Source organism: Molossus molossus, unplaced genomic scaffold (genome assembly GCF_014108415.1).
Source record: "Molossus molossus isolate mMolMol1 unplaced genomic scaffold, mMolMol1.p scaffold_m16_p_19, whole genome shotgun sequence".
In the NCBI taxonomy this organism is placed as follows: Eukaryota; Metazoa; Chordata; class Mammalia; order Chiroptera; family Molossidae; genus Molossus; species Molossus molossus.
Genome location: NW_023425354.1, coordinates 20,615,180 through 20,685,966, shown reverse-complemented (window position 1 = coordinate 20,685,966; position 70,787 = coordinate 20,615,180). Strand labels below are relative to the sequence as shown.

At 49.2% G+C, this 70,787-nt stretch overlaps 1 protein-coding gene across 1 annotated transcript; it reads left to right on the top strand.

Annotated features, from left to right (window-relative positions):
* The first annotated feature begins 22,068 nt into the window (after positions 1–22,068).
* On the top strand, positions 22,069–55,250 carry AKAP1 (A-kinase anchoring protein 1). Its single transcript, XM_036269942.1, has 11 exons — positions 22,069–22,106; positions 40,471–42,097; positions 44,841–44,974; positions 46,826–46,952; positions 47,102–47,229; positions 49,445–49,622; positions 51,272–51,422; positions 52,026–52,093; positions 53,507–53,580; positions 53,775–53,837; positions 54,336–55,250. Exons 2-11 carry the CDS (start codon positions 40,495–40,497, stop codon positions 54,408–54,410), a joined length of 2,601 nt encoding a protein of 866 aa, XP_036125835.1. The 5' UTR covers positions 22,069–22,106; positions 40,471–40,494; the 3' UTR covers positions 54,411–55,250.
* Positions 55,251–70,787: the final 15,537 nt, after the last annotated feature.

The following is a 70,787-nucleotide window of genomic DNA, read 5'->3' as shown; positions in this document are numbered from 1 at the left end:
AACTTGAAAGGCACCAGAGACATACCGTGAAGAACTGAGCTGTTTGGCATTGGGGCGAGAGCTGGAGGGGCAGCTTTCTCCCAGACAGACGTGCTGGTGGAGGCCGTTGTTCCTTTGGTGAGCTCTACCCCGGGGTGGCAGATAGGCACCATATCTGGGACTCCAGCAACGTGGCTCATACTGTTTGCTCCACTCTGATGATTCCCTGAGGCCCTGCCCCACCCAACTTCTGGGCCCACTCAAGCTGTTTCCCAGTGGCTTTACCATACGATTGGCCTGTCTTGGATCCTGCTTCAGATTTTCCTAAAACCTCTCAAACAAGAAGCATGTGGTGGTCTCAGCAAGCCCCATACTTCTCATTAAGTGACCCCAGGCCTGGCACTAGAAGCAGCCAGCCTTGGTTCACAACTTGGCTTTTCCTGGGCACCTCCAAGCCCAGCACAAGAAGCAGCCATCTGCAGATCACTTTGTAGCTTATGCCTGGTGGCCCCAGGTAGAACACAGGCAGTGGCTGACTTGCCCCAGGGCCAGCACACCTTCAGACCACATCGAAGCACCACCACCCAATCACCTCCACAAGCGACACCCTCGAGGAGTGGATTCAATGGGTACCAGAGCCCTGTAGAAATAAGTCTTGCTCTGTGTGGTGGGCCCTGCACAGCTGACCCTCCAAGGCAGTCAGAGGCCAGTGGTCAGTGGGCACAGCCAGTCCTTGCAGCTGATCAGCCTGAGTAAATCCCTCCCATTGACATGCCAACAGCAATCAAGACTCAATTACAATAGAAGGGTGGACAGTCTACATGAGGGGTGCACCTTGAGGGCCCAGCTGACATGACCAGGGAGGCTGTGCCACTGGACCCTACAGGACACCTACTACAATAGCCACCTTAGGAAGCCTAGGAGACATAGCAACTCTACCTAATACATAAGAACAAGTCCAGGAAGCACAGAGAGTCAAGGTGAACCCAAAGAAGTCCACACCAAGACATCATCAAAATGCCAAAGGTTAAAGACAAAGAGAGAATCTTAACAGCAGCAAGAGAAAAGCAACTCATTATCTACAACTGAGCTCCCATAAACTGTCAGCTGATTTCTCAAAAGAAACTTTGCAGGTCAGAAAGGAATGACGAGATATTCAAGGTGATGAAAAACAATGACCTACAACCAAGATTACTCTATCCTGCAAAGTTATCATTTAGAATCAATGGACATATCAAGAGTTTCCCAGTCTTGCTGGTGTGGCTCAGTGGTTGAGCATTGACCCATGCACCAAGAGGTCGCCGCTTTGATTCCTGGTCAGGGCACATGCCCAGGTTGTGGGTCCAATCCCCAGTGGGGGGCATGCAGGAGGCGGCCAATCAATGTTTCTCTCTCACTGATGTTTCTCTCTCCTTCTCACTTTTTCTCTCTCTAAAATCAATAAAGGGAGATAAAAAGAAAAAAAGTTTCCCAGACAAGCTAGTTCATCACCACCAAACCAGTATTATATGAAATATTGAAGGGTCTTCTTGAAGGAGAACAAAAATATGAACAATAAATGGCAATTAATACATATCTATCAACAATTGAATCTACAAACAAAATGAGCAAGCAGAACAGAAACAGACTCATAGATACAGACAACTTTTTGTTGCTTGCCAGATGGGAGGGGGCTGGGAGATGGGTGAGAAAGATGAAGGAATGAAGAAGTACAGATTGGTTGTTAGACTGATGAACCTCAAAGGGAAGGGGGCAGGGAGGGCGGGTTGAGATAAACCAAAGAATTTCTATGCATATATGCATAACCAATAGACACAGACAATAGTGTGGGGAAGGCAGGAGGGGGGTGGGATTGGGGAGGAGGGGGTAAATGGGGAAAAAGGGGGGACATCTGTAATATATTCCACAATAAAGATAAGTTTTTATAAAAGGATAAGAGCCCTGGCCGGTTTGGCTCAGCGGTTAGAGCGTCCGCCTGCGGTCCGGAGAGACCCGGGTTCGGTTCCCGCTAAGGGCATGTACCTCGGTTGCAGTTTGTCCCCGGCCCTGGTTGGTCGTGCGGGTGGCGGCCACTCGATGTGTCCCTTTCACATCGATGTTTCCCTCTCTCTCTCTTCCTCTCTCTACCTCCCACACTGTCTGTACAAAAAATGGAAAAATGTCCTCGGATGAGGATTAAAAAAAATAAATAAATAAATAAAAATAAATGAAAAATAAAAAAGGATAAGAAATATAAGACAATAAGCCCTGGCCAGTTTGGCTCAGCAATTAGAGTGTCGGCCAGCGGACCAGAGAGTCCCAGGTTTAGTTCCCGCTAAGGGCATGTACCTCAGTCACAGTTTGTCCCTGGCCCCAGTTGGGGTCTTGTGGGTGGCAGCCAGTCGATGTATCTCTCACACATTGATGTTTCTCTCTCTCTCTCTCGCCCTCCTGCTCTATCTAAGATAAATGCAAAAATGTCCTTGGGTGAGGATAAAAAGAAAAGAAATATAAGACAATAAGGAAAAAAAGAAGAAGAAAATTCCAAATTAGATGTTTTGGAATTTCTCAATAGAGGACAGTTGCTTAAAAACAAAAACAAAAACAAAAACATTTGAATTAGATTTGCTTGAGATAACTGAATCACTAGAAAAAAAAAATATATATATATATATATATATATATCTGCAAGGATTCTATGTTCAGTTTTCCTCTAAGTGACTTTAAATTCTCATTGCACATTAATGAGAGAAAGAAAGAGAGAGAGAGACTCTAAAAAAGTAGGAATACCAAATGGTACAGCCACTTTGGAAGACAGTTTGGCAGTTTCTTACAAAGTTAAACAGTCTTTTCATACGATCCAGCAATCATACTCCATGGTAATAACCCAAATGAGTTGGGAACTTATGTCTACACATAAGTGTTAATAGCAGTTTTATTCATAATTACCCAAACTTGGAAGCAACCAAGATGTCATTCAATAGGTAAATGGATTAACAAATTGCGGTGCATTCAGATAATGAAATATTATTCAGTAATAAAAATAAATGAGCCATCAAGCCAGGAAAACACATGGAGGAACCTTAAATGCATATTGCTAAGTGAAAGAAGCCAGTTTGAAAAGGCTGCCTACTGCATGATTCTAACAATATGACATTCTGGAAAAGGCAAAAGTATAGAAGGTACAGTAAAAAGATCAGTGGTTGTCAGGGATTTAGGGGGTCAAGAAGGAAAAAAATGAATGAAGTACAGGGGATTTTTAGGGCAGTGAAACCATTCTGATACTGTACATGACATTATACATCCGTCAAAACCCGTACAACTGTGTGACTCAAAGAATGAGGCTTGATATAAACATTGGATCTCAGTTAATAATAATGTATCAATATTGATTCAGTAGCTGTAACAACTCTATTACACTGATACAAGGTATTAATGAGAGGGGAAAGTGTATGTAGGGAGAGGGGGCATATGGGAATTCTCTGTACTCTCTGCTCAATTTTTCTGTAAACCCAACACTCCTTGAAAAAATAATAAAGTCTGCTTAATTTTTAAAATATAAAAGAAAAAGTAAAAGAAGACAAAAGAGAAGAAAAAAAAACCAAATGAGATGTTTGGGAATTTCTCTATAAGGGAGAATTGCTAAAAAAAAAAAAAAAATCCTTGCTGTTAGATTTGGTCGTGATTACTATGAATGACTGGAAGAAATGGTTACGATCTAGACGAATTCTACATTCAGATTTCCTCTCACTCCAAGTTCTCATTGCACATTAACAAGCAAAATACAAGTCCTAAAAGAGTAAAAAAGACTGACAAAAACCCAGGATCATATTTCTCTCTTTGTTTTGTCCAGCCGAATTTTTGCACTTGACCGTCCTGTATTTGCCGCCTATTTTCTGGTTCCAAGGGAGGTTGACTCATAGTCACAAAGGGTGGGGCATGCAAGGAAGCCCCTGGAAATTTGGTAAGGCAGAACTGAAATATTGATCCAGCCACACTTAACCGCTGCTGCTCCGGCTGGGCAGTGCCTCAGTGGAGGTTGGGGTACTCTGCCCCCTCCCCACCCCCCACAGGGGTGGCTTCAGTTTCTATTGCTTCTTAACCGTTGGGAAGCAGCTTTACCCGCCAAGTGTCTGAGAGGACACACCCAGTTCCTGGACTCTGGCTCAATGTGAAAGTGAGAGGTTCAGACTGAGCTCCGCTGGCTGGAAACTGTCAGAACAGGCGGTGCTTAACTCGAGGGTGCTCCCAAGTGGCTGTGGACCAGCAGTGGTCCCCTAAAGAGAGGCAAGATGCATGAGCCAAACTGTAAGTATATAAGTGTCAAGACTGGATATAGAACCCTTGACTGTAACTTCCACTGGTGGGCTGGATATGCCAGCATCACAGGGAAGCCAGGAGCTTAGAACAAAAGCATCATTATGCTTGATCAAAAATTGGACACTAATATGATTTTATAAGAACACCATACATCATATAAGAACACAGTTTGCCTCTGTTGAATACTATTGTTTTGCTATTTATTCCGTGTTTTAAAAATGAATTCTTTGTATGCATATATGCATAACCAATGGGCACAGACAACAATGCAGTGAAGGCATGGGGGGCAGGAGCAGGGAGTGGGGTGTCAGTGGGGGGAAAAAGGAAGGACATCTGTAATGCTTTCAACAATAAAGATAAATTTAAAAAATAAAATAAAAATCACCCTGGCTGGTTTGGCTTAGTGGTAAAGCATCAGCCCAAAGACCAAAGAGTTGCAGGTTTGATTCCAGCCAAGGGCACATACCTCAGATGCGGTTCATCCCCAGGCCTGGTCAGGGTTGTGCAAGTCAAGGTTTTCCTCTCACATCGATATTTCTCTCTCTCTCTCTCTCTCTCTTTCTCTCTCTCTCTCTCTCCCTCCCCCCACCCCTCCCACTCTATCTGAAGATATTTGAGAAAAAATATTCTCTGGTGAGGATTAAAAACAAAACAAAACAAAACAAAATAAAATAAAAATGAATTCTAGTAGTCACATATGCATTTTTTGCATGCAAGCAATGTTTCACTTTAGTTAAGAACCTAAGGGTTTCCAGATAAACACCTTAATTGGCCAAAACTGATCTTGAGGATTGGCTGTAAAATTGTCACAGCGTTAACAAAATATCTGTCTTTGGACTTAGGATATAAAAACATATAAAAGCTATTTCTACAATTTCTTTCTCTATCTAAAATCATTTTGCTGTAAAATCAAATACTTAATTTTCTGCCATGCTCATGCAATGGAAAAATTGTAATCACTAATCTGAATTGGACTGCATTTTCTAGGAACCTATTTACAGATCAGAGGGATGTGACAGCCACTTTTCAGGACCACTATCCAATAAACATAGTGAAGCTTAGAGGTTTTTAGTTTTCACATTCGATTGCAGCTTTTATACATGCAGTTTTCTTCATATGTTAACGGACAGGCCAGAATTGCATTTGGCTTTCTGAGTCACGGCTTCATTATAAATAATTATTTTTTTATAGTCCTCATTGTTTTAATCAATAATTAGGACTCCGTTTCTTAAAGAATATGAAGCGTCAGGGATTTCATCTGTGGTTCTCAAATTGTGGGCTGGAAAATTTTGTTATCATTGGATTAGTAATGAAATCTTCATTAAATAATTTGCAAATTTTATGTGGGTCATGCTTAGCAGAAGCCTGCTCACTTTCATTGTTTCGATTTTTTAAAAATTTAAGCAGACTGCTTTCTATTTTCTGAGCTCCACTTTCGTATTTTTTGTGATGATCTTGACTTGTACTCATTTTCAAAATTATTTAAATAAAGCTGAAATTTATATCTACATTTTTAGAAAACCCACATCTTAATGAATTTTTTATTAAAATCCATAATCCTAGCACTCAGTACACATCTAGGCGCCACTGCATTTGTCCGCCTGGTTGCTAATTCATATCATGTTTCATGATTACTGCATCTAGACCTGCAGATACATACATTTAAGAGCAATATGAATTATTTTATGTCACAAAATATTTTTGGCTGTCACTTGGAACTGTTGCAAATACCAGATCCATGTACTAGAAGCATGTACCACTGGAAAATACCTTGTTATACAGGAGTCTCTTCATGCCATCTGAGAGGAAGGGTTTGACAAGTTAATTGCTTTGTCTTTTATTCTTAAGTGCTTCCATCTCCTCCTACTCTGAAGCAGTGTCTAGCTCTATGTTAGCAGCAGCACATCCTGCAAACCTTCACGGCATTTGGTCTCAGTCCCTTTCTGTTTCAAGGACATGGGGCTGGAAATGTACTGAAGCAAGCTCTTGGGACCTGAACAGTGTCAGTCATGAGAAAAACGCATAGGGTTTAAAACTATGCAGTACCAGCACCGAGTGCCAAAACCCATCTGAAGGTACCCTTACATTCCTTAATACACCCTCTGTTGGGTTCATGATATGAGGGGTCCTCCAACGCTCAAGGCCTAGGCCCCTTCTACCTGGGTAAGGGCAGTGGTGACCACTGTGAGTGTTGTCTTAGGAATAGGGACAGAGCTGTGGAGAGGGGGGTCCTGGCACACTGAAGACTTGGAGGAAGGAGCCACCCCAGGCCAGGTTTGGGAGAGAGGGCAGAGGCAGATCTCCCGCTGAGCTCATGAAGCTCAGCTTCCAGGTCCCTCATATGCAGAAACTGCTCCAGGACCTATGCCTAATTTTGTGTTCTTTTTCTAAAGATGGCTTCCAGCCCACAAAACGTAAGTTTGAAAAGCTTAAGGTGCGACACGAGGGCCCTGTTCCAGCAGCGCCCTGGAGTACCCACAGCAGGCAGGGGCCATGAGCTGGAAACGAAGGCCTGGGCCACCCCGAAGGCCTGGGCCACCCCGGACGGATCTCGCAGTAACGTCAGAAACCAGAGCGGATCCATCCAATCTCTAGAGCGGCGCTGCTCAACAGAAATACAGCGCAAGTCACACGTGTAATTGAAAATCTTATAGTGGCTACATTTGAACACATAAAACTAAACAGGTAAAAGTAATTACAATGTTTATTTGTTTTTTAACCCAGCGTATCCAAACTATTACGGAAGGCCCTACAATCTGGTGTGCATTTTACACTGCGGCACATCTCAATCCAGACTAGCCTCGTTCCCGTTGCTCCATAGCCACGTGGCTGGCAGCTGCCATACTGGGCAGCACAGCCCTAGACACCCCTCTGTCTGTCTCCCAGTCAGTGCCTGCTTGAGCACTGTGTTCGTTTCCTGTTGCTGCTGCAACAAGCCACCCAAAATTTGACAGCATAAGACAACCCAGTTCTGGAGGCGTGAAGTCTAGAATGGGTCTTATTAGGCTAAGATGTTGGTCAGGCTGCCTTCGTTCTGGAGACATGGGGACCTTGCCTTTTCCAGCTCCTAGAGGCTGTCCGCATGCCTTGGCTCACGCTCCCAGATCAGTCCAACCTCTGGTTGCACAGTCACAGCTCCTTCTTTGACTGTCACCCTGCTGCGTCCCTCTCGCGAGGACCCTTCTGATTATGTTGGGCCCACACAGATAATCCAGGATCTCATTAATCTCTCCATCTCAAGATCCTTCACTTAATGACATCTGCCAAGTCCCCTTTACCTAGTAACTATCATATTCACAAGTTCTGAGAAGTAAGATGCGGACATTTTGGGGGGCATTATTTGATCTACCGTAGGTGCTTAGAAGAGCTCGTGGCTTCCAGGGAAGGCTGGTAGGGCCTCTAGTCAAAGCAGGGTCAGGAAAAGAAGCAATGGCCTCATTTTTTCCAGAGTAAGAGCAAGAAAGAGCTGATGAAGTATTGGGGGGAGCACTTTGTAAAGTATGTGACTGTCTAACCTCTATGCTGTACACCTGAAACTAATACAGAACAACATCCAATGTAAACTGTAAATGAAAAAAACAAACAAAAAAAAGACTGAGCTGAAATTCCATAGGAGGAAAACTGGGGGAAGCCAAAGGTGTTGAGTCTTTGGGGGAAAACCTGGCTCAAGGTCATCCCAAGCAGCAGGATCCCCGCCCCTCTTTTTTGCCATTTAGGAAACTTGTCACAGGTGTAAGTCCTAGAACTGACCTTCTCTTCCAAGGATTATATCTGCTCCACATCCCCCTCCCTATCTGCAACACACACACACACACACACACACACACACACACACAGTGCACAAATCAGAGGCAGAACTCTTACAATGGGCTCAGTGGTGGAGTAGATCATTGAAAAAATTAAAATATTTATTGAATGAAAAATATGTATTTCATTTTCTCAGAGAAACACTATAAAAATGGGACACTGGGATCCCAACCAAGGTCTCAGCATACAATAAGTTAGAGATATAGTTAAAAGACATCCTAAGAGAAAAGATGATAAAATCCGTAATCACTTAGAACAATATAAGTGTGCAGCTCCACTTCTATGAAACAGACTTAAATGTACTCCGCACAGTGATTACACAAGGGGTCCAATGAGTTGTAGCATGCACAGAAGGGCCATTGAATCAAACATTTGGACCACAGCCTAATTTGATGGCTATAATGTGGTTAATGATAATCTTGCTCAACTTGTTAGAGTTTAGAAATGGCTCATATGAGATGATTTAATAACCCAAGATATCTCTCAGATGCCTTTATTTTCTCCTGGTATATTTCCCTGGAGCAAGCAGAGGTATTTAAAACTACTTCTGTGAGTCAGTACATCCAGTGCTCAGTGCATTATTGGTACTGGCAGTCTTCCTAGCTCACCTGGTCACTGAAGACACAAGGTGCACTGGAAGGGGTGGAGACCTGGAACTTGACACACCCACCCAGAGTATGCCCTGGAAAGGCAGCCCACCGGTGTGGGTGCTGGGAGGCTGTCCAGTTTGGCAGGCAGCACATGGAACCTGCGGAGCAAGGCAAAGATGATAAGCATTGTTTAGTAAAATAGGAGGCAGGAGGGTCATCTGATGTGTCAAAAGGTGGCTAGAGGGTAGCAACAGAGCAGGAAGTAAATGATCGCCCGTGGCATTGTTAGTGCCATGATCACCACTTAAAATACTTCTGAGTGACCCCAAAGATCCATGACATGCAGTCAGTCACTTGTCATTTTGCCAGGACAAACATCTTAAACCCCTGGGAGTGTGGGAACTCGCTGAGTGAATGGCCGGTATTCTGTCTCACCGTGACTGTGGTTCTTTGCTCATAGGTGGGCATGGAAACCTTTTTTTAGGTGATTACAAAATAACAATAATCAGTGTGGTTTTTTTGTTTGTTTTTTTGTTTCTGTTTTTGTTTTTTTCCTTTGTAAAAGAAAGTCGGCTGCTGATGCAGGTCTTAAGCAGAAGAGAAATTCACTCAGAAAAGTAATTATCATCGAATGTCGAGCTCAGCTGTGCTGGGATCTGACAAAAAGAGAACTGTAAGCAGCTGCATATGACACAAACACTGGCCATCAAGGGAGAGCTCGATTTCAGTGAAATCGGAAAAGGAGGTGAATATGTGATGTGCCCCTTGGTTCTGGAGAACAGTCACCTGGACAAACAATGTAAAGGTTCAAAACGGCTTGGAAGAGGATTGCTCAAGCCTGTCGTGGGTTTGCTGCAATTGGAAATCAAACTTGTAGGAGCTGATGTTGGCGATGCCTGTTTGCAGGTAGCAGCTGTTACTCCCAGCTGTAGTTCAGCAGCAGGACTTGGGTGGGACGTGCGGAAGGCCAAAGCCAGGCAGGGACTCAGTCCCAGGAGGCCTGGATGAAATGCTCAGCAGATAATCAAAAGGGCATTTTTGGCTCCAGGAACAAGGCAGAGGTCAGCCAACAGAAGCTAGAACAGGGGCAAGAAGTCAAAGCTGATTTCCGAGCAAACTTAACTGTGCTGTGCCTCAGAGCAGCAGACTAAACATCCCTAATCTTCCTTTTCTAAAGTTTGAATTGGTCCTAAAAATTGTTTCAGGGCAGAGCCTACAGATGTGGGAGGAGGAGCAAGGGCTCTCAGGTATAGAGATGAGGGCTGCAGAGCTAGGTACCTGGGTTGTGAGAAAAATTGTCCAATATGAAGAGTGGCTGGAGGCTCAGGGTCGGATTGTTGCAGAACCCCTGGTTAAGTCATGTGCTATAGCATCCGATTCCCCTTCTTTATTGGAGAACGTCTATGTGAAGTTCTCAATGTGTGAAGTTCTCAAAGGTTGGGGCAATTTGTACTGCATCAATTTCAATAAGGTGGGATCTACATTTCCCAGAATCCCCTTCTCTGTATGGCTCCAGTTAGGAGCTGGTGGAAGGAGGAATTTGCATGAGGTTTCTCAGGTGGATATGCATTACCTTCTGTCAGTTGTAGTGGTCAGAAGCCACTACAGATAGATGGAGAGGTGCCCACGGGTTCCAGCTTGTCCACCTTCTTCTCTGCTCCTGATCCATCCCTTCTTATCAACTGCTGACCCTGTTGACTGACAATGGTCCCCCCGACGCACTGCCAAATGCTTGACAGTAATTAATCCCCAAAGGCAGCAGCTACCTAGAGGCACAGCTTCCCACTGACCTCCCATGAGCCTTGCCTTTGCCATCCCATTTCAGCACTGGATGTGCCTAGCTTCTCAGAATGACCAAACGGTGACCTCTTCTCTGATCCCCAGCTTTCCTCCTGGTCCTTCCTTCCCCAGCTCCTCCCACCACTGTGTCCGTTCCCCTGCCTAGAATAAATTCCTTGTCCCATAGTGTGTAGTATTTCTGATTCCCTGGATTACTAATAGCCTGTGTAGACACTTGGGGAATTGAAGATGGAAGCTTCCACCTGCTTACTTATTGTGAAGTTTCTTTGGGTGCAAGAGACAGAAAGCCATACTGAGCTAAATTAAGCAAAACATGGGACCTTTATTGGCTCATCTCTTCAACCCATGGAAGTGCAAGGGTGACTGGAGCCAGGGGTTCAAAAACTATCAGCCTCTTATCTCTTCTGTTCTTTTCCTGTTAGCTTTATTCTTTCCTCCATGAGGAAAGATTAATCAGCCCAGCCTGGGGCATGTGTCTACCACCTGGTCCAATTATAGGCCAGAGGAATGAGGCATTACAAGTGACCCATCCTGGATGACTTGCCCACCTCTGTGACTTGGGGTTGAGTCTATTATCACAGGAGATGTAGCACCAATGTGGCCACCGGGAGTATTGTTGTGAGCCAGGAAGCTACCTTCGTTTACATCTATTGCTCCCCATTTAATCAATTAAATTGGGCAATCTGAGCACAAGAAAAGCCCCTTCTAGTTAAGGCATCCAAGATATAGCTAGTGTTGGAAGACAGAAATAAATTACATAGGCAGCGCACAGAAGCTGATATTATACTAATGTGCTTTAAGACCCTTCTGCTCTATACTGGAAACCTTACAAACAACCACCAAGATATGGGGCATCTTTAGATGGAGCCCTAAAACATGTCTCTAGAGCAGTGGTCCTCAACCTTCCTGACGCCGCGACCCTTTAATACAGCTCCTTGTGTTGTGGTGACCCCCAACCATAAAATTATTTTCGCTGCTACTTCATAACTGTGATTTTGCTACTGCTATGAATTGCCATCAGAAATATGTGTTTTCCCATGGTCTTAGGCGACCCCTGTGAAAAGGTCGTTCGACCCCCAAAGGGGTTGCGACCCACAGGTTGGGAACTGCTCTAAAGGCTTGATAACACAGCAGGAGATATTCTGATAATGAAAGAGCTAATACCTTACAAGACAGTACAAGAAACATTACAAGAAACAAGAATGAAAAGGTAAGAAGAGAAACGCAAGTCTTTAATTAGGAAGCAGAGGAAGATGGAGACTATTACAACTTTTTAAAAATTTATTTTTTTTTCTTTATTGATTTTAGAGAGAGAGGAAGGGAGATAGAAACATCGATGAGAGAGAACATCGACTGCTGCCTCCTGCATGTCCCCTGACTGGGGATCTGGCCCACAACCTGGGCATATGCCCGGATGGGGAATTGAACCTGTGACCTCTTGGTGTGCAGGTTGATGCTCAACCACTGAGCCACACCGGCCGAGCAAGACTATTACATCTTTACCACACTGAGTCTCCCCAGCTACAAACACGGTATATACTCTCTCCATTTGTTTAGGAACTCTTTTATGTATCTCAATAAAATCTTTAGGTTTTCTCCATAGAAGTATTAATCATATTTTATTAGCCTTATTTCTAGGTAGAGTGAAGATTTTGGTTCTAAGTGGTATTTTGTAGTTGTTTGTTAGTGGTATGTAGAAAAGCGATTTTTTTCAAAAATCTTATGTTCAGAAACTTCAGTGAACATGCTCATTAGTTCTAAGGGTTTGTTTGGAGAGGTGCTTTAATTCTCTATACATTACCTGCTAATTTTCACACAAAAATTAATTGTCCTTAGGTGAAAAATCCAAATTAAGTAATGGACCATAATACCCTGCATTAATGTTATCTATTTTAACAATTAACATTTATTTAGCTCTTACTAGAAATAATATGGTGTATGGAAGTGTTTTGTGACGTGTGTTCTATTGAGCAAGAGAAGGTAGGTTTTCATATTTCATACTATATTCTTTTCTTAGAGATTCACAAAGGCTCTGAGAAGTCTTGCAAAGAAACCTCTCTAACTTGGTTAAATCCTGCATTCCAAACTTATCTCATCATGGAACCCTTTTTTAAACAGTTTATTTACTTTTATTTAAGTTTAGTTGGTATACAATAGTACATTAATTATATTACTTTCAGGTGTACAATATAGTGATTTGACATCATGGAACCTTTTTTCAAGCAATACTTTCCAGCCTCCTGAGGAACTACTTTTTACAAAGAGCACACTTTGGGACATGACGGTCTCAGGAAACATACTCATTGTGAAAACTGGTCAACTCTAGGATTTTCCCAAAGAATCTGCTGTCTCTTTTACTATATTCTGTGGAAGCTAAGCTGGGCAAAACAAGGCTCTATTTGACTTTTCTGTTTCTAGTCTTCAGCCTTTAATGTTAACTTTCTACAATTAATGTCAGCATTATAAAAGAAAGAAAAATATGCATATTAAATCTCATGAGACTACCCACTACTTCTATCCTCAGGAAAGGGCCACAGCTGGTCACAGTGGGAGATCGTCCTTGAAATCCTGTCAATATCTTTTGACTGATATGGAGATGAGATTTTTGTTCTGCTTCTATTATTCTTCCCATTAAACCCCAGCCCATCAGCTCTCATGCCATGTTTTTTTCCTTACACTGCCCAGAACCACACATTTATTGAAAGCCGTCCGTTCCGTGTTCTGGATTATGTACACTGGCTACAAATTTCCCAGAGTACAACTGAATACATGGCAATGGAAGAGGCCTACCAGTAGGAACATATTTTACTGGGGGGTGGGAAACATTCTGATTATGTAAGTTTTCCTTGTATTGCTATTTCTGATCTGGTGGAGTATTTATTGGATCATTTGAAAGGATAATGAGTGTCTGTCTCAGTGGGCCTCACCCTGGTGTACATTAAAATCCTTTGTGGAGCTCTGAAAAAGTAGGAATAACTGAGCCCTATCTGGGACCCGCGGAATGAGAATCTCCAGGGAGAAGCTTAAGCGCTTGCATTCGGAAAAGCTCTGCAACTTATTCTCTGGCACGTATTACGTGGCTTTTCTTTTTTCTTTTTCTGTTTAAACTGAGTTTATTGGGGTGCCATTGGTTAATAAAATTATATAGGTTGCAGGGGTTTGTGGCCTTTTGTTTTTTTTGTTTTTTAATCCTCACCCGAGGACATTTTTTCGATATTTTGTTCAGATAGAGTGGGAGGGAGAGAGAGAAACATCGACGTGAAAGGGACACATCGAGTGGTTGCCACCCACACGACCCAACCAGGGTCGGGGACAAACTGCAACCAAGGTACGTGCCCTTAGCGGGAACCGAACCCGGGTCTCTCTGGACCACAGGCTGACACTCTAACTGCTGAGCCAAATCGGCCAGGGTTGGTCTTTTGTTTTTAATAAAGCAATTTTTCCCCATATGGCCTTGTCTAAATATTTCTCCTGATTCTGATTTAAAATAAGAGAGAATATTTTTGCCCTGGTTAGTGTGGTTCAGTGGTTAGAGCGCCAGCCTGCACACCAAAGGGTCGCAGGTTCAATTCCTGGTCAAGGGAGTGTGCCTGAGTTGCAGGTTCGATCTGATGTGTCTGCATAATACTCCAGCAAGTATTTATTTGTATCATAATTTATCTAACCATTTCCATACAACTGGACATTTAAGCTGTTTTGCTATTTTTAGTTGTTCTAGAGAAAATGGCAATGAAGAATCTGATGTGCATGGATGGATTTTACTTTTCTTTTGAATCCATTCCATTGGGATAATTTTCTGAAAACCTGGTTTTTATTTCTGGAAATCTGGGTCAAAGGATATGAACGGTTTTTTTTTTTATGACTCTCGTTAATAATTACTAAATTGTTTTCCAAAAGCTTGAACAAATTCGCCAAGCCATGCCCCAACTCCATGCTATAACTGCTGAGGCTTTCGGGGAGGGGCAGGCAGTACTAGAGGCCTTTTGGGTGCTCCCATGACAGGTGGGAGAAATTCACCCAGTCTTTTTTTTTTTTTTTTTTTTTTGGTACGTGCCCCTAGCGGGAACTGAACCCGGGACGCCCTGGTCCGCAGGCTGACGCTCCAACACTGAGCCAAACAGGCCAGGGCAAAGTTCACCCAGTCTTAAGAAGAAAGGCGAGAAACCCGATATCAATAACAGTGTTATGGCACTGCTCAACTATTTCACCCACCATGAGCCAGCACGGTCCTTGCTTTCTCTCTAATTCTCAAAATAACCCTGGCAAGTTAGCTCTTACTGCCCTTCATTATATAGATGAGGAACGCGTGGGGAGAGAGGTTGAATAACTGGCCTGAGGGTCACCCAGCAAGTCAGTACCGAAATGAGGGTGTGAGCACTGTGTTTGATCACTGCCACCCGACATTGCGTTGCACACCATTGATTTCTGACAGCCACAGAATCTCACCAATTAGATACCTTCTAAGTCATAAATTGGCTGTAAAATGGAATATGATATAAAGATGGGGTAGGTTAAACATGTGTACAACCCTCTGCCTCTACTCCCCTCTAGAAGTGGAGCCTGCTTCCTTTGACTCTGGGCTGACCTGGTGACTTCTCTGACCAATAGAATGCAGCCTGAGTTATGCAGCCTCCATCTGGGCCTATGTAGAGAGGTTCAGCTTCCTTGCTGGAGAGGTCACAAGGAGAAATAAATGCCTGGCCAGCCCAACTGTTCCCACAATTGAAGCTGAGGCACTAGACATGTGAGTGACATCATCTTGGATCCTCCAACCTTGGTCAAATTGCCCAGACAACAATATATGGAGCTGGAACCAAACATCCTGACAAGCTAATAAACAGTGATTGCTTTAAGCCATTTTCAGGGTGCAGTGTTTTCTTATGCAACAATATATCACTGAAGCAATACATTTTATTTTGGTGAATGTCAAATGCAGAGAGAGTATTGGTGTTACACTCAAGCTTCCCTAACCCTAACACAAGCAGAATGAAACTCACTGACATTTACCACTTCTCATCCCATCTCTGTACTCACCTCTGTCACAGTGCTGACCCCACTGCCCATGGCCTTTACCTATGTTCATGTCTGCCCTCCCTACAAGATTGGGGGTATTCGCCTTGGTAACCACAGCCCCTTAAACAAGGCCTGGCACAAAATAGTTGCTAATACATATTTGTTGAATGAATCTTGACTTGCTCTCGATTAATTGATAAAAGCACCTGAAATAGTTTTTATTTCTTAAGCTCAGCACGGTGCAAAGTTATTGTATATGGATTATCTCATTTAATCTTCACAACCCCATGAATAGGTCCCATTACTATCTTCATTTTACAGACTGGGAAACTGCGAGCCTAGGTAAAGTTACTTGAGGTTCCAAGTGTTTTTTAAGTACCTGTGCTGAGCAAGGCAATACTTTAGGCTTTGGCAGCAATTAAATGAATGAGGCCAATGCAGCATGGTGCACAGAACCCCCAGAGGTCTGGTTAGCTGACTGTGTTATGATAGGACCAGCCCTGTTAGGACAAACTCCCAAATGCAGGAATGTCATGGAGGGTTGTGCAGGTCATGTCCTCTTCAAGGGCATCCAGCCCAAGGCCAAGTAGGGACTGAAATCCAGACTGTGCTATTGCACTCTGCTCACCACGAGGCCTGGCACAGAGCTCCGTCTGTCTGTGAGAAGGGACACCTGTTGCCTAATTTGCACAATGCCACTGTGTGGGCTGGTGGCAGTCCTGGATGGAACAATGGTAGTCTATGGAAAACTTAAGTGCCTCATCATACAGATGAAAGAGATTACTAGAAAGTTGCCATGTTTTAGAATAGATAGAGCAAGAAGACGGTTCCAGAGAGATGGCAGGGTGTGTGTGGAAGTTGGGGAAAACGGAAAATGTGGGTGCAGTGACTGGGCCCCTATATTGCTATGTGATCTGCTCCATCACTCCTAGAGATGGATCACTTTGCTAAATGTCTCACCCCCAGGGACGTTCCTGTCTCCCTGCAGTTATCTGAGACTTCTGAATCTTGCTGTTTCAGACCATCCCACCTGCAATGGTGCACAGAAAGGTATGCAAACTAACAAAATAAACACTGCACAACCAATTATAAACCCTGCCAGAGAGGGCTCACTGCAGTCTTCTTACCGAGTCCAAGCAATTCAAACATCCATAGACAGGCTCCCAGCATGGTCAAGTGGCCTCCTGGGAAGATCCCAACAGTTGGGCCAGGAGATACCTCCCACGGGATAAAATGAGGCAGGTAACAATCTCTGATTATTTAATTGTTTCTCTACATCCATGAGCTTGGCTATAGTTGGAAGATCTAAATCGGTTTTGGATAGAACTTCACTCACTCTGCCTGAAGTATTTTGCAGAGTTTCTTAGGTTCAACTTTCAAACTGAACTGCCGTTGGAAGAGGCTGGGAAGCGTGGAGGGGGCTCTGGGAAATGGCCAGCCAGACCCCTACCAGCACACACTGAGCAGAACCAGAAGTAAGATCTTAAGTACAGTATATAGCTGGGCAATTCCCAAGAAGTATGTGGTGGTGTGCAGTGGTGATGGTGCCAGCCTGGGTAGTGCCTATTTGAGGCCCTTCATCCTAGCCACTTGGATGGGGCCTCTGCCTGGTGAAGCCATGACATCTTGGGTCCAGAGTGGGGGTAGGGGACAGCCCCCTTTGATCACCTGCTGAATGACTTTACATTTCCTTTTACCATCTGGCATCTATAGGTTCAAGAGAGAAGGGCACTGTATCCGTTTCTTAGGGTTGCTGTAACAAATTAACACAAACTGGGTGGCTCAAATGACAGAAATTTATTGTCTCACATTTATGGAGGGAAGAAGTCCAAAATCAAGGTGTCAGGAGGCCATGCTCCCTCTGAGATCTTAGGGGAATTCTTCCTTGCCTCTGGTGGTTTGCTGGCAATCTTTGGTGTTCCTTGGCTTATAGATGTATAAAGCCATCCTTGGTCATCCCGGGGTGTTCTCCGCGTGTCCCTGTATTCACATGGCCATCTTCTTATGAGAACACCAGTCATATTGCATTAGGGGGCCAATCTTCTCGAGCGTGACTTCAGCTTCCCTAATTACAGTTGCAACAACCCTGTGTTTAAATAAGGTCACATTCTCAGGTACTGGGGGTTAGGACTTCAACACATCCTTTTCGGGGGAGACATAATTCAATCTATAGCACACATTTCCTATATAAAATTGCTTCCTGGATATCTAGGTCTGCCACCAGCAGCAGTACGGCGAGTTGATTAATACATGGGCTCCACATCAGATTTCTCAGGTTAAAACCTTGCCTCTACTGCTGTGTGACTAAGCGCTATAAAACGGGAATACAGTGGTTTTTGAGGTTGATGAAGAATTAGAATAAAGTACTTTGCACAGTGCGAGGCATGTATTAGCTGACAGTGTTGTTATTCCCTAACTCTTTCCATTGACTTCTCTAGGAGCAGATCATTTACTCTTCCCTCAGACATGCATGGTCCTGGGGCATAACCAAATGCTCTTCAGTTGAAGGGATCACGGAGTGGGGGGGAGAGAGACAGGTTTAGTTTCACTTGTTTATTCAGTTAAGCAGAAGGAGTAAAGACAGTTTATATTTGTTAGCACTAAAAAAAAAGTTCTTCTGTAGAAGGTTCCAATGGGAAAGGGAGGATGTTTCTCAAGTACGTGCCCCTGAAGTTGAAGGGGCTGCCAAGAGAAGATAACTGGCTGACTTTTAAAAGGAGCTTCCTATAATGATGTTTTTTTAATTGATTTTTGGAGACAGAGAGAGAAGCATCAACATCGACTGGCTGCCTCCTGCACACCCCCTACTGGGGATGAAGGCTGCAACCCAGGCACGTGCCCTGACTGGGAATCAAACCAGCCACCTCTTGGTGCACAGATTGATGCTAAACCACTGAGCAACACTGGCTGGGCCCAAGGTGATGTTTTAATGAAATTTCCCCATGGTCCTGTAGCAAGCCCTCCCTCAGTTTCATGACAAGTTCAGATATTTCATCACGTTCGAGTCCCAGAACTGAAAGCTCACTCAAACCAAAAACATTCACAAGATGTTCAAGCTTCAGAAAACAGGAGGGCCACTTACATAATTTACAATGATAAATATCCACCTGTCAGGTGGACCGGTGCCTTCCACAGGTTCAATCACAGCTTCTTTCCTTGGAGAGAATTATCAGAAAGTTGCTTGGTGGGTAAAGAGTCAGAATGAGGGGCTTGTGTTACAGGATTTAAAGGAATAATACTGTCGGGGTTCTGATCTATTTCCACTCGTCAGAGAGGACAGCTTCTTGATTAGATAGAATTGGGTACTTTCCCTCTTACATGAGCACTGCCTACTTCTCTTTTGTGTGCTTTATTTTCACCTCCTCCTTCTGACTGACAGATTCCTTCTTTAGATACAGTGTTACAGCTTGTGTTGCTCCACTTACCAGGTTTTTATTCTTTTTTTTTCCCAGGTCCCAGGCCCCCACCACCTTCAAGCCAGCAAAGGTGGGCTGAGCTCTTTTCATGCTCCGACTGTCTCTGACCTCTTCTTCTGTCACATTTCTCTGATCTCTCTTCCTTTTTTTAAAGTCACAGTTGGAGAATCACATAGAAGCTCTCCGTAACCATTTCCACAGAAAAGCGCCATACTTATAAAACCATACGAGGAATTTGGGGGGACTCATGGATGTCCTTGAAGCTGTTTTATAGCATCCTAGGTCAAAATCCCTGCCTTAAGAAGACCTCTACCCATTTTTAGCTGATGTTAAAGTGAAAGTCTAATGATGTAATCTTATTTTCTTCAAAGCTAAGCTCTTAGGATTATCTTCCACCCTCACCTCCCTTCTTATTCCTCCACCTTCTAATCTTATACTAGGGCCACCCTGTGACCTCCGAACTGCCCTGACCTTGTGGCCACCTCCTCAGCTACAGCTGCTGGGTTGATCCCTTGCTGTGAATACAGTTAACTCTATGTTCTCACCTTTTCCCCTTTGATTTGTGTCTTGTACTTTCCCCAGTACTCCAGTTATTCCACACCTCCGCCCCCAGTCCTTTTATCCTGGTAGGCTTTGCCCATGTCCCCACTCATAGAATATGACTGACATATTGGTCTCATTTGTTCTGTTTTCCATCCCTCCTTCTCATAACCATATTCCTTGTTTCCCTCCATCTTCTACACTTTCCCTCTCCCCATTTTTTCTTACCAACACTTCTAGGACTTTACCCTCACCCACTCACACATCATTTTCTCAGTTTCTTCTTATAGACATTTCTTACCCCCATCACCATCAGGGCATTGTCTTTCTTGAAAATATCCATTTTTTACATGATTTTCAATACATACTTATATTTCCCACCCAGACCACTCCTCTGAGGTCCATTCTTGCATATCCAACTTCACTGCTATTTGCACTTAGATGTCACAAAACAGTACAAACTTAATGGGTCCAAAATGCCACTGTCTCTCCCATCTCAATAAATGGCACCCCATTTCACACAGTAACTCAAGACAGAGGAAGCATCGTTCATTGTTCCCTTTTCCTTACCCGCCAATAACACGAGCGAGTCTTGTTACTATTTCCAAAATGTGTTTTGAGTCCAAAGCAGTGTCTTCATACCATTGCCATGACTCCCAGCTCAGGTCAGCATCGTTTCTCACCTGGACTACTGCAGCGGCCTCTCCACGGGTCTCCCTGCTTCCATGCTGGTCTTTCTCCAGCTCCTTCTTTCCACAGCAGCTATAGATCCTTTTTAAAAACAAATTATATTGTGCAACTCTTTACTAAACCTTCTTGAATGGCTTCCCATTTACTCACTACACATATTTTTACTGAGTGCCCTCTATGTGCCATGCCCTCAAGAATGCCTCCTGTCATGAAATAAATGAGGTATATAGTATGTAAATAGGGCTAAGTTCTATGAAGAAAAAAAATAAAAGGCTGAAGGACAGGAAAGTGTGTGTATGTGGTCCCAATTTTAAATAGGGAATCTAGGGAAGATTTCACTGAGACTGAGTAGGTGACCTTTGAGCAAAGGACTTGGAAGAAGTGAGGGAGTGAACTCCGCAGAATATTCCAGTTCGAGGGAACGGCAAGTGCAAAGGCCCTGAGTTAGAAGCATGCCTGGCTTTGGGGCTGAGCAGAATAGAATAAAATCCAAGTTTTATTATGATGGGTTATAGAATAAATGGTTTATAAGATGGCCCAGTTCCCTTGCCATCCCCCCAATATCCTTCTCCCTCTACCTCTCCAAGCCCCTTTCTGAGCATTCTCCCCACCTGACTATATTCCGTCCACCCTGATCTGTCATTTTCCCGTTAAGTTGTTTCCTGCTTTTGTCTGTGCTGTTGCCTCCGCTGAAAACACTTCCCAACCCTTATTCCCATGTACAATTTGCAAGGCCAGCTCCTTCTCATCCAGTAGGTTTAAATTTCACCTAAGGCCATTTCAAACCACAGGACCTAAAATAGGTCTCTTCATATATTTCTATTTCAGTTTCCTATTTGTTTTCTTCATGGCTCTAATTACACCCAGCAATTGGGAGATACACACACACACACACACACACACACGCACGCACACCTATATGAATTTATACTTAAAACTTATCAATAGATAAATGGTATCTCATTGTCATTTAAATTTGCATTTAATCACTAGTGAAGATTAAGTATTTTTTGCAAGTAATGATTAGTTCTTAGTATGATCTCTTTTCTATATTTTGCTCGATAAATTTTCACTTAAAGTCCCTATATCTTAAGACTGAGAGCAGGCCTGGCCAGCAGAACCCCGCCCTGTCGACTTGTCGGGCAATTTATTTTCCCAAGATTTCCTGGAGGAGTTAGTGACTCACGGGGACTCTCTTGGCAGGAAATATTCCAAAACCCAAACCCATTTAGAGGAAAATGTTTGTTTCACTTCGATTATCAAGTTGTGAAATGGGCAAGACAGTTGCATTTGAGTGGTACCAGGTACTCCCATTATGTAATTGAGCAATTACAAGGTAGTTGCATTATGCATTACGGGTTATGCATTACAAGGTAGTGATGGTTACAGGAAAGCCTGGAGAGCCCAGCTTCTCACCGGTTCCTCCGCCTTTTCCAGGGGGCTCTAGGTGCCGAGGCAGGCAAATAAATGGTCAAACTGACCCCTCCAGACGGCCTAGAGGTGAGGCAGGGGAACCCGCGCTGGGCTCGCTGAGCAGAGCTTCGAAGCCCTACGGGTTCGCTAGGTTCCAGCCCGGCCCATATCCCAAAGCCCGCCGAGGTTACAGACTATCTCGCGAGAGCTCGAGCAAAGCCCGGCTGCGGATGGCGGCAGCGGAATGCTGGCGGAGCGCTCCAGACCGCGCCCCCTCTGGCGCAGCTGGGAGAGGCGCAGGCGGGAGCGGCCCGCGGCGCGCACGCGCAGGTGAGCTGGGCGAGAGCGGGGGCATGAGGGCGGGAGGCGGGGCCTTGCGTTGTGCCGCGGGCACGTCGCTGCGCGTCCTCAGTATTTAATGTCTCTGTGTTCCAACGGCCTGGGCGAGCACGTGGGGGAGCGGCCCGAGCGCAGTCTGTGGGGCTGGACCTCGGGGGCTGAGGCGGGTCGGGGGGCGGCGGCGGGCGAGGACTGGATCCCGACGGTCGCCGAGGAGCTGGTAAGTTGGGGCCGGCTAGCCCGAGGATCACCTGCCTGGGCTGGAGGGAGACGCCGTCGTGGTGATGGGGAGCCTAGGGTGCAGGTGCGGAGTGCGATGCGCGTTCCAGGTGTCTTGCTTGCCGGAGGCTCCGGGCGCCGAGAGCGGACGGAGAGGCTCCGGCCCGCCGCCTGCTGTCAAGCAGGCCCTCCTTTCCTTTCCGTCGCCTGCGCGCCCCCTCATCTTCCCAGTCTGGGTTGTCTGCCCGTCGGCTCCTACTGACAGATCGCGAGTGCGTGGATGGAGCGGCGCTCTGCACCCACGCGGTGCCCCCCACGCGCGTCACCATCCTCGGGGGCGGGGGGTGAAGACGCGACGCCCGGGCCACCCCTCTGCGGCTTAACTTTCCTGGAGCGCGCACACCCTCCTGTGAAACAGACGGGAGCGCGTCCCACCCAAGGTCGCCCAACTCACACGCGTTTACTTTTCAAAGGTCGTGTGCACCCAGCCTGAGCCGGGAGAGGCGGCGGCCGAGCGGGCGGTGGGCAGGGCCAGGTGCTCGAGGGCGAGGAGGTGCCCCGAGGCCCGCGGGCACCCCTTTTTCCCTCCTGTGGGGTTGGAGTTGTATGGTCACTTTTGGAACCTCACCCAACTTCAGGGCCCCTTTGGCTCCTGGGTTGCTCCCTGCCTAGGCCCGACGGTGGCAAACCTGAGCAGGTTAGCCCAGGCCCTGGGAGTTCAGTGTAGCGAACGCTGGGAAGGGGCTCGGTTTGCCGAATGGGATGGATGGGCTAGGTGACCGGTTGTGATTTGATCCCAGTTTTGGGCAGAGGGACCGTTAGAACCGAGTTAGGGTCCTGAGGTCTAAGGCTTGGTGTCTTTCTAGAGGATTAGCATTTGAACCCCTAAGGGTGACCGGAGGGGTGAAGGCCGTCCGGCCCTGCCTGATGTGCCCGCTGACTTCTTGCCCCAGGGCGCGTAGGTCACGTGTCGCCCTCGGCTGGCACCCCGCAACCTTCTGCTGGCGGTCTGGAGGGACCGAGCGACTTTCGCGGATCCGTGTCTCAAAATGCTTGCAGAGACCTTCGTCTTGTATTCCTTGGCGCGGCCTTTATCCAGTTGAACTCTTTTGTGCCCTAGGGTGCGGTTCCTCCCATTTCCCCTCCAAGGGAGGCTTAGGGAAGAAAGGAGCTGTTGGTGGTGAGCGGTGCAGAACCGACCCGGGACTGCGTGTAAGCCCTGGGTCTTTCGCGATTTTCCCCTCCAGCGGTGATGCCGGGGTTGGCCGGCGCTTTCCTGCCCCTCCGCTGCCGCTAACACAAACCCGGTGCACTTCATTCCAGGTGTGAGTGGAGGCCTCTCAAGCCGGGTAGAGTGCATGGGCGGAGCAATTAGATTAAGCTAGCTGTCTTTCCCCTACTGAAGTTCGGGCTACTTGGTGTTTAAATGTATCTCCTGCAGGGAAATCTGGACTGCTGGACACCTGGTATGATCATATCTGTTCATTGGTTTGCTATTACTGCCCCCTCCCTCCCTTTGTCCCAATTACTGATGAAGGAACACTGTTCACAATAAGCTATTAATTCTGGCAAACAGTAAGCTTAGCGTGCACTGGTAACTAACTTCTTACCAAATTAGTTTTTTGTTTTTTTTTAACTATTTAGAAAGCAAAACTTGGACTTTTAGTAAGCACCACCCATCCTCTTTGCTCTTAAAGGTACAGAGCATCTTTGAAATGAATAGAAGGGCAGCATGCATGGTATAGATATATATCAGATTCCTCTGTTCTTGGCATGCACGTGGTTCACCTGCTTATTTAAGATTTCTGAGCACTGGAAGCATATGAAGTTATGTTTTAGGAGCTTTTTGACTTATGTTGACTCTTCCCTCTTTCACCTCTTAACTAGTTTTATGGGTTTTGGGTAGTGATTCCTGTGTATATTATCAGAAGCAGTCACTGAGGCCAGAGGAGGTCCTCTGGATTCTACAGGTATGCAAATCACTGAAGCTTCATTGTTGACCTGGATTAAATAGGCTCTATTGTCATGAGTATTCTTAGATGATGGGCCTACAATCTGCAGGTAGTTAATTGATCCCATCCAAGCCTGTAAAGGAGACTAGTCTAATGGATTTGTGTCTTGCTGGAGCCTTGTGACTATCAGTTGCTCCTCCCAGCCGTATCTTGGAAATATATTTACACGTGGCCACTGCTGGGTGACAGTGAAGGTGTCTGTAAGTGGCCTGCTCACGTGCCAAGTGGATGTGTCTCCAGTGTAAGGTTGCTGAGCATCAATATTTTAAAGCAATTTGTTTTTCTCGACCTGGTAACCAAAGTTATTGGTGGGTTTTGAGCCTGTGTCCTAACCATCATTTGTGCGTGAAGACTAGTTTTAGGCTTCACAGTGTTCCCTCTCCTCATCCTAAAGACAAGTTGAAATGATGTTTGCGAGACCTGGCACTGTGCATGATGGGTGCTCAAGCCTTGTTTTTATTCTCTCCTAAAGAATTTCCGAGACTGACATTTTCTCTTGAATCTCTTAGTAATTTGAATTTTATTACAAGTACCCTCCCTCAGCTTCTGGCCTGTAAACTTAGTTGGAAGGAAAAGGAAAAGAAATTGGTTTCCCCACACCACCAGCCAGCCTCCTGGCTCTAGCCTGCAACAAATACGACTTGTCGAGTGCTCATTTCAGGGTTTTGAGGAGTGGGCACCCCCTGTGCCTGGTGAGCTGGTGCCTTCCAGTCCATTGTCCCCAGGCCACTCCTTCCTAATCTTCCCTGTGAGTCTAGAATGAGAGGGTTCTCTGCAGCTTGGTCTGTTGGGCTATTGTGGGAAGTCGATAGTTTTGTGCACAAGTTAATTTTTTCAGCTTGCCATTCTGAGAAATACTCTGCTGTGGGGAGGTGCCGAATCCTGTGGACCTCTTGTCCCATTTAAATCGTGTCATACTGCTTGAGTTGCTAATCTATGTGAGATGTATTTTAATCCTAATCTTTGCTTTCGAGGGCAATTTCTGTTTCTTCCTCATCCCTTTCTGGTGTCATGTGTCCCTCAGGTTTCAGTTTATTATTATTTAACATTAACTACCCATCATATGTGGCACTCCACTGAGCAAACCTGCAGGCCCTGGTACCTAATTTTTATTTTTTTAAATCCTCACCCGAGGATATTTTTCCATTTATCTTCAGATAGAGTGGGAGGGAGGGAGAGAGAAAAACATCTATGTGAAAGAGACACATCACACATCGATTGGTTGCTTTCCCTCATGGACCCCGACCAGGGCCGGGCACCAAACTGCAACCAAGCTACGTGCCCTTAACCAGAATCGAACCTGTGACTCTTTGGTCCACAGATTGATGTTCTAACCGTTGAGCCAAACCAGCCAGGGCACCTAATTAAAAAAAAAAAAAATGTTTTTATTATTATTTTTTTTTTTTAAAGAGAGAGGAAGGGAGAAACATTGATGCGAGAGAGAAATATCAATTGGCTGCCTCCTGCACGCTTCCCACTGGGTATCAAGCCCACAGCTGGGCAAGTGCCCTGACCGGGAATTGAACCAGGACCTCTCAGTTCCTGGGATGATGCTCAAACCACTGAGACACACCAGCCACACCAGCCTGGCTCTGGTACCTAATTTTAAACCTGGGTGGTGGGAAACATGATCAGTGACAGCGTTTTGAGTATGACAATGTGGCTGGAGAAGTCATAGTTGGGGATGTGGGAACTAAAATTCCTTGATAGTTACTGTGCTAGGTGAGTTGTGAGCAAGCACCTCTTTAATCCTTTAATCTTCACTCCTCTGAATACAATTGAGGAGAGTGGAGCTCTGGGCGTTGTTCAGGGTTGTTTCAGTGGCCAATAGAAATACAAATTGAGGGGTAGAGAAACTGACAGGTGTGGGTTTGCATTTAAACTAGGTCCTCTAGAGGGATTTTGTGAGAAGAACCAAGGCATAGTCAAATCCATGGCTTTTCTCCTAATCTTTCTGTTGCTGTCTAAACAGATTGTTGGAGTGAAGGAGTGTGTTTACCATTCAGCATTCCAAGGTCTGGCTTTTAGTAATAAGTAGCTTTCAAGTTGTCCCATTCCTTAACTTCCTTGTCCTCCTACTAAATGGTCTTTGTTCTGTCCAGGTCCTTGTTTTTGACATTTCTACAACTCGGTTTGATAGTTTGCAATAGTCAATAATAAACATTCTGTCCCCATCTGGTAATACTGGCTGGCTGCCTTCACTTAACCAAGTGTCATTGAGGCCCATGTACTTAGGAACAAAGCGGGTCCCCAAGTGAGTCCTGGAATTAAAGGTATACAGTGCTGCAGGCTGATAAGTCTTATTTCACCACTGGGTTTAGCTGGCAAGAGCCCTGGATTGGGGGATGAGGTCTTGGTACAGCTTTCAGGGGTGAAACCTGGATGTGGTTCTAGGCAGGTTTGTTGGCCCGCTGGGGTCTCAGGTCAGCTGGTAAAAGGTTTGGTCAACATCCAAGGCGTTCAGATTATGTTCCACAGAGCCCTATTAGTCTAAAGTGCCTGGGGGCTGCTGGTAGGGTGGAGTGGCCGGCAGGGTTGTGTGTGGGGACTACTGGTTTTGGGCTAGGATGCATGGTTCAGTGGATAGTACAAGTCAAAAACGCAAGAAAACCCAATCCACTGTTTTAGGTCCATTGCAAGTTTTCTTAGCTTTAAGGTGCCACTGTGTTAAATATTTTTATATTTTACACTCTGTTCTCGTTTAAACTGATCCTTAGGGGAGAGGGTCTAGAGCTGTCTTGTCCTGTACGGTAGCAACTAGTCATGTGGTTAGTTAAATTTAAACATTAAGAATAACATTTTAAAGTGAGTTTCTTGGTGACATTAATCACATTTCAAGTGTTTAGTAGCCTCACATTTGGCCAGTGGCTGCAGTACTGGACAGTGCAGGTCCAGAACATTTTCATCATCCCAGAAGGTTCTGTTGGACAGTGCTGATCTTAGTTCTTTGCCCAACTCGAACAGCTAAAGCATCACGTTGGGGCTTCATCTTTCTTTCTTTTTTTTTTTTTAATCCTCACCCGAGGACATTTTTGCATTTATCTTCACATAAAGCAGGAGAGAGAGAGGGAGGAAGAGAGAGAGAGAAACATTGACGTGATAGAACCACATCGACTGGTTGCCACCCTCACAGCCCCAATCGGGACTGGGGACAAACTGCAACCGAGGTACGTGCCCTTAGCGGGAACCGAACCCAGGACTCTCTGGCCCGCGGGGCTGATGCTCTAACCGCCGTGGGCATCATCTTTCGTAGTCCACAAACCAAACAGCTTTGGTGACAAATTATTTATCAGCCCTCTCCATGGCACGTTAAGAAGCAAGTTGTGATCTGCTAGTTTAGAGGGCAGTGATCAATTATGAAACAGTTTGAGGAGCGTAGCGAGGGGTCTGGGAATGGAAGCATGAAGCGAAGAGCCAGACGCTAAGTCCTTGGAAAGCCATTTTGGTTTGCAAGCCTGTTTATTATCATTAAAGGTCCTTGCTGGTTCTCCAAGGCCTGTGCTCAGTGTCCTTGATCTTCAGATGTCAGCTGACCTGTTTGTTTTTCACCCACCTGAATACTTCCTGCAGGATCCCAGTGTGTGGGCCCTTTGCTAAACAGTTTGCAGACACCTTACAGACAAGTGTCATTTTCATTTCGCCCCTCCAGTCCATCTCAGTGTTAGGAGGCGTGTTTTCACAGAAGGCCGTGGGGAGAGTTGTACTCAGTAGGGACACTGCAGTGTTGATGTGGGGCTAGCTCTGGGGAGTGGGTATGCTTTATTTCCAGATGCCCCCTCCTCTAGTCCTGGGCATGCTTAGTTTGAACCCTGCTAGACTGACCTTTGGCATATAATATGAGAGACTCTTTTCTTGGAGCCAGACAGAGTAAGATGCATAACAGACATTTATTGAGCACTTTCTGTATACTTGGCATCTTAGGAGGTTTTTTCCCTCAACTGTTCCCTTTTTATTCTTTCTTAGCCTTGTGAGGTTAGGTATTTCTACTTTGTGTATGAGGAGACCAAGGCCCTGAGGAAGGTATGCTGATCCCAGAATGCAGGGCTGGGCTGGCTTTGGACCTAGATCAGGGTTCTGTGTCTCTAGCTCCATGCTTACAGGCTGTTTCTTTAATTTTTTTTTTTATTTTTTATCCTCACCCGAGGACATTTTTCCATTTTTTGTATAGATAGAGTGGGAGGGGGAGAGAGGTAGAGAGAGAGAGAGGGAAACATCTATGTGAAAGAGATACATCGAGTGGCTGCCACCCGCACGACCAACCAGGGCCGGGGACAAGCTGCGACCGAGGTACATGCCCTTAGCGGGAACCGAACCCGGGTCTCTCCGGACTGCAGGCGGATGCTCCAACCACTGAGCCAAACCAGCCAGGGCTACAGGCTGTTTCTTATTTACTGCCCCATTAACCCTCCATCCTCATCCAAAAAATGAAAATATCCTCAGGATATTTTCCCATTGACTTTTAGATAGAGTGGAAGAGAGAGAGAGAGAGAGAGAGAGAGAGAGAGAGAGAGAGAGAGAGAGAGAGATCAATTGATTGCCTCTGGCACGACCCAACTGGCCCAGGGATTGAGCCTGCAACCCAGGCATGTGCCCTTGACCAGGAATCAAACCCACGACCCTTGGGTTTGTGGGTTGACACTCTAACCACTGAGCCAAACCAGTCAGGGTGAAACTGGGTTTTTAAAAGATTAAAATCATTGCTCTAGCTGTTTTGGCTCAGTGGTTAGAGCGTCGGTCCACAGACCAAAGAGTTGCAGGTTTGATTCTGGTTTAAGGGCACATACCTGGGTTGCGGTTCAGTCCCTGGCCCTGGTCAGGGTTGTGAGGGAGGCAACCAATCGATGTGTCTCTCTCATATTGATGTTTTTCTCTCTCTCCCTCCCTCCCTTCCTCTCACTCTATCTGAAGATAAATGCAAAAATATTCTCAGGTGAGGATTGAAAAAAAGATTAAAATCATTTGTCCCTTAAGCTGAGTCAGACTGTTAGGTGTTTTGAGTCATTTCAGCCCTGTGATGGAGATATTTGTATCCCATTTTGCAGGACTTTTTCATTTGACAGGACACTGAAGTTCAGGATCCTACTTTTTAATGCTCTTGTCTTTCAAACGCCAAATTTTATCATCAGAATTATGCAATCATCCAGTGCATTTGAGCTGCACAAATAATGACTGTGACTAAGCAAGCCTTGTAGGCTGTAGCTGTGCCCAAAGGCCTGTAAAACCGCTCTGAAGACTTGGGTTGAGCTCAGTCGCCTGGTTGAGAAGACAACCTTGAAGTCACTCATTCTCTGGCTAATAATAATGTGGCCTGTCAGACCTCACATGGAGGCCACGAGACCATCCCCTGGCCCTCAACAGGCTGTTGCCTGGCAGTAGCTTGGTCCCTGTTGGAGGAGGCAACAGGATTTGTTTAAGCCCAGCCCTCAGCCCCATACTGCATTGCCACTCCCCACCCCCTTCTCCTCCAACCTTGGCCCAGGACAGCAGATCTGAAGGCCAGCTCAGTTTTCTGTAAATCTTGCCCCTCCTTCCTGTCCCTCCAAAGAGAAAGGAGCAGGAGGCACTTGTCCTGAGCTGCCTAGCAAGGAGGCCTGCACTCTGACATGCCTGGAGCTCAGTCTCTAGTGAGAAAAGGCTGTGCTGAGAAAAACCTCCTTGCTCTGTCCTTTGACTGGTGAGGCCCACCTGGCCCAGCATGTGCTGCCGTGCTGTTTTTGGCAGCTGATATCCTGCAGGAGCGCCAAGTGCATGTGGCTTCCGCGTACAGAGCAGGTCCTGAGGCCAAAGCCGCTGCTGCTTTCTAACCAGGGGAGGAAGGAGAATAAAGCCATCCTAGAAACTATCGCAGGGTGTTGGTGGAGGGAAGAGATAGCTGCTTAAGAGGTCTCTGGGGCTGCTTTTTCTATTCTGGATCTGTGGCAGGGGCCCAACCCAGCCTCCTGGGCCAGGCAGGCATGTGACCGAGGCAGCCCAGTGAGCCAGGGGACTGAGGACTGCTGTCCAGGGGAATGACACTCCTTGCTGCTTCAGCAGCCAATTTCTTAGGAAATCACATAATCTCATTTTCAAGGGAAGTCACCCAACCTAAGGGCAGGCCACCAAATGGACACTAAGAACCCTGTAAAACTATGGACCTGCTGGCAGCTTGAGTACTGGTGTACTCTGGCTTAAACCAAAGTAAGAACATGAGCGGAGGCAAAGCCGTGTCCCTCAGGAGGAATGCTCACAGGGAGCCAGTAAGAAGAGGGCCGAAGAGAGATGAAAAAGGAGTTTGACGAATGAGTTCTGTTCCACACTGCCATTCTTTCTCCCCCCGCCCCCCTTTTTGGGCTCCTCCTTTTCTCTAACTTGGAGTTGCCAACTCCAGCCCATCTATCTGTTTCTGATTAAGAAAGCTTCAAGCCATATAAGGCCCTCTGTTGCCTATGGTTTATGTTGGCTGGAGAGTGAGGTTGTTTTTGCAAAGTATATTTCAAAGAAGTGCCAAGGGCTTACGTGGGGCGGGCTGAGTGTGTGTGTGTCTGTCCCCTTCTCCATCTACTGCTCCCCCCGACCACCAAGGCTAATAAGTGGTGTGACCCCAGGGCTTGGTATAAACACATTTGCTGAGAACTCAAAGTAAAGAGTGGGCCTTTTTACTCCTACTATGCACCTGCCACACTACCAGCCACTGACACACTCTGTTTTTGGAATAGATTCAGAATCAGCCTCTGGTTATTAGTCTAGAAACTATAGCCCTTTGGCTATTGGGGCAGGTTGGTTTCCCTCTCTGGAGGAAGTCTGGTGAACCTGTACCTCTGGGTTCTTGATCTTCAGCCCTGCATCTGCCCAGTGAGGTGGGGAGCAGTTTCTCTGGCAGCAGCCCTCCGACCTCATCACCTCGTTCTTGCTGCCTCTTGAGTCAGCCAAGCTTGTTCCTGCTTTAGGGCTTTGGCACGTGTTCTCCCTGCCTGGAACTTTCTCCCCCTCTTCCTTTCCTGTCCTCCAGATCTTGGCATGGCTGCCCCTCACTGTTTGTGTTCTGTCGAAAGCTCCTCTCCTCCACCTGGGTTCCTCTTCTAAACCGTGGAACACAGAAGATGAATGAGTGACTGTTCCCAGCTCTCCCAACTAGTACCATTCTAGGTACCCAGGAGTATAGGTAATTCATCTCACACAAGGGATGCCGAGGGCTCAGTTCTCAGAAGTGGCTGAGAGGATGCAGGTTTATTACATTTGATTGCTGCACCTCTGTAGTATCTTGTAGTTTAAAATGTGATTCCCTGCCTACTCCTCCCTCCACCTTCTCTTCTTGAGGGCTCTTGCATCTCCAGCAGAACCTGGCTCACAGTGGGTATTCGGATCTTTGTGAAATGACTAGGCCGAAGGGGTCTTGTTACCTGATGCTGGCTAGACCTCAGCGGGGTGGGAGCCAGATGCTTTGCTCTGAAGGGTCTTTCAATAAGCATGTTCCCTTTGTGATTATTACTGTTGTCACCAGGGCACTGGGGGAGGGGGTGTCTCTGAAGCAAAATTAGCATCAATTGTTATGGGAAGATAAAGCATTATAAATTTGTACATAGATGAGATGACATACATATTATAATGGTTAAAAAACATAAAGCTATGTGGTAATAGAGCATCCATTGCTACTTAATACTTAAGGACATACTCATTTGCTATGAAAGTGTTGCTTGTAGGGAGTTTTGGCTTCGACTGTGCACAGGTTGGCAAGGACCACCGCTGGATGAGTGCCCCCTTCCTGTCGTTCTCTTCCTTTCGCTCCTCCAGCTGTCTTCCCTACCTCTGTATTTCTACATAACGCACTCCTTCCTGCCTTCCCTTTTATATGCTCTGATTTGCTCGTCGACCCTGGAAGATAAGGACTTGTTAATTCCTACGCTTTCCCCCCATCCTCAGATAGAGGTAGTATATGCATTGTTATGCTATAAATACTGCTGATGGCTGCAAAATTCCTTATTTTTCATATTTACTTTCTTCGTTGAGCTTCATTTTCTGCATCTCCCTCAGTTCTCTGACTCTCCTCTGGGCCTTGTCCATTGCTGTCAAGCTCCTCTCATTTGCTTAAACACACCAGGTACGCCCTGGCCGGTTTGGCTCAGCGGTTAGAGCGTCGGCCTGCGGTCCTGAGAGACCCGGGTTCGGTTCCCGCTAAGGGCGCGTACAGTTTGTCCCCGGCCCTGGTCGGTTGTGCGGGTGGCAGCCACTCGATGTGTCCCTTTCACATCGATGTTTCTCTCTCTCTCTCTGTTCCTCTCTCTCCCTCCCACTCTACCTGAACAAAAAATGGAAAAATGTCCTCGGGTGAGGAAAAAAAAAAACACACCAGGTACTAGCGTTCCATCCATGTTGCTCCTCAGAGGCACCGGCCCCTGGCTCTGCTTCTCTTCATCCTGGGAATTCCTTCTCCCCTTCTCTTGTGTTGCTTCCTGGATTGTTGACTCCCCCCCCACACACACTTCTGATTTACTCCCTTGTTTTTATGGAGGCTATCTTCTGTAGCTTGCTGAAAAAGTGTGCAAGGGTGGGCAGCCAACAAGGAGCAGGCTGGTTCTTGCACAGGGACAGGCCCCTTTGAAGGCATGGGTTGGGGTGTGACCAGAGACAGGAGGATTGGTAGAAAGTTGGCAAAGACAGCTAGGCCCTCAGACCCCTTCTAGCATGCCAACAGATCTGGCCTGGATTCATGAAGTAGTTTACATTTGAAGGGATGTGGATTTGGGCACCAGGTAGTGGTGAAATGGGTATTGAATGAAAGTCTGCATATTGAATGGGGCAACCCAACCTCCCTTGGCGCCCACAGTGCTGGTATTTGGGCTGCTGTCTTCTCATCTCCCACCCCAGGACATTAGATCATCCTAATCTGGAGAAACTGGCGGCCTGGTTCATGGTTGTTCCTCACCCCGTCCAGTACACGTGTGACTCCTGGACCAAACTTGTCAGTAGGTCAGTGACAGAGGGTGGCAGTAATAGGCCCACTAGAGGAGAAGTCACTGGTGATTTTTACCCCAAAAGGACTTGCAAGTGCCTTGAGGGTGGTGTGTTTGTGTGATTCATTTCTGTGTCCCATTGTGCTTAGTACCAATACGTATTTGGAGAATAGAAATTACTTTATGCCTTTATGTGATTTTTGAGTTGGTTATAGTATTGTTTGCCTTTTGGAAACTCAGTGTCTGCCTCTCTGCTTTGTCCCTGAGATGGTGCTGTGGAGGGTCTTTGCCTCACACCAGCATCTTTTCTGATTCCTTTTGAGGCCACGTGTCCTTGATTAGCTTTTATAGGTAAGCTTGTTGTCCGATCACAACTTCATACCTTTTGGGCAGTCTTGTGTAGTGCTCTGTGGCTGTGGGCAGGAACTCCGTGTACCCGGGAACACTTTGCTGGCACTTTGCTTTATCACCATGGTGGTTAAAAAATTTTAAACCACATCCCTACCCCCCAATGAAGCAATGGGAAGACCTTTGTAGGAGGCACTGATATTTTTTCCTTTATCATTTGAAGCCTAATGAGACTGGACCAGCCATGAGTGGTCAGCAGAGGAGGAAGGCTAGGCAGTGCACACTTGTGTGGTTTCCTCTCTTACCAACTTTTCCAAACTGGGAGTTTAATTTTTAATGGAACTGGAGGAGGAAGAGCTCTTAATTGGAGACTATATCCCGAGATGGGGTTATTCACTTCTGACTCTACTTACTTGGAGCTCCTGGTACCAGCTCTGGGTTTCCATTTTGGCTGGAGAAGGCTTTATTGAGTAGACCCGCCCATCAGGCATTGTTGGGGGAAGCCTCCAGTCTCTTGGAGAGCAGGCCATGAAGTGTTCTGTGGTCCAGAACCCGGAGGTGACTGACCTGGCTGCTCTGTGGGGTCATCACAATGGAGGGTGTGGGGGACAGCCCTGGGCAGGACCTCTCAGCCCCACTGTGAGCTAATTTGGAATCTTTAGGGTGCCAACATGAATCACAGCTCACCCACACACCCCAAGTATGAAGGTAACAACCCTGTGAACACCAGGGTTAGGTTGAGACCAACACACCTGAGGCATGGCTCCAGCGCTCTGATTCCTGGGCCCCCAGCCATGCTGCTGAGGGTGAGTGGCCCAGCTTGCCATCGTTCCCCACCCTCAGTGGCAGGACCAGACATTGCCCAGCAAGGTAGGTGCTGGCCGTCTCAGCATTCCTCAGCTCGTGTGTTTCCTCCAGGTCTTCTGGGAACACCCTCTAGCACTGTGCTGTCCACTAGGTAGCTGGTGAGCTATATGTGCCTATTTAAATTAAATGAACATTAAGTATGATTTAAAATTCAGTTCCTCAGTCACACTGGTCACATTTCAAGTGCTCAGTAGCTCCCTGTGACTAAGTGGCTGCCAATATTGGACTTCAGTTGCCACTTGGGGATCAGCCACAGGCCTTTGCCTCTCGTGACCTTCTCTGCTTTGGCCATGTCTCAGTTGCTCATGGCCTTGACAGTAAAGGTCAGACTCCCTTTGGCCCTCTGCCAGCTCTTCAGCCTCTGCTCCCAGGAAGTGTTTTGCTCTACTCTGAGACCGACCACCCCTCTGCTCCCGAAGATACACTGGGTTTAGAACCTTAATTGATGGCATTAACCCACCATCGCAACCTAAGGAAATTCTGGCCTTTGAGACCACCTTCTTGGATTCTCTTTGCCTGTTTCTGAAACCGGACTCAGCTTGGTGCTGGTCTGTGTGTACATGAGAGTGAGACACTGTCTTCCATCTGGTTTGTGAGCTGGTGGACAAGCTTTTTCTTGCTGAAACGTACACACGTTTGAATGTATCTGCGTATCCTCAACCTGATGAGGAGTTGGGGTAATGCATCCTGTACTGCCTAGAGGCACTCTTGTTGTCTTCCTCCAGGAAACTGGGATTGGGAGCGTGGGGGTGGGGGTGGGGGGAGGGGGGAGGGAGGGAGGAGGCCTTGGCCCGGCCCACAGCCTGCTGTCATTCTCTGAGTGCTGTGATAGCAAGTGCTGGGCTTGAGGTTCTGGATCATTCCCTCTCCTTGGAAGACCCCCTTCAAGGGGAAAAATGCTTCCGCCCTCGGCAAGAACTTGATGTGCTGGGTCCTCAGGAGATGGAGTGTCTTGAGCCTCCTTCTGTTGGTGAACACATAACCCTGGAATAATGGAAGAAATGTTCACATTTCAACCAGCCACGGTTAGCAAAAGTAGGTTTACACTTGTATGTGAAACAGTTTATTCTTGTATTACTATTTATTAAGTATTGTACTATTTTCCATGCACACCACTGTAAACCTGCGTTTGCCCACCCCGTATAACAGCCATTCAGAACACAGAGTGGACGTGACTACGCTGACCAGGCCCACGCCCAGAGGGACTTTCCCATTAACTCCACGCAGCTCTTGTTCCACAGTAACTGCAGCCAAACAGGCTGAGTCACTGGGACCAACACTCTTTGTACCATTCCCAGAGATTTGTTGTCTGGCTTAGCAGAAGGCCCCCTAGATTGCCGTGACCTGGCTAGTCGCCGGGGCTGGGAGTGATGCGATTACTTCTCCAGAGGTAAGCAGGTTCCTCTGGGAGGAAGAAGCAACACTTCCAGAACTTGGAGTGAGTAGGTCGGTGGGCATCAAGGTCTTGTGGGGCTGTGACACGTGCCTGCCCTCAGCTCTGTGTGACCACTGGGCAGCCAGCCAGCGTGCATCTATTCACGGGTAAATGGACCTACTAAAAATAAGCAGGCAGCTATTTCATTCCAACAGATTCAAAATAGCCAAGTCTCCTCCCCACCAGCCCTGAGCCAGGGCTCTGCATCCTTTTCCCCGACCGGAGGCAAGCCTGCCTGACAGCCCTGGGCCTTGGGAGTGGGGCGGGGGCACATTCAGTTAGCTGGTGAGTGTGAAGATTTTTAGGTCCACAGTGTTAAATGCCACTTATATTTTGAGAAGTTCAGGTTTAAAAAAAAAAAAAAAAAGGAGAAGAGGGCAGAGAGAGCCACCCAACAGCCTGGGGACAGAAGGCCGAGCCTGGTAAGGCTGCAGTGTGTGCGGCACGTGGAGGCGGCCCCGTCTGAGCACTCAGGGGAGGTCGGCACATCCTGTGCCGCCAGCCCCGGCCTCGTGTCCGCACAGAGCAGGGAGGGCACCTTGCCCGTTCACAGGAAGTCTGCTGAGGGAGGTGAGATGGGCGGGCAGGCTTCTAGGAACTGAGGGCTAAGGAAGTGGGGGACTTTGCTTGCCTGGTGAGAAGTGGGGCTTCAGTCAGCTGGAGCTCCCTGGGAGGTGCCTCAGTGACACCCACCAGGCTCTCGCCTTACCTTTGGGTGGGCGACTGTTGATTCCGGGGGCTCTTGGCCCCGTGTTTGGTGGAGGTGGCTCCTATCTAACCACAGTCCCCTGGTGGCAAGGAAAAAATAACAAACCGTTCATCCCGAGGGCTCTGGGTCTCATACCTCTCATCTCAAGTGCCTGGAGCACCGCAGTTCTGTCCAGGGCAGTTTCTGTCCTTGGAGGCTTTGCCTGCAGGAGTCCTGGCCACCGCTCCTTCCTCAGCAGAGGGTCTCGTCCCGCGTGTGGGACAGGGCTCTGGGGGCCAGGCGGCATGTGCCAGGAAGCAGTATTAGATGCCTTCTAGGAGGCCTTCCTGGCCCACGACAGGGAGTCTGGCTGGGAAACCGTGCGGGAGTTTCCTCAGCTGTGATTGGCAGAGGGGCTACGATTCCCGTCTTCGGGGCTGTTGATGGCAGGTCTGGGGCGTAGAGCCTCAGTCTGGGAACAGACTGGGCTGGGGGGCTAGGTGGGGAGAGGTAGGCGGCAGGCAGGGAGGGCAGGCAGGGAGATCCCAGTGTGGTGGCCCCAGGTGCTGGTTCTGGGTTTAGTGTGAACTGGGACTGGGAGCAGAACACAGGAAGTGGGGGGAGGCCAGTGACATGGTGGGCCAGGGTCTGGGTTCTGGGGTGCAGGACCAAAGCCAGACTGAAATATAAGGTACGTGCTGGGCTTCTGCCTCCTGGCCAACTTCTGCAGTCTCCAGTGGTGGGGTGGGATCAACTGCTGGATCCCTTGGATCAACTGTCCGTTCCAAATTGGGGAGAGGGGGGCTCCCAGTGTTTTGAAAGACAGTTTGTGTCTTAGATAGCAACTCCCCCCTTAAACATACTTGCCCCAGTTGAGTTTGTGGCCTTGGGCCCTTGGCGGCAAAGTGGGAAACCGCCACCAGTGGGTTATTAGGACATAGGGTTCTTGTTCTTCCTCTGCTCCATCCATTTCATCTTTTCCTGAATCAGAATCGCCAGTATACTCTGGGGATCGTAACTATACACCCTGCCGAAGTAGGGTTGTCTAGTTAATAAGGAATCAGAATCCAAGTCTACTGACAATAAAAAACCTGGGTTCAGACCCCAGCCCAACTTCCTGTTGCGTGTGACCTGCGGGGTGGGACTTGATCCCCTGACAACAGGCTGGGTCTCCTGTAAGCTACCTTACCTGAGAGCACCCTTCCCCCATAGCCTCTTTTCCTTCTCGAAGTTTATTTATTTTTATGTGGAAGATGTTGAACACAAAGCAAATATCCCATATCTACATTTTCTGGGCGTGTGCAGGTTGTTACAGAATAGCGACTCTCCAGCTCGACTGCACATGCGTCACCTTGGTTAACAAACTTCTCCCCGATCTTACCCTCAGAGTCCGATTGAACTGATTGGGATGCCGTCTGGGATTTTAAAAGCACCCCAAGTGATGTTAATGTGCAGCCAAATTGGCAAACCACTGAGGGAGAAACTATAAAAGACCTCTCTTCCCAAAGGGAGGAAGACTATTCATTTTCACTAAGGTCCCAGCTTTTTCATGGGGTTGTGTGGACACAGATCTCACGTGCACACGGTGGTCCGGCGCTGTTATCCAGCCTCAGGGCGGCGTGAGACCAGCCTCCTCCTCCAGCACTGTTTGTCCCTGGATCCTGCCGTATAGTAAAAGTCAATATCATTTGATTTTGTTTCAAATGATACCCCAGTGAGCCTTCTTATATAGACTTCTGCCTATGCAGAGTTTTTAAAAATTTTATGTATTTATTTTCAAAAGAGTCCAGATGTGGGAATTTGGGGGTCATAGGATGTGGTCATAAAATTCCTTTTTTTCTTTAATCCTGTCCTGAGGACTTTTTTTCATTTATCGTCAGATAGAGTGGGAGGGAGAGAGGGGGAAGAGAGAGAAACATCGATTTGGGAGAGACACATTGACTGGTCGCCACTCACATGACCCCAACCGGGGCCGGGGACGAACTGCAGCCGAGGTACGTGCCCTTAGCGGGAACCGAACCCGGGACTCTCCGGTCCACCGGCTGACACTAACCGCTGAGCCAAACTGGCCAGGGCGGTCATAAAGTTCTAAGAGCAGTATGAACCTCCCCTTTCCTTGGCCCACAGTTCATTAATTAGTGGATTCCGGATTTAATGTGCAGTAGCACGGGAGTTGTGCGGTGCTGTAATCTTGAGTTCTTTAAACCTCCAAGATGGTAATACATTTCTTTTTTATTTATTTATTTTTAATGGATAGTAATACATTTCAGCCAGGTGATTGAAGAGTAGGTGACGGCAGGGAAAGTCTCTGGTGAGGTTCCTCATCTGCAGCTGCAGCCGTGGGCAGCACCGGGAGCTTTCCCCGCGGGGTCAGTGCAGCGCCTCTGAGCCCTGGCTGCTGCGCTCCGCTGTGTTCTCCAGCTCCACTGCTTCGTCCTCACATCGTAGCAGGAAGGTGTAGCTTTAAAGATAAGGGACTTTCTGGAGGGGACCTCCTCCCCACCCCTCCCCCACCTCCATCACTGAGAGCAGCGGTTCTCAACCTGTGAGTCGTGATCCCTTTGGGGGTCAAACGACCCTTTCACAGGAGTCGCCTAAAACAATCGGAACACACATATTTCCGATGGCAATTCATAACAGTAGCAAAATTATAGTTATGAAGTAGCGACGAAAATAATGTTATGGTTGGGGCCACCACAACATGAGGAGCTGTATGAAAGGGTCACGGCGTCAGGAAGGTGGAGAACCACTGCCTTAGAGAAGCACTTTTCCTGGCACCTTTACAGACGTGCTTGTGACTTCTCTGGGAGGCTTGTTAAAGGGCAGCTTGTGATGCAGGAGGTCTGAAGGGGTGGAACTGGGATACTGTATTTCTAGCAGGTTCCCAGGTCATGCTTGATGCTTCTTGCCCACAGACTGCACTTTGAGAAGCAAAGTCCTGGAGCAGTGTTTCCAGCCTCGACTGGTCATCAGGCTCCTTTGGGGAGCTGTATGCTCTGCTTTGCCAGAAAACATTTAGATAGGTAGATACAACCAGTGAGAGTTGGTAAAGCATTTACAACTAAGCACAAACCCAAATTAAGATGTAATTCACCACATCAGTGCAGGGTTTGGAGTTTTACAAAGACTTCGAATTTTTGCATACAGAATAAAATTTGCTGGCATGGGAGGCACTTAAAATAAGCATTCTAGAATACGTCTGTCACACACCTCTAATGAGAGCTAACCCTGATCTGCAAAGCACTTACTGAGTGTCTCCGCTAGTCCTTATACCAGTCATCCTGTATGTCCGTCACCTTACAGATGGAAAAAATTTAGTTTCCTCTCTCCTTTACGTCTCTCCTGCCTTCTAGGCCCTTATCATTTCTCTTTCCCTGGCTCTAACTGACCCAGGTCTCCATGTTCTCCTGCTCCCCAGACCACCTGCAAACCCGGTTTGGTGTGTCTGCCTTCTACACCTGTGCTGGTTCTCTGCTGTCTACAAGATAAAGTCAAGACTGCAGCAGAGTCCCAGGACTTGATTCTCCAAACGTGACCCATGTCTCCTGGGTGTGTTTTGCTGGTCCCTCACCCTGGAGCGTTTCCCTATCTTTTTTGTTCTCTTACTCCTTAGCTCTGGCTCTCCCTGCTGTGTAACTAATGTTTCATTGACTCATGGTTTTGTGGGTATATATGAGGGATATAAGTACATGTGGATTCCATGGATGTTTAAAAATATCTCCTACACCACCTGAATAGATAAGATTTCTGGGAGGTTAGAGAACTAAAACACTACACATAACCAGCTCCTTGGGGACCAGAGGGAGAATTTGGCATTGAGAAGTGATGAAGGAAAGGATCTGTTCAAGAGGAGGCTCAGCTTGTTTCAAGGGAGTGTGAGTGGATGAGGGGTAGCAGGGGTTGTCTCTTCCTGTCCACCCACCTCCAGGGGCTCACCCAGATGTGGGTGTGTGTGGGGTACCCCTTTCAGGGGCAGGGAGAGGGAGAACCAGCAGCTCTGTTTTACCGGTTGATTGTCTGTCTCATGCAGTCTGTCAGGATCCTCTTACCGGCTCTCATAGCATCTCTCTCTCTCCTGCTCCCAGGTCTAACTGCTGCAAGCCTCCAGGATGGCCATCCAATTCCGCTCACTTTTCCCCTTGGCCTTGCCTGGAATGCTTGCACTCCTTGGCTGGTGGTGGTTTTTCTCTCGTAAAAAAGAGCACATCGGCAGCCATGACAATCAGGTGGAGGCCAGCGCTGTGGAGCTGAGGGCCGACCCTGCCATCGAGGACCGGGCCCTTGTGGAAGATGCCTATCCTGCAGTGGTGTGCTCGCCCCCCAGCGTCAGATCGCCGGCTGAAAAGGAGCTGGCCGCTGTGAGCCCGCCTTCCAAAGAGCCTCCAGCCTCGCTGCGGGAACACACAGCCTGCCGTAGATCAGAGTCTTCTGGCAGCCGCTCCAGTACCACGGACACGAGGTTTCGACCTGGGACATGCAAAGATGACAGTGCGAGAGTGAAAGCAGCCCAGATGGGCGATGAGGCCAGGCCCGTCCCTCCAGAGTGCTCCCTCCCATCCCCAAAGGCTGTTCGGTCCCCCCATGAAGCAGCTGAGGTGTGCAGGTCTGAGGCAGGGCGGGGCCCGCAAGGCCGGTCTGCAGCCTTCGCAGAGAAGCATGGCCCCGGGGAGAAGGCGAGAGAGATGGGAGCTGAAGGCACTGGCGATACAGCGTTGGGAGAAGGTGTGCTGGAAGAAGGTGTGTTGTCCCCGGAGCGGGGCTCTGCATTGCAGAGCAGCAAGGTGCCCAGTCTGGCCCCCTTGGGAGGAGGCGGGGAGGAAGGGAAGAGCAGCCTCCCTCAGGCGGAGGGGGCCCCAGCAGGGACGTTGCTGAGTAGCTTCACCGAATCGGCTCCCGTGGAGCGGGCCAAGGGTGATGAAACACCAGCACCCCGGGTCAGAGGTGGCCGAGCCGGGGACGGAGAACTGAGCAAAGAGGAGGCCTTGGATGAAAATGAGGAGATTGAGCAGGCTGCCTTCCAGATCATCTCCAAAGTGATCTCGAATGCGACTGAAGAAGTGCTGGCTGCCACCATGGGCAAGGTTGCAGGCTGCACGTATCAGGCCTCAGCCGGTCAGCTCCAAGGGAAGGGAGAGGAGAGCCGTGCCCCACTCTGCCAGAAAACTGCCCTCGGGCCACATGCCGCAGAGCCCACCCGGGCCACAGTGGAGGCGGCCACAGTGGAGTCAGCCTTGGGCCCATCGGACGCTGCCCTCCCCTCACCAGGCCTGCCAGGAGAGGACCTGCCACCACCAAAGACCTATGTGAGCTGCCTGACCAGCCCTCTGTCCAGCCCCACTAAGGACATGAAGCCAAAGAACTCTGTGCACCACATCTCCCTGGCCTCCTGCCCGCCACCACCCACCCCCCTTGGGGAGTCACTGGAAAACACAAGCATCCTGGTGGGAGATGCCGGCTGTGTCACCTGCATGTCTGACGACAGCCAGGGTGTCCCTTCAGTGTCCTCCTCCGGGCAGTGCTCCGACTCCCTCAGCACTTCAGGGCTCGAAGACTCTTGTACAGAGACCAACTCAAGCCCCAGGGAGAAGGCCACCACCTCACCACTGCCGCAAAGTACTGTGCCCTTCAGCAATGGAGTGCTGAAGGAGGAGTTGTCAGATTTGGGGACTGAGGACGGATGGACCATGGATGCAGAAGCAGATCATTCGGGAGGTAGGACGGTCTGGGGTGTCCTCACTCAGAGGACCGGGGTCTCCCTTACACAGTGGGAAAGGCCACAGGTCTGCCTCTGCCACTTCTGCAGTAACGGTGCTTGTCGCCTCTGTCCCAGCTGGCCTGTGGGGTCGGCACAGCGCGGGGCTGGTGGGAGACCACGGGTAGGCTGCCTTGAACCCAAAGCCACAGGAGCTGCCACTTGATTTGGCAGCCAGTGACCCTCCCCAGCCCATCTGACGGAACCAGATCAAAGTTGGGTTCCCCGAGTAACCTAAGTGTGCCTCTTCTTCTCTTTTAAACAGTGACCTGTTAATATTTTTTATTTTTTTTAAATGGAGAGAGGCCTCCTTAGCTTTTAATTCCTTTGAGTACTGAGAATGGGTTTGAGCTTTTTTCATGGTTTATTTCCTTTTAACCCTTTACTGTTCCCATGTCTTCACCTGCTTTCCTTCTCCAGAAGTTCTCCCCTGGTAAGTGCCCAGAGGCTGGCCCCAGCTTTGCATATTCGTGGGGGCTCGCGCTGTCCTGTGTTGCCATCGCCTGTTCCTCCACAGGGCGCCTCAGCCATTTTTTTTCTGTGCAGCTGCAGGTTCAACCCCCGGGAAAGAGGGGCACTTTGGTAACGAAGTGTCTACTGGGTTTTTCGAGTGCTGACCCCAGCGTAGACAGTTCTGACCGCTAATCTCCAGGTCAGCAGCTCCTGACCCTGTTTCTGCAGCTACCCTGGGGTATTTTCATTGATCACGTGGGAAGAGGCTGCAGAGTCTCTGGGAGTCTCTGCGTGGTCTCTGACTTGCTTGCCCTGGAGCCTTTTTCTATCATTTCAGCTCCAGGAAGGTTGGGGATCTTTCTTGGTGACTCAGCACTTGCAGCAGCACCTGGTGTGCACCACACATTGCATTTTGCGACCTCTAAATGCTATTGATGATGACACTACTGTTTTTTTGTTCCTCAGAAAGGAAAAGTGCTGCTGATCATGAGTGTAGAAGGCCACACTGTAAGATGCACCCTAACTTTAGGGATGTTAAAAGGTGGGGTTTTTTAAAAAGCATCTTAAAATAGGTGAAAAGTCTTTTAAGAATAAAGGGGTTTCCCTCTGCCTCTTGCCCCGAGGTTAGTTAACAAGCCCTCCGGCCTTGTCATGCCAGCTCTGCTCAGATGTGTTGAAGGCTTCTGAGTTTAGGCCTCGATGAAGAGGAGGCTGTGGCTGAGCATGGTGGCGGATGGGGGCGGGGGGCATGTGGGGTCGTACCAGTCACTGAGCACTCAGTGGTGCCAAGCTCCAGGCTGTGTCTTCCCGCATTCTCGTGGTGGCCCTGCCGTGTGTGTGAGGGAGCTGGAAGCTGGCGTCTGGGTGCAGCCTGCTGGAGTCCTGGCGTGGTCTGAGCCACCTCTGGGTACCATCAGGGTGGAAGGCGCCATCCATCCTGCTCTGTCGGGTAGAGGTTGGGGCCCCTAGTGTTAACGGGGCCCCTAGTGTTTGAAGGTGACTTAGCTGGGAGGAATCTCTTAAGCTTTACTCCTCATGGGTTGCTTGGGGAAGGATTATGCCCAGGGTTTGGAGAAATCAGTGCAAGATAACCAAATTAATAGACTCTCAGGAGTCATCTGTTTCTGGCAATTGAGTTGTCAGTATTTAAACGGGAGCTGCTCTCTTAAGCGGGTTTGGTCCCCTATTTTTCTTTGATGGTACCCTTGGCACACTCTTGGTTAAGAGTGGAGCAGCCCAAGTTGGTGCCAGACTCCGGCTGCCCACTCTGTCCTCTTGGGAGTGAGCTTTAGCTCAGCCTTGGACCAGGGGTTAAAGACCCTCCATGAGCCCAGAAGAGCTTCAGAGTGGCACAAGTCAGGCCTAAGCAGAGGAGAAGGAGGGGCTTCTTCCTGAGTCTACGGCTGGCAGGGCCTGATTGGAAATAAGAATAGGGTCCTGCCCTGGCCGGTTTGGCTCAGAGGTTGGAGTGTCGGCCTGCGGTACAGAGAGACCCGGGTTCGGTTCCCGCTAAGGGCACGTACCTCGGTTGCAGTTTGTCCCCGGCCCTGGTTGGTCATGCGGGTGGCAGCCACTCGATGTGTCCCTTTCACATCGATGTTTCTCTCTCTCTCTCTTCCTCTCTCTCCCTCCCGCTCTATCTGAACAAAAAATGGAAAAATGTCCTTGGGTGAGGATAAAAAAAAAAAAAAAAGAGGGTCCTCAGACAAACCATCGAGGGGGGTACTCTTTCTAGCTCTGCTTGGCTGAAGGCCAATGACTGTGAGCCCAGGCCAGGGGCCTTGGGACCTGGGACCCTTGGTCCGAGGGAGGGGCTGGCATTGTCCGGAGGATACGGACTGGTTGTGACCAATTAATCTCCGTGGAGGCCTGCATCTAATACCCGTGTCCTGGGACCATGTGGACCTGTTGGCCTATCCCCTCCCCCATCCCTGTGGACTGCCCCTTCCTGGTCCAGTGTCTGTTTCTTCCCAGTTCACCACTTGTCTGCTCCAGCAGCTGTGGCTGGGTGCAGCTGCCAATTAAGCAAGTTGGACTGTAAGAGACAGGCTAAAATTAGGTGTATCTACACCCCCAGCCCTCCTTTCATTGGGGTTGTTCTGAGCCTTCTAGACTTCGAGTTGACAGTCACCTGCCAAGCTTGAGGAGGGGGCGGGGGCGGGGGCCTCCCAGGAGGTGAGCTTGGGAGTTGCGTTGTTAATTGCTCTGAGCTGGTGTCTGGGTGTCTGCATGCTGCTCCTTCCCCTGCAGGTTCGGACGGGAACAGCATGGATTCAGTGGATGGCTGCTGTGGCCTCAGGAAGACAGACAGTTTCCAGAAGGCCCAGGCAGGCTCCAATCCTAAGAAGGTCGACCTCATCATCTGGGAGATCGAGGTACCAAAGGTAAGGGCTGCAAGCTCAAAGTGCCCCTGGGCCCAGGGCATCTGACCGAGGGGGCGGATCCACAGGAGGGACAGTCAGCCAGGTGGAGCTCCTGAGTGAGCCCAAGGCTGAAGGGAAAGGGACGCTTGCTCCACTGCTGAGGTTCAGGGAGCTTCCTGCAAGATGGAGTTTCTCCAGCTGCCTTTGGAGCGTCCTATTCTTGTCCTCTTCGAACTCCCAGGCCAGCTAACCTCCCCTGGGCTTTTCTTGTGTGTCCCAGGGCTCAGATCTGTTGGGAGATGCTAACAAAACCAGATCGAGGACATGGGCCAGCCAGGAGCCCTTCACTGTGCTCTGCGCAAGCTCTTCAATGCAAAGTGTTTTATAATCGAGCACGGCATAAATCCATGTTTTAGAAAACTTGGGAAGTATAGAAATGTATGGAGAAAATAAAAATCAGGTCTAATTCTACCCTCGAGAGTGACTAGGGAGACTTCCTTCTTGTCTTGTGTGTACTGTGGTTTTTAAACAAAACTGAGATTATGTTGCTTTAATTAATGCTTTTAAATATTAAACAATTTAATTTTCCCGTGCTACTCTTTGAAAATATAATTTTAAGCACATTATTCATTGTGGGAATGTCAATTTACTTCACCAGTCTCCTATTCCAGGGTGCTTACGTGGTTTCTAGCTTTTTGCTGTTCTAACTTACAACTTATTAGCTTGGTCTTGATATTTATCACTGGGGCTCAGAAATAATTGGCTGACTGACTGCATTCTCCCTGGGCATTTAGCTCCCTGCTGTGTGGAGACTTCCCTGGCTTTGAACTCTGGGTCAGGTCGTCTTGGACCCCGGGTGCTGGCTCCCTTGGTGGTTTCCTCCCCAGTGACCCTGATAGCCACCGTGCCCTCTTCTCCTTCGGTGGCTGCAGAGGGCATACCCAGGCACTGGGGGACCAGGTCCTTAGCAGCTCCACGGGGGTGGGGCGTTTGGGATGGATTCAGAGCTTGTCTTACATCATGGCTAAGTTTGGCTGTGTCTGCCTGTCTTGGACTCTGGTGTGCAGGGCATTCTGCGAGCTTCGCTCCGAAGGCTCCAGCCTGCTGTCAGTTGGCAGCAGGAGCCCAAAGGTTCTTTCTTAGACCTTTATTTTCTTTTTTTTTATCCTCACCTGGGGACATTTTTCCATTTTTTGTTCAAGTAGAGTGGGAGGGAGAGAGAGGAACAGAGAGAGAGAGAGAGAAACATCGATGTGAAAGGAACACATCGAGTGGCTGCCACCCACACAACCGACCAGGGCCGGGGACAAACTGCAACCGAGGTACATGCCCTTAGCAGGAACCGAACCCGGGTCTCTCCGGACCGCAGGCCGACGCTCTAACCGCTGAGCCAAACCGGCCAGGGCTAGACCTTTATTTTCAAATCAAGACCCTTTATCTTTGGTCCTGAGTGGACTTGAGGAGGAAGAGTTGTAAATCAACCCTTGTGCTGGCGAAACATCTCATAGTCTGGATCTGGGAGGAGGAGATGCTGCCTTTGCAGCTTTCTGCATTGGGGCCACACTGTCAGCACGAGATGGGGACTGCTGGGTCCTGGAGCCCGGCTCTGTAGCGCCGCTGCCTAGTGGCTGTGTGACGGTGCCAGTTCCTGAGCCTCCCTGGCCTTGTTTTTCTCATCTGTGAAATGGTGATAAGAAAGGTGTCCATTTCATGAGCACTATGAGTAGATGCAAAGCCTAGAAGGTTCCAGGGACAGGAGCGCTGATATGGTAACGGCCAAAACATGTTTGAAGTGGACCGTGTGTAAAACAAAGGCAGGCCTTTGGGAGTGTAGGGAATTGGTTTCCCATTAACCAACTCTCTCTGTCTCAGCACTTAGTAGGCCGGCTAATCGGCAAGCAGGGGCGGTATGTGAGTTTCCTGAAGCAGACGTCTGGTGCCAAGATCTACATCTCCACCTTGCCTTACACCCAGAACGTCCAGATCTGCCACATCGAAGGTCAGTGGGCTGCAAGCCCCTTTAGATGCCTTTCTTCCTAAGGAAACATTTAGCACCTTAAAGGTGCACTTGAACTCCAGAAGTTCTGTGGAAGGGGTGTGGTTGGCTGCGTGTGTGCCCCACTGTGACTGCCTTCCTCCCTCATGTAGGCTCTCAGCATCATGTAGACAAGGCGCTGAACTTGATTGGGAAGAAGTTCAAGGAACTGAACCTCACCAATATCTACGCTCCCCCACTGCCTTCTCTGGCACTGCCTTCTCTTCCAATGACTTCTTGGGTGAGCATGCTCCAGGGGGACCAGGACTTCTTGTGCCCCTTTTCCCCCCAACTCGTCCCAAACAACAAACTCCCAAGACCACAGCCAAGAGCTCACTGATACCTGTGCCCTCTAAGCTCTGGCCTCTACTGGTCAGTTCTGCTTCTAGCCTGTGTCCTCTGGGGAAGGGTTAGGGGCTGGAGTGCTGGTAAGAAGCCAGAGGCCTCTTGGGCCCTGGTTGGAAGGGCCACTCTCCTCTGGCTCTGCCACCTAGCTACCCTTTGTGTCCAAGGCATTTGCCTGGAAAGGACTGTAGCCCACCCAGGGCACTGGGTGGGACTCCTTGAAGCTGGAGCTGTGTCTGGATGGGGCTCACTGCTGTGGGCGTGAGTGGGCTTGTAATGGCTCATTCTTTACTCCTGGTTGAGGCAGGTCTGGTGGTGGCCCTGGTGAAGGATTCCCTTCCCCAGCCTGCTTCCCAGGAGGAACCTGGAGAAGCAGTAACTCCCGCCAGGCTTAGGAAGCCAGGTAGCTCTTTGGAGATTGCCTTGGGAGTTTGGCAAGAGGAGGAGTTGACATCTTGGGGGCCCCTGTGTCCTGGGGGATTGCAGGGTCTCTGGGGCCTGTTTGGACCTCATCCCACTGAGGCTATAGTCATGCACCACCTAGTGACAGGGATACATCTGAGAACGGGGTCATTAGGTGATTTCGTCGTCCTGTGAATACAGAGTATAATCACACAACCTAGATGGCACAGCCTACTCCCCACCTGACTGTGTGAGACACGCCCATTGCTCACGCATTCTTTCCTTGACCAGAGATTGTTATGACGTGCACGGCTGGGCTGCATTTCACACGTGGCTCAGCACGCTGCCTGCCCGGCGTTTGTTTAGGACAGTGGACTTTTTGGTTCTGTATCCTGCCCCCTCCAGAGACCCTTGTGCCTTGGGGAACGAGGTGGATGCCCCCTTTCTTTCCCGTGGATATTTGGAAGTGGGCTGAACCTCACTCCACGCTTCACTTCTGTCAGGAGGCTTGGCCCCAGACCCATGCTTTATTTTTAGATAATTGAGTGGTTGGTGTGGCTTCCTTCCCCTGTTCTGTGTGGGCCTGGAGGGGTGGAGGCCAGGACTCTTAGCCAGGGCCTCACATGCCACCTGGCTGGAAGGTGGACGAGATGCCCTGCTGTGTCCAGAGCACGGACGTTTCCTGTAGCTTCGCCTCGGGAAAGCTACATCTAAGGACAGTTCTTTCAGAGACTAGTCTTGGCCTCTTCCAGGGCCTTTAAGGTGGGGCCTGGCCACAGAGCAAACCTGCATTCCGAATCCCAGCGTGGAGTGAGTTGGGAGGATGTCAGTGTAGCCTAGAGAAGAGCAGACATGACCCAGGCTGTTGCAGATTTGACAGCGGACCCTTGATGGCAGAAAGGCAGAGAGATGCTGTCAAACCTGAAGCTCATGGGGTCAGCTGCAGGCCCAGAGGAGCTGGCTGAGGGGCCTGAGGGTCTGCCTGCCTTGGCACCTTGTTCCCTGTGGCTGCCTCATTCTTTTCTTTTTTCTTTTTTTTTAATATATTAAAAAACCCTAATGTGTATATATATATTTTTTAATCTTCACCTGAGGACATTTTTGCATTTATCTTCAGATAGAGCGGGAGGGAGAGAGGGCGGTAGAGAGAGAGAGAGAAACATCGACATGAGAGAGACACATCAAGTGGTTGCCACCACATGACCCCAACCAGGGCTGGGGATAAACTGCAACCCAGGTACTTGCCCTTAGGGGGAACCGAACCTGGGACTCTCCGGTCTGCGGGCCGACGCTCTAACCATGAAGCCAAACGAAGCCAAACCGGCCAGGGCGGCTACCTCATTCTTGTTGACCTTTTCTGGGTCTTACAGACTCAAGAATGGGGAGTGGGGCAGGGGGGACTCTGGCAGATGGACCTTGCCCAGGTCAGTGGGAGGCCCCAGTATCTCCACAGCCTGCATATGTGAGCCTCCCTGCCCAGCCCTGTGTGAGGGCACCTCTAGCGGTCACTCTTGGTATGGCAGGACAAGGGCCACCGCGGTGTCCAAACATTTGACCTGCTAAAGTAGTTTTCCTTGAACCCCTGCCATTTGGGTGCCAGGCTCTTTTCATGGAGGTGGCAGTTCGGAGACTTTCCCTGGGGCCTCGGGGCTTAAGCCAAGGTGAGAAGAGGAAGATTACTGCAGCGCCTGCTTCCCCTTTCTCCACAGCTCATGCTCCCGGATGGCATCACCGTAGAGGTGATCGTGGTCAACCAGGTCAACGCTGGGCACCTGTTTGTGCAGCAGCACACGCACCCTACCTTCCACGCACTGCGCAGCCTAGACCAGCAGATGTACCTCTGCTACTCTCAGCCTGGAATCCCCACCTTGCCCACCCCGGTGGAAAGTAAGTGCTGTCCTGGAGGCCGGCGGGCGCCCTGGGCTTTGGCTGGCCAGGAAAGACGTTTTGAGGGTGGCCTGTGCTGCCTGTGGTCTTGACCAGGAGGAGGCTCGTCTGGGATCCTTCATGGGACCAGCATCCCAGACTTTCTGCCACTGGCATGGAGTTACTCTGGGCGGAGTTGCCTGGCCAGCCCAAGCTACTCTTCCCACCGGCTGAGGGCGCCATGGCGGGGAGGGGAGTTTTGACATGTGGATTTAGATCCCAGTTCTGCCACTTACCCGGTGAACGGGGTCGATGCCCCCTTGTCCCAGCAGTTAGGGTTGGGTGCTGTTTGTGTTGTGTGTAAAGTATCTGATGCAGATCAGATTCTCAGAGGAACTGCAGTGGGCTTGGGTCCTCTCCCTTTGACAGATGAGAAAACAGCCTCTGAAGTCATGTGACTTGTCCAAGCGATACCTGAGCAGGAGCTGGGATCCGAACCCAGGGGGACCCTGAGAACCCATTCTTTGTCATGATCTTTGTTGCCCTGTCAGCAGGAATCGAATGTCAGAACATCTCTCCAACTCTCCCCATCAAGAACTCCACACCTGTCCCCCTGTGAGCTTTAAGCATTAGGGAAATCTTTATATTACGTGCAGCATTCTGTATGGTTTTTCTTCTGGAGGAATACAGATTTTAGTTTTTGTCAGATTATAATTTTGCCTCAACCCCGCATTTAAAGACCAGTCTGGAAGCTGAGGGGGAACTGCACCCGGCATCGCCCTTGAGGGTCAGGACAGTGTGGTCAGCTGGCCCGGAGCGGCTGCCACAGCGCCCCTGGGTGACCTTCCCTGCTCCGCCTGCCCCATTCCTGCTGCCCGAGGCGGGGTTGGGGACCACTGGACACTTGCTCTCTGGCCTCATTGGCTGTCCAGGGTACCTCAGTACCTTCCTGAAGCAAGGAGAGAAGTGGGGTTTAGGCCTGCAAGTCCCCGTCTGATGACCTCCATCTGAGCTGTCATGGGCTGGAGCGGGCCCTAGATAACAGGCCACTGAGTCTGTTACACTTGGAGATTCTTGAGTCTTTCTAGGACTTTCCCTTAACATGTAAGTCCCCTTTCTCTGAGTTTTGTATTTTACTTTTTAAAATTCTCACCCAATGATATTTTTCCATTTACCTTCAGATAGAGTGGGAGGGAGGGGGAGAGAGAGAGAGAAACACTGATGTGAGAGAGACATTGACTGGTTGCCTCCTGCATGACCCCGACCAGGGCCAGTGACTGAACCGCAACTGAGGTACGTGCCTTTGACTAGAATCGAACTCATGACTCTCTGGTCCTTGGGCCGACGCTCCAACCACTGAGCCGAACCAGCCAGGACTGTATTTTACTTTTTATTCCGGTTCATCTGTGTCTATCTTAGGCTTCAGTAAGTTTCAGAGTAAATGGGTTAGATGAATGACTTGGACGGCACACAGGCTGGGCTGTTTCCCACACCCAGGTCCTTCTGTGGGCCAGTCTCGGGCTCTGCGGACTCCTTGCCATTCCGTCCCCTGCGGCTTGGAGGTGCAGGCCTATAGGAAGGAATGTGGGGAGGTGGGGGCGTTGACCGAGTAGCCCTTGGTGCCCAGGCCTGGGCCAGGCTCACCACAGGCTCTCTTCCTGCTCATGCAGTAACGGTCATCTGCGCAGCACCCGGTGTGGACGGCGCCTGGTGGCGAGCCCAGGTGGTGGCCTCCTACGAGGAGACGAACGAAGTCGAGATTCGCTACGTGGACTATGGCGGATATAAGAGAGTGAACGTAGACGTGCTCCGGCAGATCCGGTGAGTCGGCCCTCACAGGCATGCACCTGCTCCGGGGCTGGCAGCTCCTGCTCTGCCGCAGCAGCGCCTGACGTCAGCACGCGGCATTGCTCGCCTCGGCCAAGCTGCTCCAGAGAGGCCTGTCTTTTTTTAAAAAATGTTTTTATTGATTTTTTAGAGAGAGGAAGGGAGAGAGAAAGAAACATCGATGTGAGAGAGAAACATCGATCGGCCGCCTCCTGCACGCCCCCCACTGGGGATCTGGCCTGCAGCCTGGGCATGTGCCCTGACTGGGAATTGAACTGGGACCTCTCAGTCGGTGGGACGACGCTCAGTCCATTGAGCCCAACCGGCTGGGCGAGAAAGGCCTGTCTTATGGAAGAATCCCTGAGTGTTACGTGGCAAAAGCAAAGCAGGCTTTTTTAGGAGTGTGATACCAGGAAACCCTCTGAAGTCAGGCTTGCAGCAGAGGTGTGTGGGGTGGAGGCCCGCTGCCCGTCGTGGGTCTCACTGCTCTGCTTCATCCTGGGTGCTGGGGTCATGGCACTAACAAGGTAAATGCCAGCCTGGAATGCAGGCGGCCTTCAAGGCCATGGTCAGTGTGTTCCTTTCTTGTTTTTCTAGGTCTGACTTTGTGACCCTGCCATTCCAGGGAGCAGAAGTCCTTCTGGACAGCGTGATGCCCCTGTCAGGTAACAGGTGGGGCTTCTGGCTGGCTGGCGGGGGCAGGTGTTGAGAGCAGGTCTTGCTCTGAGAGCCTCGTTTTCACCTGGAGGGCTTATGCTTCCACGGATTGCTGCACTGTCGGTTTCTGACTGATGGACAACTTTGGGCTGAGGCCTGAGAACTTGCATTTCTAAGTTCTTAGGTGAGGCTAATGGTGCTGGTCCATGGACCACCCTTCCAAGCCCACTGCTCTAGACTTTACCCAAGCCTCCAACTTAGAGAGGCTTCTGCCATGGGTGCCTTCCAGAACACAGTCCAGACCAGAGTCTTAGCACCTGAGGTCCAGGGCAGGCACCGAGGCCACAGGCACTGCCCAGCTGGGCCTCAGCCTCTGGGGGCACTGGGGGGCACGCGAACACGGATCTGTCCTCCAGGGTGTCTTAGTCTGATCACGGTGCCTGGAGGAAGGGGACTGGCAGTGTGATCCTGGGCAAGTTGCTTAGCCTCGATCCCCCTCCTTGGAAAATGGGGTAGTACCTGTTTTTCAGGGTGGCCAAAGGGGTACATGAGCCTAGAAACAGATGTGGACACTGGTCAAGTAGCAGCTACTTATGACCAGGAGTTTTACATTTGCAGGTACTAGTCGGTTGATTCCATGCTCCTCCCTCCCGGGTCGCCCTGTCTGATCTTGTCCTTGCCTAAAGCAGTGACAAGCTTGAGGAGCAGTGTAGTCTGGCTGCAGTCTTGTTGGCTAGAATGCTGGGCAGGGTCTTCATTTTGTTTTTCTTTACTGCTCTTGCCCAACCTGCCTCTCCATTTCTGTCCATCTCAACAGTCTATCCCGGCCCAGCTGAAACGCTCCCTCCTCCATAAGATGTTCCTAGACCTTCGTAAACCTGCCTCTTGCATCCTTCCCATCTCTTGCCTTGGGTGTGTTCTTGTATGTAACCTTTATGATCTGACGCAGAAAGCTACCTCAGTGCCCCGCCTGCTAGTCCATAGTTACTGCCCGCATCGGGCTCTGTGGCCACTGCCGGGGTTTAAATTCCACCTGCACCATTCTGGGAGCTGGTTGACCTTTGGCTGTCAACCTTTGTCTTCCGTGTTCTCACCTGTAAAGTGGGGACAACACCTGCCATCTTACAGGGTGTTATGATTCAGTGGAAGATGTTTTCAGTGTGCTCAGCCCAGTCAGCCCCCAGGTAGGTGGTAGTGGTGTTTCCATTGAAGGCAGAGGTTCGGTCTGTCTGGTCCTCTGTCCCCCTGTGGGTAGCACATAGCAGGGACCCTGAGTGTCCTGACATAGGTGACTCTCCCAGGTGAAGTTCTCAGGCCCTGTGGCAGCATCTGAGGCCTTGTACTTGGAGCGCACCTGGAGGCTGTGTGCGTGACAAAAGCACTTCCCTGAGAGTCTAAATGCTGCTTTTCCTTCTCCTAAGACGACGAGCACTTCTCACCTGAGGCGGATGCAGCTGTGAGCGAGATGACGGGAAACACAGCGTTGCTGGCTCAGGTGCGGCAGGTGGGGGCAGGGCTGGGGGTGGGGCCAGTGCCTCTGGGCCTCGGGAAGCACCTGGGCTTCCTGGGAGCTGACCTTCCAATGCCAGCCTTCCTGTGGCTCCTGCCTTGGGTTGGCCAGCAGTCTTTACCGAGAGGTGCATGGGGTCACGTTTAAACAGGCTTGGTTTTTTGTTTGTTTGTTTTCAGGTGACAAATTACAGTCCGACTGGCATTCCCCTGATTCAGCTCTGGAGTGTGGTTGGAGATGAAGTAAGTGCTGTCCTTTTCCCTCTGAGTTGCCAGCAGTGATGATCGACGTGGTGCTGACCAAGGATGTAACTACAGACCCGGGTCCCCCAGGGACAGTTAGTCGTGTCTGGAGACTTTGTGGTTGACACATTGGGGAGGGGGTAGAAGGCAGGGATGCTGCCACACATTCCATAGTGCTCAGGACAGCTCCCATGACAGCCATCTGGCCCGGTGTCGGGGGCCTTCCGGGGCCTTCTGTCCGGGGGTTTCCTCTCCTCCATGTCATGTGTAAAGCTTAGATGGCTCAGTGCGCTCAAGAGCCCGTCCTCGAGCCAGGAGAGCGCGGAGCTAAACGCCCTACGCTCCTGTTGACCCAGAAAGCGAGTCACACCCCCAATGCCATTACTGGTGTTCCTGCTGCCTGCGTAGCTGCGCGGGGCTGGACAAGGGACACTGCACACTGGCCAAGAATGCCCCTGGGGCCTGCAGCAGAGCTCTCAAGGGAACTTTCTTTTCTAGGTGGTGTTGATAAACCGGTCGCTGGTGGAGCGAGGACTTGCTCAGTGGGTAGACAGCTACTACTCAAGCCTCTGACCCCGGCCCCCGCAGCCCTCGAGTCTCTTTTGCACTGTTGAAACTGGGTTTGGCACTCAAAGCAAAGACTTTACGTCACAATAACAAATGTTGTCTTCCTCAGAAAGTCTTTTTTTCGTATGGTAGTCGTGTTGAGGAGGTTTCGTCTCTGAGACAAGGAAGGAGCAGTGGGTTCTTTTTAAAGCCATAGGATGGTGTTGAACAAGCCAGGCGGGTTAACCTGTTCTAAGCTGTAAAAACACATGGAAGGAAAACTCTCGACCAAGTTGTCCTGTTCCCCTCCGCTCCATTCCTCTCTTCCTTCCCTGCTCCTCCCCTCAGACCAGCCAACTGGAGCAGACAGGCCAAGGGATGTGTTGCTTGTTTGAAAGGGTTTCTTATGCTTCACAGTCTTTCTTCAGGGAGCAAGACATGAACTAATTGGTATTGATTACCTGTACAGCTGACATAAATGGATTTATGATGTTTCACCAGTTTTTATGAACTTCACCTAGATGTCTAAGGGGCAGACTTTTTAATACATATGTAGATACAAAGCAGCCGTTCCTCTCTGGCCTTGTCCGTGGGAGGAGGGGAGTGTTTGTTATCTGTCCCGGCCTGGTTGTGGTTTGTAACCATTTTCTATTTGTGCAAGCTCTGTAAATATATGTTTAAAAAAATGTAATATTTTATACAAGATACACTGGAGAACAAAGGGAACTCAAGATTTTTCCACACCCTATGTCATCCTTGAGCAGAAGTTACTTCCGCAGCATCCAGCTGCCCAGCAGCGCCTCCTGCTGGGGCTCCTGTGCCGTCTGCATACTGAACAGGGTGACGCTATGATACATATGTGATCCGGGGATTTTTCTGTACAAATTTGTTACCAAAAAAAAAAAAAAAAAAAAAAGCTCATTGAATTACCTTGCAGTGGTTGTGTTTGATTCTTTTTTAAACTGGCTCCCACGCTGTGCGACTTTAAATAAGGAACTTAAGCTTATATAAATTTGGAATTGTATACACTAGAGCTTTGAGATCATTTTTTTCCACGGTAAAAAGGGCTGGGGAGTAAAGCAGTGGGTGTGGTGTGTGGTTGGTGTGGTGTGGGTGGTGTGGTGGGTGTAGTTGGTGTGGTGTGGTTGGTGTGGTGTGGTTGGTGTAGTGTGGTGTGGGTGGTGTGGTGGGTGTAGTTGGTGTGGGTGGTGTGGTGTGGTGTGGTGTGGTTGGTGTGTGTGGTGTAGTGTGGTGTGGTGGGTGTAGTGTGGTGTGTGTGTGTGGTGTGGTGTGGGTGTAGTGTGGTGTGGGTGTGTGGTTGGTGTGTATGGTGTGGTGGGTGTGGTGTGGTTGGTGTGTGTGGTATAGTGTGGTGTGGTGGGTGTGTGTGGTTGGTATGTGTGGTATGGTGGGTGTAGTGTGGTGTGGTGGGTGTGTGTGGTTGGTGTGTGTGGTTGGTATGTGTGGTGTGGTGTGGTGTGGTGGGTATGTGTGGTTGGTGTGTGGTGTGGTTGGTGTGTGTGGTGTAGTGTGGTGTGGTGGGTATGTGTGGTTGGTGTGTGTGGTTTGTATGTGTGGTGTAGTGTGGTGTGGTGGATGTAGTGTGGTGTGGTTGGTGTAGTGTGGTGTGGTTGGTGTGTGTGGTGTAGTGTGGTGTGGTGGGTATGTGTGGTTGGTGTGTGTGGTTTGTATGTGTGGTGTGGTGGGTATGTGTGGTTGGTGTGTGTGGTGTGGTTGGTGTGTGTGGTGTAGTGTGGTGTGGTGTGTGTGTGGTGTAGTGTGGTGTGGTGTGGTGTGTGTGTGGTGTAGTGTGGTGTGGTGGGTGTGTGTGGTTGGTATGTGTGGTGTGGTGGGTGTGGTGTGGTTGGTGTGTGTGGTGTAGTGTGTTGTGGTGGGTGTGGTGTGGAGTGCTGGAGGGCCATGATTCTTTGAAGCAGTTTAGCCAAAATTTCCTTTGGGCCTTTCCCCTCCAGCCAGTGTCCTCTGGCTTCCCCATCGAGTGTCCCAGACAGCCAGGCTTGAGTTTAAAGCACTGGTTTCCAGAGTTATTGGTTATGCACGTTAATAGAGATAAGTTGTTACCACTGTGGTAAGAATGATACAGACTATGCAGACATTTACATGGTGGGAGACAATAAATGTTGACTTACCAGTTCCTCTTCAAGGCAGGCTCAGGCCCTTGGTCCAGGCAGGCCTCTGGGGGTCTCTAGAGAGCTGAGAACCCAAGGGCCCTTCACAGAGCAGGGATGCTCCACAGAGCTGCAGGTAACCGCAGTTGAAGCCCCTGTTCCTCATCTGTGGGAACAGATGGTGAAGGGTGCCAGCCTCGTGGGGCGGCGGAGTGAGATCGCGGACCCTGCCTGCCTGTGCAGTCAGCTGCTGGAGCCCAGCCCAGTGGGGAGCGGGTGTGACGGGCCCGGTGTCGCAGCCAGGCCTCGGCTTCTGTGCTGCCCTCGTCGCTGCAGCGGGGAGCGTATAGGAGCCTTCACCGAGCCCAGGGAGAGCTCGCAAAGCCTGGTGTGCAGATTTGGGCTTTGTCTTTCACTGGGGGGTTTTAACAGGGAACCACACAGTCTTAGTGCAGGGAGGAGGTTGGGGAGGTGGAGCAGCAGAGACCAAAGCCAGGATGGTCCAGACAGACGGGGGCTTCCTCTGGGATGGCCCATTGAACAACTGGAGGCTGTGAAGGCTCATACTCTGAATAAATGCTTCTCCGCTTGCGGGCTTGATTAATTTCTAGGGTTCTGAAAAAGTTGATTTTAATCACTTTGCCAGTAATCTTGTTGCTTCTACAGAGGTGCAGATGTATAGAGGTCTAGCTCCACCATTCTGGCAAGCACATTTTAGACTTGTTCTTTGAATCAAATACCTGGGCGCCATCCAGGGGACAGCGTAAGTGTGAGTTTGAAAACTCCCGAGAAGCCCTGGCCGGTTTGGCTCAGTGGTTAGAGCATCGGCCCATGGACTGGAGAGTCCCAGGTTCAGTTCCCACTAAGGGCACGTACCTCAGTTGTAGTTTGTCCTCAGCCCTGGTTGGGGTCATGTGGGTGGCAAGCACTCAATGTGTCTCTCTCACATTGATGTTTCTCTCTCTCTTCCTCCCTCTCTCCCTCCCACTCTATCAGAAGAAAAATGCAAAAATGTCCTCAGGTGAGGATTAAAAAAAAAAAAAAACCTCCCAAGAAAAGCCAGTGCCAGAGAGGTTTGGCCATCCACCCAAGGTGCAGGAGAAAGGCGGGGTGGTGGTCAAAGGAGGCTGAGTTTCCAGCCTGGTCTCACTCCAGGTGTTCGAGTCTGCGACCTCCGCTCTGGTCCTTGGGTCCTGCCAGCTATGGAAGGGGTGGCGGATCCCAGTAGGATCCACGGAGGCTGGGTTCTGGGGTTCTGGTACATCTCTGCAGCCTCAGTCATGCCACTCAGAGGTATCATGCACCGTCACAGGCACAGGACGAGACAGTCGGTAGCCTGAGTCATGGAGTGCTCACTGTGTGGACACTGCTGTTTCTCAGACGACCCAGTGACACAGGGACTGTCCTGGAGGTGTAGAAGGTGTTGACTCTCAGAAAGGGGGTTCGGAAGGGCAGAACTGAGACTCAAAGCCAGGTGTCGCCTACCTTCTGGCTTCTCTTCACCCTGAAGCTTCGAAAAGGGCGGGGCCTTGTTCCTACCAGGTAAATGCACTGTGGTTCAGTGATCGGCCTGCAGGAAAGGGCACATCTGTACCCTGCGCTGATCCGAAAGGCAGACGTGGTCTCCGCTGGAAATGGGGTAAAGGACGGGCTGGAGCCCAGAATCTGGTCTGTCTCTAGACCAACAGAATGACCCATATATGAGCCACAAGTGTAATTTAAATTTTTCTAGGAGCCACAAGACAAAGAAAAAAGAAACAGGTGAAATTAATAATAGTTTGACCCAGTATCTCATTTCAATATGTAATGGACATTAAAAATATTGAGCCCTGGACGGTTAGAGCATCGGCGTGCGGTCCAGAGAGACCCGGGTTCGGTTCCTGCTAAGGTCGCGTACCTCGGTTGCAGTCTGTCCCTGGCCCTGGTTGGTCATGCGGGTGTCAACCACTCGCATGCGGGTGGCAACCCTTTCACGTTGATGTTTCTCTCTCTCTCTCTGTTCCTCTCTCTCCCTCCCACTCTACCTGAACAAAAAATGGAAAAATGTCCTCGGGTGAGGATTAAAAATATATATTGAGTTATTGCCCTGGCCAGTTTGGCTCAGTGGTTAGAGTATTGGCCCATGGACCAAAGAGTCGTGGGTTTGATTCAGGTCAAGGGCATGTACCTCGGTTGTGGCTTGGTCCCCAGCCCTTGGCCCTGATTGGGTCATGTGGGAGGCAACCAATCAATGTGTCTCTCTCACATGGACGTTTCTCCCTCTGTCTCTCTGTTTCTCTTCCTCCCTCCCACTCTATCTGAAGATAAATGGAAAAATATTTATTTATTTATTTATTTCTGAGCCAAACCACCCAGGGCTCTGGTGAGGATTAAAAAAAAAAAAAGAGTTATTTTACTCCGTCTTTGAAATCGGTGTGCGTATGTCCACCTCCAGCCTGTCCAGACCACCCACAGCTCAGGTGCTCAGTAGCCACGGGAGACCCAAGACGGCCGTCCTGCACAGGAGCAGGGAGTCCCTTGATCGCCCGTGCACACGACGGACAGCCTTCTGTACGTCTTCCTTCCCTTCTGGGGAAGTGCTGGCTTCTTTTGTACATTTTTCCAGATGAATTTTAGAATGATTTGGGGGAGGGGATCATGGTAAATGTTCTGACAATTGAAAAGAATGCATGTTGTTGGTTTGGTATATAAAGTTTTATATAATCTGTGAAATCAGGCTTGTGAATTATTCACATTTATTGTGTTTTGGCTTCTCCCTTTACCCTCTTTTTTTTTTTTTTTGCTTCTACTCTCTGTTCATTTCTAAGAAAAGCACATTAAATGAATCTGCTATTGTCATGTTTTCTGGGTTCTCTGAACAGCTGTTTTTCTAAGTTTCAGTTATGTTGCTTAGTTAGAAAAGTATTTCCTCCTCAACGTTAAAATTGCTTTGGTATCTTGTGTGGTGCTTTGTGTTTTGAATTTTGTATCTTTTTCCTCTGTCACTTCAGGTGAGTGGCTTATAAACACATTGCCAGAATTATTATTATTATTATTTTTTATCCTCACCCAAGGACATTTTTTCCACTTTTTGTTCAGATACAGTAGGAGGGAGGGAGGGAGGGAGGGAAAGAGAGAGAGAGAGAGAGAAACATCAACGTGAAAGGGACACATTGAGTGGTCACCACCTGCATGATCCAACCAGGGCCCGGGACAAACTGCAACCGAGGTACGCGCCCTTAGCGGGAACCGAACCCGGGTCTCTCTCGACCACAGGCCGACGCTCTAACCGCTGAGCCAAACCAGCCAGGGCCAGAATTATTTTTAAGTGACATCTATGCAGTCCATAGGTGAGTTTAACTTGTTAATTGTGATCACAGTTGCAATATTATTTGCCATGTAGTTCATTTTCCTATTATTTTCAAATTGGCTTTTGCAATTCTTTTCTCATAGGTGCTTGATTAGAATCCCCCCTCTAGTAAATTTAGCAGTCCCTCTCTCATTTCTAGGTTGTCGGTGGGTATCTGTTATCCACTGATAACTCTCACTTATATTTCTCAATATGACATATTTAAGGTGTGCTTTTCCCCCTGAACATGAAGAAACTGAGCGGACTCTCAGACTTCTGCCCCTCCTCCTACAGGTGCGCCCCTCACACATTCTCTCCCTCCTGGGTTCTGCTGGAGCATCTAGAACAGAATTTCAGACTTTTCTCACACACCTCCCTCCAGGATCTTTTAATGGTGATGTTGAACTTGAGTCACGTTATCAAAGTGTTTTGGCCCAACCCCCTTTTCAGCAGCTTCATTGCTCACCTGTTTCTCGTTTACCTGTTCCAGCGTTCTTAATTTTGATTTGCTTCTAATTCCTCTGGGGTATTTTTCTGACTATTTTTGTGATCAGAGCACACACCGTCCTTGTACATCCGAATCCTTCTGTCCTGACACGCCAGCAGTGGTCAGCTGAGCATCCCTGCTGGAATGGGCATCTTGCCAAAACTGACCTCTCTCTCCCCAGCAGGATGGTACGTCTTAGTGCTGTGGAGCTCAGGCATGGTCAAGGGCAGGTGGGTAGAGGTCGTGTGTGTCCCAAGACAGACGCTGCAAGAGCCAGCGTGGGGCACACCTGCCCACCCTCTGGCCCAGCGACAGCCACATCCAGGTGCGGACTAGACCATGCACCTGGGTTTCAGTGTGAAGACTCTAGAACAGAGATGCCACCAACCAGTGACATGGTATGTGAAGTAGCAATTGTGGTCATTGAGGTCTGGCCTGCCCTAACCTGTCCCGGTTGATAGTACAGTGCTGGTTCCCAGATTTTTCCTCTGAGGACTCAGAGCTCGGGCCATGGGGCTTGGGCCGAGTTCTGGGCCCTCTCTGCTCCCATCACCCCATCCGTAAAACGTGGGTGTCAGAGGAGCACTGAGGTTCGCCAGATTTGACTTCAGATCTGTCTGTTCTGGAAATAAGGGCCTTCCCTGGAGATTCCTTTAATGAGGCTTTCTTATTGTGTATGTCTACGGATTTTGCAAATTACCTAGAAGAGGTCTGGGCTGTTTATCACTAGAAATAGGCCCAGCCAGCCTCTAGTGGGGACAGACGGCATTTAGGAAGCCGCGGAAGACACCAGGGACAGAGACCTCCTGGAGCTGGGAGGGGGTTTCTGTCTGCCCAGCCGCCTGGTTGGGCGACAGGTGGGAGCTGAGCCACGCCCACGGACATCCCGCCCTCTCGGGCCTCTCCCTGCTGGATGCCCGGGTGATGGTGTGCACATCGCAGCTGAAGCAGCACTGTCAGGGCTGGAGTGTCCCACCGGGCTGCACGTTACAGTCATCTCTCTAACGCCCAGTGCCTGGGCCCGTTCTCAGTGTGCACATTCGATTCGTTTAGGCTGCAGCCTGGGCACTGAGATGTGTATTTTTTTTAAATATGTTTTTATTGATTTTACAGAGAGAGAGAAACATCTATGAGAGAGAGAAACTTCGATCGGCCGCCTCCTGCACACACGCCTCCTACTGGGGATCGAGCCTGCAACCCGTGCATGTGCCCTGGCCCGGAGTCCACGGCAGCCTCTGGGCACACGGGTCAACACTCAGCCAACCGGGCCACCGGCCAGGGGAGATATAGTTTTTTAAATTATTACCTTTACTTCCGGTCAAGATGGCGGGTAGGTAAACGCAGTATCGCGTCCTCCCGCAACCACATCAAAGTTACAACTAAACTACAGAACAACCATCATTCAAAACTGCCTGAAATCGAGCTGAATGGCAGTCCTACAACTACGGGATTAAAGCAGCAGCCACATCGAGACTGGTAGGAGGGCGGAGGGGACGGGCTCGTCCCACACCCACGTGTGGCGGATAAAAATCAGGAGGACACCTCGGCTGGGAAGGTCCTTCCTGAGGACTGAGGGGTCCCCGTCCCACACCAGGTGCCCCGCTCAGGGTTCCAGTGCCAGGAAGAGAATCCCCATCACTTCAGGCTAGAAAACCAGCGGGAACTGAGGCTCAGGGAAGCTGACGCGGCCGGAGCCCCAGGCAGCTCCTTAAAGGGTCCACGCACGGACTTACTCGGACTTCGCACCCTCCAGGCAGGCTACAGCGTAGGGTAGGCAGTTTGAAAGGCATCAGAGACATACAGGGAAGAACTGAGCTGTTTGGCACTGGAGCGAGGGCTGGAGAGGGGGACAAACGTGCTGTAAGAGGCCTTTGTTCCTTTGGTGAGCCCTTCCCTGGGGCAGCAGACAGCCGCCATATCTGGGACTCCAGCAACCTGGCTCACACAGGTAGCCCCGCCCTGGTGACTCCCTGAGGCCCCGCCCCACCCAACTTTCAGGCCCACCCAAGCTGTTGCCACTTGCTTAACCATAGGATTGGCCTGTCTTGGACCCTGCTTCAGGTTTTCCTAAATTCTTTCAAGCAAGCAGCATCTGGTCTCAGCCAGCCCCATACCTCTCGTTAAGTAACACACAGAAACAAACACAGGGAGGCAGCCAAAATGAGGGGACAAAGAAACAGGTCCCAAATGAAAGAACAGAACAAAACTCCAGGAAAAGAACTAAGCGAAATGGAGATAAGCAACCTAACAGATGCAGAGTTCAAAACACTGCTTATAAGGATGCTCAATGGACTTAGTGAGAACCTCAGCGAACTTAGTGAGGGCCTCAAGAGCATAAAAAAGGACCAGTCAGAAATGAAGGATGCACAGTCAGAAATGAAGGAGGCACTAACTGAAATAAAGAATAATTTACACAATAGTAGAGTAGGTAAAGCCAAGAAGCAAACCATTGATTTGGAACATAAGGAAGCAAAAAATACCCAATCAGAACAGCAAAAAAGAAAAAGAATCCAAAAAAATGAGGAGAGTGTAAGGAGCCTCTGGGACAACTTCAAGCGTGCCAACATTCGCATCTTGGGGGTGCCAGAAGGAGAAGAGCGAGAACAAGAAATCGAAAACCTATTTGAAACAATAATGGCAGAAAACTTTCCTAACTTGGTGAAGGAAACAGACATACAAGTCCAGGAAGCACAGAGTCCCAAACAAGATGAACCCCAAGAGGCCCACACCAAGACACATCATCATCAAAATGCAAAAGGTTCACTACAGAGAGAATCTTAAAAGCAGCAAGAAAAAAGCAGTTAGTTACCTACAAGGGATTTCCCATAAGACTGTCAGCTGATTTCTCAAAAGAAACTTTGCAGGCCAGAAGGGAGTAGCAAGAAATATTCAGAGTGATGAGAAGCAAGAACCTACAACCAAGATTACTCTATCCTGCAAAGCTGTCATTTAGAATCGATGGCCATATAAAGAGTTTCCATGCAAGGAAAACTAAAGGAGTTTATCACCACCAAACCATTATTATATGAAATGTTGAAGGGTCTTCTTGAAGAAAAATATAAAAAAAATATGAACAAACAAAATGGCAATGAATACATATTTATTGACAATTGAATCTACAAACAAAATGAACAGGCAGAACAGAAGTATTATCATAGATACAGAGAACATTTTGTTGGTTGCCAGATGGGAGGAGGTTTGGAGGGATGGGTGAAAAAGGTGAAGGAATTAAGAGGTACAAATTGGTTGTTAGACTGACAAACCTCAAAGGGAAGAGGGGATGGGGTGGGAAGAGATAAACTAAAGAACTGAGATATATATATCTATCTATATATCTGTATGCATAACCAATGGACACAGACAACAGTGTGGGGAAAGGCAGGAAGGGGGAGGGAGTGGGGAGGAGGGGGTCAATAGGGAAAAAATGAGGAACATCTGTAATACATTCAACAATAAAGATAAATTAAAATTTTAAAAAGCCCTGGCCTGTTTGGCTCAGCGGTTAGAGCGTCGGCCCATGGACCAGAGAGTCCTGGGTTCGGTTCCCGCTAAGGGCATGTGCCTTGGTTGCAGTTTGTCCCTGGCCCCGGTTGGGGTTGTGTGGGTGGCAAACCACTCAATGTATCTCTCCCACGTTGATGTTTCTCTCTCTTCCTCCCTCTCTCCCTCCAGCTCTGTCTGAAGATAAATGCAAAAATGTCCTCTGGTGAGGGGGAAAAAGATAAATTAAAAAATAAGAAAAAAACTATTACCTTTGGAGTGTAACATGCATGCACTGAGGTGCATAGAGTGAACAGATCTTGAGCGTGGAACAGGCTGCGTTTTTTTTTTTTTTTTTAATCCTCATCCGAGGACATTTTTCCATTTTTTGTACAGATAGAGTGGGAGGGAGAGAGAGGAAGAGAGAGAGAGGGAAACATCGACGTGAAGGGACACATCTAGTGGCTGCCACCCGCACGACCAACCAGGGCCGGGGACAAACTGCAACCGAGGTACGTGCCCTTAGCGGGAACCGAACCCGGGCCTCTCCGGACCGCAGGCGGACACTCTAACCGCTGAACCAAACCGGCCAGGGCCAGGCTGCGTTTTTACAGATAACACCTGAGTCATCGCCGGCAGATGAAGGCAGGAATATTTCCTGGACTCCAGGACTTCCTCTCATGCCTTTGCCTGGTCTATACTCTCTCCTCGAGTGGCCAGTATTCTTTTTCTTTAAAAAAAATTTTTTTTGTCCTCACCTGAGGATATGGTTGCCTCTCGTATGTGCCCCAGCTGGGGACCAAACCTGCAGCTCTTTGGAGTACAGGACTATGCTCCAACCAACAGCCACACCAGCCAGGGTGGCCAGTATTCTCTCTCCCAAAGATTAGTTTTGTCTGCTCTGGAGCCTCATGTGAATGGACTAGTCCACTAAGGATGCTCGCTGCTTCCACTCACCGTGGTGTCTGGGAGCGTGTGTTCTGCTGTGTGAATACACAATGACTTATTTACCCATTCCTTGAGGTTCGTTTAGGTCTAGTTTGGGGCTGCTGTGAATGAAGATGCTATGATTCATTCCTCTGTGTTGAGTGGATTTGTCTTTATTTCTCTTGGGCCTGCACCTGGGGCTGCTGGGCCACGGGTAGGAATGTGTTCAGCTTCAGTAGTGATTTGCATATTGAGATGTTAAAAGGCACACCAGGTGACTCTGATGTGCTGGCACGAAGGAGAATGTTGGCCCGAGAGACAGCTCTAAACACTTGCTGCCCAGCTGCCCTTCCGAGGCTGCTGAGGTCTGCGTTTCCCCAGTTAGTTGCCTTCCAACAAATCCCTAAACCATGTCTGTTGCTTGCCACCAGTGAGTCCTGTCCAACCAGGCGTGTAGCTCCAGTCCAGCTCCTGACCTCACCCCAGATCCATCAGTGTTAAATTCTATTCCCCACCGCCTGTTGATTGGGTGCCAGCCTCAAGCCACTGTCCCCCCTGCCGGAGCCCTCACTACCCGCAGCAGCCAAGCTCGGACTCTCGCCCCATTTGTTTCCTTCTGTGCCCTCCAGGTCGTGGACGTGTGGACGTGTGGACAAGGTAGCGGTCCATTCACAGCATCCCCTCAGTCCTGAGAGCACAGCAGGGTTGACACGAAGCTGAGCGGGCACAAAGCACGTCAAGCACTTAGCACGGGGCCTGGGGAGAGAGCTCAGCTGAAGGATGTCCAAAGGCAGATCGCAGGGCTCTTCTACAATCAGAAGTCCCAACGGTCTGCGCACCGACGGAGAGCGGCCCCATCGAGGTAGGTGCTGGCCACGTGTGGCTGCTGAGCTCTTGAACTGTTTCTTGTGCAAACTGAGATGTATTGTACATAGAAAATAGACACTTTATGAGAAGAAGAAAGGTTACATGCTGGAGTAATGTTTTGGCTAAAGCGGGTTAAATATAATTCAGCCACACCTTTTTCTTTCTCTAAAGTGTGGCTGGTGGGCAGGTGATCATTCGTGGCTCATCTGTTCTCTATGGGACAGCACTGGGCAAGGGGAGGCCATTAGAGGTCACACCCTTTCAGACAGTGTTTCTCAAATCGGGGCTCGGGCCGTTTGCTTCGGAGTTTACCAGAGTGCTTGTTACAAATGCCAAGTGCTGGGCCCTCCCCAGAAACTCTTAAGAATGGGACTGGGAGAGTGCATTTTCTTTTTTTTTTCCTTTATTGATTTTAGAGAGAGGAGAAGGGAGAGGGAGAGAGAGATAGAAACATCGATGAGAGAGAACATGGACTGGCCGCCTCCTGCATGCCCCCCACTGAGGATTTGGCCCACAACCTGGGCATGTGCCCTGACCGGGAATCGAACCAGCGACCTCTTGGTGCATGGGTCGCCGCTCAACCACTGAGCCACACCGGCCAGGCAAGAGTGCATTTGCAATAAGTACCCCCAGCTAAACTCATGCCCTCTTGCGTGTGAGAGTCACTGTGCCTAGAACTTGGGGTAGTTTGATTCTCCTCTTAGACGGATATGCTCCTTTGCTTCAGATTGTGGAAACATGGAACTCTTATTTCCTGCATTGACTTGGCCACCAGGAATGTTCAGGACTAAGTTTGGGGTTAAGTTAGGGTTTGCTTAGTGTGTGACCTGGGTGGTGGTTTCGCCGTCGGCTGGTGTGTTTGGGTTGGCGTGACTTAGGTTAGAAGTATCTGGAGGACAAACAGTACTCTGTCTGCACTGTGTAGAGTTTCTGTCCTCCAGACCTGTCCTCCAGTCTCAGTTCTGCCCTGTGGTTGCTGAGAGGATGAAGAGAGATCTTTTAATTTCAATGAAAAAGCTTACCTTAAAAAAATACAGATGAAAGCAAATGCACTCCATGCAAGCCATGAAGTTCTGTGGTCTTATACCACTAGATGGCGCCACAGCACAAGTTTCTGGACGTCTTTTTTTTTTCCTTACAGAGGTTGCCTTAAAACAGCTGTTCTCCAAGTAGTTCTCTCCTTCTCAGAACTTACCAGAAATGCAAATTCTCAGGCCATACCCCAGACCCACTGAATCAGAAACTGTTTTCACACGCCACCAGGTGGTTCTGATGCACACTTAAGTTTGAGAATCACTGTCCTCGAATCTGCCTCGGGGTAGCTTGGATAAGAGTGAGTAATGAAGTGTGGGATAGAGGGTTTGTTGGAGGGGCCAAGGGGTGCGGTGGGGGAGGGGAGCGCCAAGGAGCAATTCCAAATTGTCCGCATTTGGGCAGAGCTCGTAAGAGTCAGGGAGCAGTTAAGTAATAAGAGACTGGGTGGTGATTTTCTGCTTTTCTTTTTAAGTACGAGATGTGAAATGGCGTCTGCTGGACAGAAGGGAAAGGGGGTCACTAGGGAACTCCCCCACTTTAGGGGAAAGGCCCTTGACCAGGAGCAGAAACACAGAGCCTGGCTGAGCTGGCGGGAGCCCTGGCCAGGCTGTGTGCCCACTCATGGTTGTTTATTTCTGCCTGTTCTGAAATGTCACCAAAGCAGCACTGTGTTAATGGACTAAAATCTTGCAAACCTCTCAAGATGATCCAGGAAAATGGATGCTCAGAAGCCCGAGACTAGGTGGAAAAAACACTGGTGAATTAAAACCTTATTTCTATCTTTCCAATCCAGTCTGTATCGGAAGGGGAGGCCAGAGCCAGAATGAACTCATATCTTTTTATATTTTCCTGACAGACAAAAATTCCTTTTGCAGGTGGCTGCTGATTCTTCACAGAGGCAATGCATCATGCAAATATTTTTTTCCTGCTATGACGTGTACAGTTTAGTTTGATTTATTTTTGATGTCAGAAACAAAATGGAAAGTTAACGCTTTAAAAATGAGCATGGCTGGCTGAATAAATAAATAATATGCTCTTGGCCAGAACCAGCCGGTGCCTCCTTAATTGCCCATTGATTCTTTAATTCTCTGCACTTTAACATCTACAGAAATTAAGAGGCCACAGAGCATGGACATGTCTTTTGTTAAACAAATTAAGGAACCAGGGTTTTAGAAGGTTTCCTTCTGCCCCGGCTTTGACTTAGCATTTCAAGGCAGGAGGACGAAAGTCAGGTGCCTTAGACAGTTTCCTCCAGGAGCACGGTGGGACCTCACCTCGTGTTTCCAGCCATGAATATTTATGGCATGTCCACGGACCTGAGAACAGAGAGAACACAGAGCGACTTAGCAACAGGAACGTTGCATGTCCCTCCTGTGGTTTCCTGGGGCATCGGGACGTGGCCTGGCCTGGTCTCCCTACAGAAGGTGACGGAAGAGGACGGTGCCCCGTGGTCAGACCCACGCAGACTAGCCTGAGGAGACTGGGACCAAGATGGTGGGGAGGGGTCACCTCCATTTCTCTCAGGGAAAGATGCACTTGCAGAGGTTTCTGGATCTCATTTCCAGGTTAGATGGAGGCGCCAGCCGTTCTCACCGCCCTCGGGGAGACCTCTGATGCCGGCAGGAAAAGCTTTAGAGCCGGGGCCCCAGAGCCTCCAGGCTCACCCCCACCCTCGGCCTTCAGCCTGTCTGTCCAAACTGCAAAAGTTTAAGGTCTCTAACCTCTGTGCCTCCGTGAGGGCTGTCTCCACTGTCGGCTCTCCCTTCTTCCCTAACACGGCAAGGTTCCCTCCATCCCCGGCTCCCACCTGTCCCCAGAGCACACCTAGTGTCCTTTTGCTGTGACATCACCTCTTGGTATTGTGAGTCCCTGGAGAGTAAGTTTTTAAAAATTTCTGTCTCTAGCATATGAAACGTCACAGGCCCTCAAAAATATTTGGTCGCCCTGGCCAGTGTGCCTCAGTTGGCTGGAACATCATCCCACACACCAAAGTGTTGCAGGTTCGATCCCTAGTCAGGGCACATATCAAATCGGAGGCAACCGATTGATATTTGTCTCTCACATCGATGTTTCTCTCTTTCTCTAATTATTTTTTTTTTTTTAGAAACTCCTCCAGTGAGGAGATATATATATATATGTGTGTGTGTGTGTATATATATATACACACACACATATATACACACACACACATATGAATGAATATATATACATATATGAATATATATACATTTATGAATTCATATATATATATATATATGAAAACTCAGCCCAAAAAGTCATTCCATGACTATTTCCGTGTCTTTTGTGTTCTAGCCCCTCACACCTCGGTCAGGAAGACCTTCCTCATATACCCTTTAAGCCAGGTAGAGGTGCGCGCAGGTAGAGTTGGAGGAAGCTACATGAGAAAGTGGGTGCAGAGGAGGTCTGGGACACACGATGTCTGTCTTAGGCTCTGGTGGGTGCAGGCTGGGCCTGGCAGGACAGGTATGAGGTCACACGGAGAACCGGGTGTATTCTGCTGGGTTTTGGACCTTCCAACACAATGCATCTGGCCACAGCGTGTGCCACTAAGACAGGCCTCCCAACTTGCAAAGGCCCCTGGGTTGGCATCCCAGCTAAGAGCTGTGTGAACTCAGGGAAGTTGCTTAATCTCTCTGGGCCTCAGTTTGCTCATCTGTAAACCAGGGTCAATAGCAGTCGTGCCCCTCAGATTGTGGAAATGAAACGTGAAGTTTCTGGCACCCAGGATGTCCTTGGTGAATACTTAGTGTGTGTCCTTCGGCTGCTACACGGTGGGCGTGAGGACAGGATGTGCTGGATGCTTCTCTGTGGAAGTCTCTCAGACAAGGCCATCTTTGTCTGCTTCGGTGGGTTCTTCCAGGGTGGGGTCTGCCTCCTCCTTCTGGATCCAGGGGGCCCCATTTCCTCCACACTGAAGACCCAACTGCTGCTCCCCCTTTTGCTCGCCCCCTGGAACCACCGCAGAATGCCTCCTTGGCTGTAATTATGGCTCCGGGGTGACACCACCATCCGAACACCTGCTGGCCAGGCCCCTGCTGCCGGAGGTCCTTTCCTTTGGAGCTGGGCTGGGGTGGGGGCACGCTGGGACCCCCTATTCAGGCTTGTCCTCAGCTGGCTGCCTTCAGGACTCCTCTCTCCGTCCCAATTCCTTTTTCCATCAGCATCTTCACTCCATTAGAATTCTCACCCTTCCACTTATCAAATCAGCATCGCACCTGCCTGTCTCCGCCGCTGTCAACATCCCTGCTGCTGTGTCTCCTGCAGCCTGGCGCCAGGCAGCGCCTCTCCCGGCAATTACTATTCCCTCCCTGGCTCACGTCGGAAGTCTTTGTTCTTCTCTCTGAACGTTCAAGTTAATTTCTACCGACTGTTTATTCAGCCTTTGTACTGGCTGGCTTGCTACTTACTCAGGAAATGCAGCCCCCAGAGGGAGAGAGGGAGATGCAGAGCAGGAAGGAAAGACACTCCGGAGGAGGGAGAGGCGGGAGCTCTGAGGCCCGGACGAGGGCGTGGGAGGGGGCGGGGGCGGCCAGTTCTCAGGCGCTGCTTTTTGGGGTAGTGTTTTGGTCCAGTTCTTCACCGTGTGAGTACACGTGCATGTGCGCATGGATACGTGTGCCCACGGGGTTGCAAAGCCATGTATACGGGCAGGAGGCAGGGCCTTTGTTGTGCGCTCTGAGTTGGAGAGAAGGTGCCCGCACCGGAAGGGCCCTACTCTGGAGAGAGGAATCTGGGGCGGTGCAGGTGGTCCACCACACCGCCCCAGATTCCAGGGAGGAGACAAGGAGGAGGGGACTGGAATGGGGGGCTGGGGACAGCGGAGGGCTGGGTGGCCTGAGGCGTACCATGCCATTTTAAGCTGTCTTTTTTGAGGGGCTGCTTTGACCCCCCAGTGTCCACAGGAAATTTGGTTTTGAGGAATCAGCCTTGTATTTGAAGTTGCTCAGGGGTGGGGAGGGGAGAGATGTGTGTTTCATCTGTGAACTGATGTCAGGGTGCAGATGAAGCCACACCCAGGAGACAGGGCTGGGAGCAGAATTAGGGGGAGACTGGAAATCTAGAGCCTCAAACTATTGGGGATTGGGAGAAATCTTGGCCAGAGCTTTAACCTATGGAGTGGGGGGTTGAAT

Coding starts and splice junctions, on each gene's coding strand:
- AKAP1 (XM_036269942.1), top strand. CDS start 40,495: ATGGCCATCCAATTCCGCTCACTTTTCCCCTTGGCCTTGCCTGGAATG. Junction 47,230..49,444: donor CTCTTCCAATGACTTCTTGG/GTGAGCATGCTC, acceptor CTTTCTCCACAG/CTCATGCTCCCGGATGGCAT. Junction 53,581..53,774: donor ACACAGCGTTGCTGGCTCAG/GTGCGGCAGGTG, acceptor GTTTGTTTTCAG/GTGACAAATTACAGTCCGAC.